Raw genomic sequence first — 70,101 nt, forward strand, 5'->3', positions numbered from 1 at the left:
TATCCTGGTTCTGCTTGGACTGGATCCTGAGCGCAGGGGTTGGCAGGGGAGCCTGCGTGTAAGTCAGCCGTGGCAGGCACCCAGCTGCCTTCTCTCAACACATCTGGGGTTGGGAAGAGTCATCCACGTGGCCCCCGGGTTGGGGCCTGCCATATAAATGGACACATCAGACCTAAAGCCCGGACTGCAGGCTCTCTCATTCTCTCACTTGCCTCCCCGGGAGCGAGAAGGCCCAACAGGTTTCATCTTATTATTATTACTTTGGTGGTTTTCTTGTTGAGGTCTCCGTGGGGGGGGGGGGGGGTTGGGGGTGTTTAGAAGGATAAAACTCCAGAATTTACATGGCATTTGTGGTTAAAGCACTTGTCAGAGATGCGGGAGGGACTGGCCACTTCCAGCTGCATGGAAAGTGGTTCCAGATCTTTGAATGGAGCCTCAGGTCCTTGGCCACTAAGAGACTCTTAGGAGATATCGTCCCCTTGGCTTCTGCTGCTGGTGGACAAGGTGAGCATGTGTGAAACAGGCTGTCCTGTGTGGACAAGGAGGAAGCAGGTAGTGAGCTACAGAGCGTGCTGGACTCTGCTTCCTAAACCTTCCTCTTTGCTTCCCTGGGAAACCCCAGAGAGGCTGGTGAAAGTACTTCCCAGGAAGATGCCGTGTGCTCTGCGTTCTGTGACAGTGAGTGACGGGACACATGGATGTCCAGATGCCGGCAAGGGATGGGCCTTCCCTACACTGGGTGGCTTCAGCGCCATTCTGGCTTCCCTTGTGTGACCCTGCTAGAGGTAGTTTGAGTGAATGTCATATGCACAGAGGCTGGCCTTGGCCAGTAGATAGCATGTGCTTTAGTCCTGAAGCTGCGTGGTTGATGTTTCTTCCAGGACACAGTGCGTGCACAGACTCCTGTGCTGGCCCCTGACGCTCCTCTGGAGGAGAAGCCAGGAGCACTGTTCTCTCATTTCCTGTGCTGTTCTCGTCTCATACTCCTTCTGTCCTCTCCAGGACATGCCTGGAGCCGGAAGACAGAAAGGAGAAGCAGGAGCCTGGTGGAGGAGTCGGAAGGTGGGTCCCATCCTGACACAGGCCCTGAGCCGTGTGTGTGTGTGTGTGTGTGTGTGTGTGTGTGTGTGTGTGTGTGTGTGTTCACAGTTCATTTCCAACAGCTGTTCTGACCTCTCTGCAAGAGGTGTTATGTGGCTGTGGACGGATGGCACAAGGTGGACTTGGGTCTTAGATTACTGTTATTTATTTATTTTTTCTTTGGGAATAAAATAACCCAGTTTGGGGAGGAAATAAAAAAGGGAAAATACCCCTGGTGGTTTTGGGAGCCAGCTGCCTGTTAGGTTGACCCATATGAAATTTCTTTTTTGTAGATCAAAACGGTCAAATATTGGTAATTTTCTGTGGTTCAACCTAATATATTTCCGCTGCTCTGGGCCGGTGGAGAGGGAGCCGTCCCTTCTGGATGCCCAGAAGCCCGTCTTGAAGAGCCTCTGCAATCTTTACCACTTGTGTGCCTCTTCATCCTGTATTCCCTTCTCAAAAGCACTTTCATGGCAGGAAGCAGTCCCCCGACCTGTGGATTCTCCTGAAGGGGAAAACTACCCGGCAAGGCTCCACTTCGCCCCAACTTCAAGATGTGTCTCGAAATGCAGGACAATTAACATGACTTTTACACACTTTATCTTTCAGTATTAAAAAAAAAATTCTCCGGGGCGGTTGAGACAAGCCTGGCTAAGGGCTGCGACCAGTTCCAAACTTTTCTGTCCCAGGGGGCGTTTGCCTCCATTTGGATGCTGAGATGGTGTTTCCCTTCCCCACTTCCCATCTCGGACCGTGCGGTCCTGGGGGCTGGAGCGGGGAAGGAGGTTGCCAGGGCCCTTATAGCCCCTCCATAACCTTTCAGCCCCCCTGGTGCCGGGCGGCCGCGGTGCGGGCTTTTGACTGAATGCGCTCGCCGTCCTGCATTCATTACACCATTGTCAGTGTGTGTGTCTGGGGCTGCCTCTGGGTGTGTGTGTTTCTTTTTGTGTCTGCGTGTCAGTGTCAGGCTGTGTGTGTCTGTTTACATCGGCCTGTCTAGGCGTGCTCAGTGCGACAAGGAGCTGGGGGGCCTTGGAAGGAGGGGGAGCGTTTCGAAGCCCCAGATCTGCCCTTCAGAAATCTCAGTTGATTTATATATATGTTTATGTATAGATTTATATATGTGTGTGTGTGTGTGTAGATATATAGAGTTTTTTTAGGCTGCCCATTGTGTGGGGCTACATACGAGGGTCTGACCAGGTGTGGTGTGAGCAGCTGGGTGAGCCCCATCTGCCGTGAGCTCACAGACTTGTCTGCCCGCCCGCCGTCCGTCCATGGGGAGCCTGTCCCTTCGCAGCTCACCATCTCCTCTCTAATTTATTAGCTGGGAAGGAGGAGAAAATGAAACGTTGCCTGAAGACAATGGCCAAGACAGCAGGTCCCACCCAGCACAGCCGCCAGCACCTCTGCTCCAGCCCCAGCTCCTCCTCCACGGTCAGGATCTGCACATCACACCACTTGGTCCGCAGGAAGGAGAAAAAGAACCCCCAAACCAATCTATAGAAAAACGTGGCTGGCCATGGACACACCGGGGAAGCTTAGACAGTTGAAGGTGGGAGAGGGCACCAAGGCGAAGGTTGGAGACACAGTTTGCATCTGCTGGCCCGGTAGACACAAGGCTGCATCCACTCTGGGACCCCCACCTCTGCATCCTGGGGCTTCTCCCCGGCTGCCAGGTAGGCGGAGAAGGGGAGAGGGGCCCAAGGCAGCTGCAGGGGCTGTGTTAGTAAACACTTTCCTGGGTTCCCATTTTCTTCACCCCCCCCACCCCGCCTTCTCCAGTCCTGATGCCCTGTTACCCCCCCCCCCCCCCCCCCCACCACCCCCCCAGCATCCCCTTTTCTGTGGCCTGCACAATGAGCTCATTGTCCTGGGTGTGATTTGAATAAGGGATCGGCGGGCCTGTTCCCAGCATTGTCCAAGGGGCTGGGAAAAACCCCAGCACAGGCAGGAGGACCAGACCAGACAGAGACAGATGCCTAAATTAGCAACAAAGCTTTGTGCACGTCCCCCGGACAAGGGCTCGCCTTGTTTGCGTGGACTCGAGGGTGTGGAGCTGGCCGGCTGCTCGCATGTCTCCCCATGTTAATTAGTTTTGCATGCATGTCTGAGAAGGTGCCAGGGCAGATGTGTTTGCCTTTCCCGGGAGGGGGACCTGTTTGTGGCTGTGGAGCAGAGTCGGGCTGGGCCTACCTGGGGGGCCAGGCTCCAAGCCAGGGTGGGGATCTTGGCTCCCCCACGCTGCCTTTTTGTCTCTCTGCCCTTTGGGGCGCCTGGCATTGCTCCCTGTGCCCCCGCCACTCCTACCCCACCACATATGAAAGTTGGTTAGCTCTGACTGCAGGGAACTCACTGGCTTCCACCCAGACCCAGGCCAGTGCCTGTCCATCTGGCAATCTGTCTCTCGCGACACAGGGCCCCCTGGGACCGGGCAGCAGAAGCGGCCAGTCTGGGCTCTCCTCTGTCCCCGAGCCAGATGGCCAGTCTGCTTATCGCATTACGGCCTCCCCTGGCCCCAGACCCCCGCCGCCCATGGTGGGCCAGGATCTTGTTTGGGATCTGATGGAGACGTTCTCTCTTAGGCCCTTGCAGAGGCCTGGCCCTGAACAGGAAAAGGGTCTGGTAGACAGGGCAGGAGGCTTGTCCTTGCCACTGACTCGCCGTGTGACCTCTGGCCACCAGGGCTCCCCACACCGTGAACTTCAGCCTTCTCACTTGCAAAATGAGTGAGTTCACTTCAGGGATCTCTGGGTCCTTTAGCTCAGAATGTCTGATGGTGGCGATCTTAGCATTCACTGTCAGAGCACAACAACGGGAATGGGACAAGCAACTTCTGGCCAGGGGTGGAGGGGGTGCTATATCAAGGATTTCATCCTTGTTGACACTGGAGTGTGGGCCTGTGTTTTTGGAGCAGGCAGAGAATCAGGGGCTGGCAGATCCTGTCTTCTCAGGTCCTCACAGGACCCCCCTCGGCAGCCCCAGCCCTTCTCCTCCCGCCTCTACCCTGCAGGGGTGGGAAGCAGGCCCCAGCCCAGCAGAAGGGAGCTTGGCAGTGGCGGCAGAGGAGAAGCTGGAGTGAGAGCAGCTGCTGGCCGGGCCCTGGGTGTGTCCCCGTCGCCCCCTGCAGGCCCCAGCATGGGGGACAGGGCCGAGGAGGGGCTGGATGCCCGCCCAGCTGGGCCTCCAGACAACTTTCTGGGTCTTGCCTTGAGTTTCCAGCCCTCCACAGCCCCTCACAGTAACTCCAGGAGAGGGGGATGCAGGGCACGGAGCATGGCCCCTCTCGTTCAGGAGCAGGGTCTCAAGATCCAGTGATGGGTCTGGCTCCCAGGCCCTTACCCGGCCTTTCCCCAACTCAGCCCTACTGGCCCTGCCCTCTTGGCACAGCTTCTGGGTCATCGACAGTCCGAGCCTCAGACACTCAGTCCCAGAAGCCCTGTGCCAAAATGTCCTGTTCCTTCCCGTTGGGTCTTTATCGTGGATGGACCCTTCCTGTCTCCTTTCATACAGATCTGAGGACTCCACGCAGACAGAAGGGACCTTTCTCCCTGGGTTTGTGTTTTAAATGATTTGGGATGACTTCGTCTCAAGAAGTGCTGGGGTCTTAGGGAAAAGCTTCGAATGCCCAAATTCCTCCTCTCGTCCCTTCGGTGCCAGCCTCCCACATCTCTGGCACTCCCTCCCGCTCTCTCCTCAGGTGTTGTGGGATGCACCTTGCTCTGGAGTCAGGCAGCTGCCCAGAGGGACCCACAGGGAGCCCCAGGGATGCACCTCAGGCGGTGCCCAGTCCAGGCAGGGGAGGCCCCAGCCATTCTCCAGTGCTTACCTTCCTGCCCTGAGCCAGTCCCCACCCCCGGGACACTCCCTCCTGCCATTGGGACTGCCTCTCCCCTCCCCCTCTCTTTTCCTACCCTTTCCCTGTTTCCCTTTTCTGCTGGTTGCTCCAGCTGGGTACCTGGAAAGGACACAGGAAGCTCAACGAGGAGGAGAGGGTAGAGGTTAGAGCTCAGGTCAGGGCCCACAGGAGGGGTTGGGGCAGAGGCAGGGTGGGTGGGGCCTGGGGAGAGCTGCCCATGGCCTGCCCCCCCCCCCCACTCTGCCTCCCGGGCTTTAGCTGCCTCAGCTGTAGCCCTGAGCTCCTTAATCTGGTGATCAGCGTGGTGCTGGGGGTGGCGGGCCAGCAGCGGCTTTAGGAGGTGGCCGGGGATCTTGGGAGTCGCACTCTGCTAACGGAGCGTCAAGCAAAGCCAGAGAATCGCATTCCAGGCGCGGCTGCCCCTCCCGAGGCTGGACCCCCCAGCATGGCTGGGGTGGCGCCCAGCAGAGGGCTGGGGCACGGGCCCTGCTTGCACAGCGGCTCCTTGCTCTCTGTTCTTCAAGAGGAAAGTTGCCGAGATGAAAGCTTTCCAGCCCTTTCTGCCCAGCTGAGTTTTTATTGTTTGGGAACTGCCCCTCCCTTCCCCCAGCCCCATCCCAGTTAGCCGCACCCGCCCACTCCAAGTTGCAGGTATTCCTTCCCACAATGGCCGGGAAAATGCTGTCCGGCTGGTCAGGCGCTGCAGGATTTGATCTAGAACTGAGCAAGTGTGCTGCCCCTGCTTAGACTGAGCAGCCAGAGAGCCCGGCGGTCAGGAGATTGAGGCAGGATGCTGAGCGCAGGCCCTGCTGGCTCAGAGGCTTCTGGCTCTTGAGGATGGGGGTGGTCCAGGCGGAGGACCTCGGCCAGGGAGGAGGACGGGGAGCTCTGTCTCTGGCGCCACTGTGCAGCAGTCCCCCGAATGTCTCGGAGCCTCTAAACCCTCATCTGTAAAATGGAACTGATCGTCCTCCCTATGGGGTGGCTGTGAGGAACGTTCATAAGCATGTGGGGAACGCGGAACAGGGTTGATTTTCAGGTCTGAGGAGCTGAGCTGTTCCAGGTCAGTTAGCGTAGCTGGGATTTGGGGGACGAGCACAGCAATGAAACACGGAATCTTTAGCTGTGGGCTCTGGCCGGTCAGAATGGCAGCTGGCCCGAACCATCAGCCCAGGGAGGAGGGCACAGCTGGGCTGAGATAAGTTCATCTGTCTGCGTCTTCCTGCTCCATCACGGGTTTGTGCATCAGCAAGCACAGAGACCTCCCTCGAGGGCAGCTCCTGCCCGGGTTGCAGCATGCGGGATCCCCGGATCCCCTGTCTATTCTGAGCAGGTCAGGTCTGCCTGGCACCTGGCGGGGACCCAGCAGCAGAGGGCAGGCAGCTGAGGTCCTTCCTGGCTCCAGGCACCCCCGGGCTGCAGCTCTGCCACCAGGCTCTGTGGGGACAAGCTGCTTCTGGGGACCTTCCCCATGTCCCCTGGAGCTGTCCCTCTGTCCTCTCCCTTCTTCTCAAAAGCATTGTGGGTCAGGATTAGGGGACTGTCCATGTTCCGGTTCACCTCCTCGCACCTGTTTTGTCACCCGCCAGAGGAGGTTCATGGTTCCTGCTGTCTGGCGGTGGAGTAGAGCGGTGGTGTCAGCCATGGCACAGAGCTGTGTCCTGTCATCCAGGAAGGCTTCTGACCTCAAGGCAGCGTCTGCCCTCAGCCCCGGGCTTCCTGAAGCCCCCCCTTGATGCATGGTGTGCTTTGCCAACAGTGCCTTCCTTTACCTGACTCTTCTCTTTGCCTCGTTGGGTGGGCCTTTGTCTTTGAGGGCCCACGATGTCCTGGTAGAGTGACGAGGGTTCAGAAGACACAGCCCCACCTACCTGGAAATCAGAGACTTGGACTCCAGCCTGTCTTCCTGCTGAGCAGTCTTGGGCAAACCCTTTCCCTCTCTGGACCTGGAAAAGGTGCATTGGATAGGATGGCGCGTCAGTTCCCTTTTGGCTCTGACATTCTGGAATCTGGAAGTTCTTCCTGCTTTTTCTCCTCTGTTACCAGCCACTACCCCCTGGTCCCAGTCCCCTGGCTCACAGGAAGCCAACCAGCTTTCGCTTTCAGGCTGCCCTGGGATGCAGGAGGCACCTTCACCCAGAAGCTGGGCAATGAAACCCCAGCTCACGAGTCACATGAGCCTGGGAAGTAACCAGCCCAGAGAGAGACTCAGGTCAGAGGGCACAAGTCTTAGCTGAGTTTGCTCCCAGCCTCTGGTCTGGAGCCTTCTCTTCTGTTTCCATTTGCTCTGACAGGTGTCTGAGTGTCTGTCCTGATGGCCATTTGCACCAGGTGGCCCTCAGCATGGGTTTGCAGGGTGGGTTTCCTCCCCCAGGCCAGGGCCCTTAGACTCAGAAGCTCTAAGCCTGAGAAGCAATCCAGGGGAGAAGTGCTGCTTCTCGGGGCCTCGCCCATCTCCCAGCACCTCCAGCCAGGTGGCTCTGCCAGGGGGACAGCTGACACAAATGCGGGCCATGGAGTCAGGCAGACATGGGCTCAGGTCCTTGTACAACCAGTGTGACCTTGGACCGACCCTTAACCTCTCTGAGCCTTTGTGTCTTTATTTCTAAACTGAGGATAACCACGCCTTTCTCATAAAGTCGCTGTGAGGCGTGGAAATAAGACAGATGAAATACCTTGAAACTGTATGGTCGCTCTCTCCTACCTCCTGGTCCCAGCTGAAGCCAGGGGCCCCAAAGGCCACAGCCATCCACCGTTATCCTTCCTGACCTCTTGCCCTTGAGTTTCCAGCCTGCTCTGCTGGGGAGGTTCTGAGACAACCTCGGGCGGGCTCCTCCCCTGGCCCCAGGGGGCAGAAGTACCTACTTTCAGCCCTAATAATACCTGAATGAGATTTATAGGACACCCTTCTCCCCAGAGTGCGAAGCTCCTTCTCACATGTTGTCTCTCTTATCTTTAGATTGTCCTGTGAGGTGCGATGGGACAGCGTCTTTTCAGCTTCTCTGAAAATGGAGACGGAGAGGAAATCAGGGCCTTGCCAAGGTCACAGGACCGGAATACAGAGCCACACCACCCCAGGACACTCAAGATCATCAGAAGAGAAAAGCCAAGCAGGAAGGGAAGAGGCAGTAGCCACTGTCCCGGGCCATAGCAATCAGGGGTCAGGACGGAGGAGGACCTGCGCACGGGGCACTGTGCAGGCTCCGCGCCCCGTCCTGCCCATCGGGGACTCGGCGGGGGCACTGGGGAACGTGCCCCAACCCATCCCACGGAGGCCTTTGCCTTTGCTTGTTTGACCACCATTTCTGCCCTTGTCACACCATGTGCCTGTTCTGGGCCTGAGGTGCTCTAGCCAGGTCTCCAGCAAACAGAAGCTCTTTGCCATCCATATTTCCACCCCGGAGGACCAGGGGCAGCATGCCGGGAGGCTGCCGAAGCCAGGGGCTCCAGTCTTCTAGGAGTTAACGGCTCCCTCTCCCCAGCTGTCCTCCCCTTGGTGCTCCTCTTCCTCCCTCCTCCTGCTCACAGCAGGCAGGGCCTGGACCTGGGAGCCACGCGGCTGTGCTGTTGCCAGGGGAGCCGGGAGGCAGATCTGAGCTATGCAGGGAAAAGGCCCGGCCTGTCAAAGTGTCTGAGATGAACCGCCACCGTCCCCGCGCAGCTGGGCGCAGACGTGCTCGGCTCTTGTTCTGTGCCTGAGAATGGCGGAGCCCAGCGAGGTTCAAGGGCACACTCACTATTCATTAGTCAGGGGTTCTTGACGTCCCGTCTCTCCCAGGGATGGGTCCCCCCCTTCCTCTCTCCCTCCTGGGACACATTCCTGGGTGCCTTTGGTGAGGACTGCACACCCTCCTCCTCCTCCTGCCCAGCCCCCTCCCCAAAGGCCCCTGAGTAAACCCCAAGGAGACCAGGCGAGGCAGAGACAATGGCCGCAGGGAACCGTTCAGGCGGGACCCCAGCCACGCCGGCCTGCCCTCCACCCCCAGCACCCCTGTGGGCCCCACTCCCCTCTGACTCAGTGCACCCCTGGGCACCAGCCTGCGCAGGCCTAGGACATTGCCCTCAGGGCAGCAGACCGGTCCCATTGCCATTCTCAGGGGGCTCCTTGGATGCTCCATGGCCTGTATCTCACACAGCTGGCCATCTGGGTGCCGTTCTCTACCATCGTGTGTCTATTTTAAGACACTCTCAAACACTGTTGGTTGGAGGGTGTAAATTGTACAATACTTTTTCAAATGTGGCAATATCGAAATGTAAAAGGTACATACACTGGGTCACAAGAAAATTGCACCACTAGGAGTCATGTATGTAAAAGTTCCCAGAGAAATATGTACAAGGATGATCGCCGGAGCATCTCTTTTTTAAGAGTGTAAAGAAATGGAAAGGAACCTATGGTCCGTCCATATTGTGGAATACTATGCAGCTGCAAAAACTGGTGTGGCTGATCTCTCTGTATAAGCTCATTTAGAGGGTTGGCCAGTGTATGCTGTTGGGAGAATAGAATAAATTGCAGAGCAGGCAGTCGAGTGTGATCCGATTTGTGCGTCCGTCCTAAGGATGCTTGTGAATGAAGAGTTTCTGGCTGTGCGTGTGGGAAGGCTCCCTCTGGGAGCTGGGATGTTAGGGATGCACTGTTCTGTACTGTTAGGTTTTCTTTCCGTGTTCGTGGAATGGTTTTACTGAAAAATTTAGAGACTATTTAATATAATAGGTTTAACTCCTATTAACCAACTTGGGGTAGGAGTTCTAAGACGATGGTGCTGATGTTACAGAAAAAACATCCCATTGGCCGTTTTGGGGCCTAATAATCACATATCATCAGCATGGCTGCTATTGTTAATTAAACACCTACTAAGTGCCAGGCTTAGTCTCTCTGGGTCTTGCTGAGGTAGGTGCCATTATTCCCATTTCACCCATGCGGAAGAGTCCTCGACTGGCTTCTCAGAGCCCCTCAGCAGGGAGGGGGCTTCGGGGGGCTTCCTGTTTCACTGCAGTAGAGAGTAGACGCTGCCCCCCCTTCAGGAGGGGCCCTTGCCAGGTGGGCAAGGAGGTGCCCCCATCTGCCACCGCCCTAGAGAAGTGTCATTGTGCTGGGGGCTGGTGGGGCGAGGGAGGAGTGGACAGGGCTGCAAAAGGCCCTATTTGCACAAGCAGCGTGTGTCCTGAAAGACATCACCTCGCAGAGTGGGGGGCTCCCAGTGCCAATCTCCTCTCCTGCCTGCTTCACCCTCCCAAAAGGGAAAATGGCCCGACAGGTGTCTCTGAGTGGGCCACCGGCCGTAGGAGCGGGAAGGTGCAGGGTCCAGCTACACCACACAGGCCAGACTGAGCTACAGTCAGCAGCGGGGCTCTCCATTGGGCCCCCACGGCCTGGGAGGGGCTGGGGAAAGAGGCCACCCAGAGGAGCCTGGGTGGGGCTACAGTCACCTGAAATCAATCAGCTGTGGGGCTGGTGGAGAGGGGAGGAAAGAAGCCCTCTGGAGGGTTGCCAAGCTGCTAGGCAGATGTTTTGGTGCAGTGACTCCTCATAACTTTATCGGCTGTCGGTACCATCAGTACACCCATTTTACAGATGAGGAAACTGAGGCCCAGAAAAGCTAAGTTATAGGTCCCGAATCACATAGCTAGTAAGAGCCAGAACTGAGATTCAGGCTCTTTGACTCTAAGTCTGTACTCCTAACCCCAAGGAGATCCTGTTTGGCTTGGTCACTTATAAGAGGTCCCCAAAGCTGCAACCCCTCCTCACCAAATCCATATGTAAGAGATATTAACCCCTCCTCTGCAATGTCACCTTGCCTGGGGTCCTCCCTGACTTCCACCTAATGCCATCTCTCTCCTGCGGTGTGCCCAGCCCTGGACTGGGCAGGGGGGTGGGGGAGGAGGATTATAGAGCCTCATATGGACCGGGGCCTTTGAGTAGTATAGCCTCTCCTCCAGAGTTGTCTAGGGGTAGTAAGGTTGTCCAGATGGGCTTCCTGGAGGTAGTGGCCTGGAAGCAAGGATGCAGCTCAGCTGATGGAGACAAGCCTGAGTGAGCCCTGGAGAGGGGTCTCTGCCCAGCGGGAGGAGGGAGTGGGCAGGGTCTGAGGGTCTGTCAGGTGCTGCAGCACCCCCAGTACCCTGGCTGCTAGTCACCTGCACTCCTGCAGACTCTGCTTCTTCTCTGGGATCCCCGACCTCAAGGGGGCCTAGCAGGAAGATGAGGACGCTCCGGCCCCGCCCCAGTGCTTCCCGGAGCCTGGCCTGATGGGGGCTGAGAAAGCTGAAGCTGCAGAAGCAGAAGTGGGCCAGCAGAGACCTCACCCAGGCAGCTCGACTCACTGGGACTCTTCCAAGGCCAGTGGGTCCCTGGACGGCCCTGAGGGAGGACCAGGGCCCATTCTGGGGGAGGCCCCTCCCCTGCCCCTGGACCCCTTGCTTCTCTCTCCCCAGCCCACAGTGAATAAAGTTTCCTTGCAAAGACTTCCACGTCTCTGTCAGTTTCTAGAAAGAAAAGGGTGAAGAAAGCAAGACTCAGCCACCAGCAAGGACAATGCCCGGTGTGTCCGGGTGTGGTGGGGACCCTGAGTGGACGGAAAGGGGGAGGAAGCTGCCCAAGGCCCAGGAAAGTGTCTGCCTGGCCCAGACTGGGGTCCTTTGGGTAAGAGGATGAAGGTCACTGGCAGGCTCGTACCTGGCCCACCTCCGGCCTTGAGGAGGGCAATGGTGGGTGTACTGCCCTCAGGAGAGGAGAGGCTCTGGGGGTTCCAGGGTGTGAAGTGGCCTCCAGGCTCCTCCTAAACCTCCATCAGTGTCTTCTCATATAATCCTCACAATGACCCCGTGGGACTTCATCCCATTTTACAGACTAGGAAATGGAGGCTCTGAGAGGCTAAGAAATATGCAAAGCCACACACCTGGGCTCCAGATCTCCTTTTCGAGATCAGAATGGGATGCAGGGGGTCGTAAATCTCCTAAAAGCCCCGGGCCCAGCTTCTTTATCTATGTGCAAAATCACAGCGTGGGTCCTCACAAGGCCCTTCGACCCCAGATAACAATCAACACTTTCTTGTGCCAGGCACTGTGCTAAGTGCTTGTTGGTGTCCTAAATCGTGGTGGAGTCCTCAGACCTCCGTATGCACAACTGGGCACTGTCTTTATTCCTGTTTAACCAACGGAGAGAGTGAGGCAGGGTCAGCGCGCCAAGGCGGCCAGTGGGTGCGGGCGCGGCCTGGATGCCAACCCAGGCGCGGCTGTCCAGATGCTGGACACTTCCGCACTGCCCGCACTTTGCCTCCGGGCCCGGCGACCCCGAGCCTCGCCCTGCCCCGCGACCCCAGCGGAGCTCTGCCGCCCGCCCCACAGCAGCAGCCGGCGGGCTTGCACCCCGGGCCGGCAGGCGGCGCTGCCCGGGGTCCCGCCTCCCCCCGCCGACCGCCGCCGCCGGGCCGCAGGCTGGGGCCCCAGGGCCTCGGAGCAGCCGGGACCCCGGGCGGGAGGGAGAGGACGGCGGGGCGTGCGGCACAAAGAGCTTTTTATTTAAATTTGTTTAGAGTTTCGCGAATTTGCATGAAAAATGTGTGAGAAAAGCCAGCTCCGGTGACCTCATCCGCACCTGCCATTAACGTTCAATTAGCGACTGAATAGCAGCCGCCGACGCGACGTGCCGAGAATCCGGCCGGCCCCGCGCCGATCAGGCTGCGGGCCGGGCCCGGTGTCGGGGTGGGCAGGGCCCTGGCCGACCCTTCCCGGCCGGAGACCCCGCGGCTTCGTCCACACCTTGACTTCCCGAGGGAACGCGGGGACACGGGGGCCCCAAGGCAGTTGGGGGCGCCCCGGGGCCCGGGGCACCTGGGGATGCGCGGCTCCCTCCCGGCAGAGGAGGGCGGGCTCGTCCGCTCCCGGGGCAGGAGGTGGACGGAGGAGCCCCAGTCCCAGCTCAGACGGGTTCCCTCGCCACCTTCCGGACAAAGTGTCAAGTACAAGTTCAAGTTCAGGGCCAAGCCCAGGGGGTAGGGGCGAGCCTTCCCCGGCCTCCTTTGTTCTTCGAGATAATCGCTCCCAAATCCCCTCCGGGCGGGGCCCGGCAGACGCCCCCGCCCCGCCCCGCCCCGCCGCGCCCCGCAGGAGCCGCCTCCTCCCGCCCGCCGGCACGGCGCCTGTCCCCTGGTCCCGGCGCCCCATCTCGGGGCCGCCGAAGGGTCTGGGGGCTCCGGCGGGGGGGGAGGCGCGATCCGAGTCCGTGGGAGCCTCCCCAGCCCCGCAGTCCCAGCAGCAAACCAAGCTTGGCCGGACGGATGCTCGCGCCGAGGTAAGAACCCTTGGCGGGGTTCTCCCGCATCCCGGCGCCCCGCCCCCGCCGCGGACCCTGCGACCCGGAGGAACGGGGCGGAGGGCGATGTGCTGCAAAGCGACTGGGATGCTGGGCAGCCCTGCCGGGCCTCCGGGGGGCGGGGTACCAGGCCTGGGGAGGAGGGTACCGAGGGCAAGGGCGCCCTGTGACGGCCGGGTGAGGTCGCCGGTCTTTCCCAAGGGCGTCTAAGCTCATCCATCTCTTCTCGGTTAGCCTCTTGGTCTCCACTTTTGCGTCGCTAGTTCTGGCTCTGGCTCTTCCTCACGTCCTCTCAGATTCTGGCTGGAGGGGTCCCCAGTTGGAATCTAGCTCCCTAAGCCCTGAGGCTCCTCCTGGAGAGCTGGAGGGGTGTGTGTGTTTCTTCCCTCTAAGGAGGATCAGCCGTGTGCATTCCCTCCCCTCGCTCATCTCCAGCACCTCAATTAAGGTCCTGGGCCAAATGGTGGTAGCTGGGGTGGGCTCCAGTGGGCCGTGCTTTAGTGGCAGTGCAGGGGCCATAACTGGTCCTTGTTTCTGCAGGTAGGACCTGTTGCTGTTGCTTCATGTCTAGCTCCTGGATTCTCTGTGGGGACTGGTGGTAGCTTGTACCTCACCCAAACAGTGCGCTGTGACGCTGAAAGGGCGCAGAGGGTTTCTTGTGAGTGGCCCAGACCTTGTCCCCCTTTCCTGCCTTTCACTCTCACATGCTCACTCTGAGGTCGTTGATGTGCTCACGCTTTAAACACAGTTCTAACATCCATGATATCTGATCTCTCAATTCACAGCAAATTAAAAAGGGGGAGAGGGCCTTTTCCTTGAAGCCACGCTGCTCCCTTTCGGTGTTCCGTCCCCTCTTCTTCTCTGTGTAGTCCCCAAACTTCTCATTTCTGGGATTTTACTCATGACGAAGTTTCTGCCTCCCAGAGGACACTCCTTCCATCTCCACTTGGCCAAACTTTAGCAAATGTCTCCTCCTCCAGGAGATCTGCCCAGATTTCCCCCACATCTCTCCCTCTCTTACTTCAGCTGCACAAGTAAATGAAACAGTATCTGGATGAATTAATTTAAAAATAAAATAACACACACATAAATTATAAAAGCATAGAGGATTTTTTTTTTTTAAACATTGGCTCAAACTTGAGGTCCCAGCTCCCAGGGGCCCCTCTCCTCTGTTCCGGGAAGTACAAGGTCTCATTCACAAGCAAGAACCAGCAGGAAAAGGCTGGCTCCCTGTACTCGGTTAAAGGAAAGAAGAAAAATTCTATGCAAATTGCTTTAAAATTTAAGAAGAAATGCCAGAAGGGAGCCCCCTGACCTCTGGAAGGCTCTGCTCTCTGTCTGACCGAGTCCTCCGAGGGCCTGGCAGGGCTGAGGTTTCATGCACTGCGTCAGACCATGGGGCCTCCTGCAAGGCCTCAGCGGGGCCACCAGGAAGTTGACTAAAAACGGAGACCGTGACCTACCTAGCTCACGTCTTTATGCTTCCGATGATTTATCACCGACACACTGATTTCGGAGGAGCCTGAGAAGATGTTTGCATCTTTTTAAAAAGGGAAACCGAAACGTTTTTCTGCAAAATGACATGCAAAGACTGTTCTAGACCCTTCCTCTTCCTCATGGGAACTTCCAATCTGAGCTCTAACCTGATTCTCCCTGGGTTACTGTGACATCTTGGACAAACCACTATTTTTTTGTCCCCACAGCGAAGGTTCCCAACTCATGGATGGGGAAAGTGAGGAAACTTAAGGCAGCAGTTGTAAAGCGTGGGGTAATTACTACTCTGTAGTAGACCGAGGGAATAATAACATTATTTATATGAACTCATTTAGTCCTTCCAATTAAAGGAGATGAGTCTTGTTATCAGCCCCCTTTTACAGAAGAGGAAACTGAGGTGTGAGGGGGTTAAGTAAATTGCCTTCAATGTCGAAGCTAGGAAGATGTCCAAGGGGGCTTTGAATTTAGGCAGGCTGCTTTAGACTCAAGTGTGCTTGGCTATAATAACAACATTCTAGCTTTGTTCCTAAGCTAGTTGCTGAAAATGCCTCTCAAATCACATTTCACATGGATTCACTTGCTTTCCTTTATCACCCAGAGACAGAAAGGAGTTAGAAGGTGGGGGTGACAGCCCAGCCCTTGGATCGTTGTGTTGAAACCTTGGCTCTCTCCCTTATACACCTTATGACTTTTGCCAAATCTCCATTTCCTTGTCTGTAAAATGGGCATGTAAATTGATCTCATGGCTTGTTGTGAGGATAAAATCAAATGTTGTGCTTGGCCCAGTGCCCAAGACATTGTGAAGGTACCCATGAATGACAGCTACTGTTCTTGTCACAGCAATCACCTTTAATGACAATGTTACTGTTGATTTGCATTTTCAAAAAACAACGCCCCCCCCCCCCCCCCCCCCCCCCCAGAAAAGAAAAACCTGAAGAAGGAAGGAGGACCTTGTCCATAATTGAGAGAATTAGAGGCTGAGACAGGAGACTGTTAAGTAGAGAAATCAGGAATGTGTTCTTTTTTTCTTTCTTGGCTATAAAATCCGACCATCGCCACTCGATGAAGAAAATAAATTAAGATCCTGCTACAGAAGCAGATGTGGTCAGCGGACACTTCTTCCTTTCATTCAGTTAATAGTTATTGAGTGCTTCTTCTGTGCCAGGCATTGCTTTTAGACACTGGGGACACAGCAGAGAACAAAACAGAAAAACCCCTGTCCTCAGGGAGCTGACGTGTGTGCGTGTGTGTGTGGAGAGAGAGAGAGAAAACGTCAATAGTTCTGTGCAGTAGTTCTACCTGCCTCTGAGCAGGATCCCTCGTGGTGGCCAGGGCTCAGCTGGGCCTCCCTCACTCTCTCACCCCTAAAGCCAGGGGCACACCTTTTCATCTGGCTGTTTCTGCCTGTGGGTGGAAGTGAGGGGAGAGAAAGGGAGAGAGCACTTGACTCAACTTCCTCGCATACCAGAAAATAAATAAAGGACTGACGCAAAGAGATTCCTCAGGTGAAGTGCTCATCGAGAGGCAGAGAGGCAATGCGCCCGGCCTTCTGCCCTCCTCCATCCCATTCCTGGGATGCTGGGACCCAGAGCAAGAGATCCAGGCAGTGGTGCAGGGACAGAAAAGAGACAGTCAGTGGGGGAAACCAAGAGGACCGGGAGGGGTGAGGCTGCATCCAGGGGTCAGGGCAAATCATGTTAGCAGCTAACCTGCGCCAGGCTGCTGCTGAGAGCGTCACACGTGTTCAGATCAGCTCAGTCTTCCCCAGGACCCTGTGAGATAGGCACGGTTATTAGTCTGTTCAGAGACAAGGACATGGAAGCACAGAGAGACTGAGGAAAGTGGCCCAAGGCCACAGAGCGAGTCAATGGCAGATCTGGCTCAGGTTTGAACCCAGGCAGCCTGGCTTCAGGGTCTGGGTGCCTAACTCCACTACTGAGCCACTTAGCAAAGGACCCACGTCTCAGAAGGACAGCTGCACATCCCTGGGGTGAAACCAAGCGTCCCGGAGGTCTGCAGGACTTTCCTTGTCCTTGTCCTGCCCTCCCTCATGCTTCTCGGAGCCTCGGGGCGGAGATGTTAGGAACCTTCCCTTCCAGCCCCCCCCCTTGGCAGAGGAGGAAACTGAAGATGGAGGGCGACCCCCCCCCCCCCCCCCCCCCCCGTCGTTGTCCAACAGGGCCTCCTGGCAGAGCAAGGCCAGTCACTGCCACGCTGGGGCTGCATGTCGAGGTCTTGGGGTGAAGAGTTGCTTCCCTCACTGGAGACTCTTCAAATGTCCTGGGTCAGAAAACCTCAGTCCTTCCATCGCAAACCCAGAGAGAGGATCAGAGATGATCAGGGAGGGGTGCGCTTAACTGAGCTCCCCCAGGAAGCTCCATCTTGAAGGCTGCCTTTGTCCTACTCCATGGAGAGCTTGCTGCCATGGGGAGGAAGACGGGGTGGGGGGTTGGGAGGGTGGGGGGTGGGAGTGGGTGGAGGGCGGCCAATACACCCCAAGCCTGACAGGTCATGGAGTCTGTTTTCTAGCCTGATGCCTTCTGGTCTGAACTTGACATTCAGCGGTGCCCACTTTACACCAGTTACCAAGCTGACTGGCGATGAGGAGGACACCAGGTTAGCAAGGTGTTCCTGCCTTTTCTGGGAGGTAGAGATTCTCTCACCAACACACTGAAATGTAAGGCACTTGTGATGTAACAGCTGGAGTAACAAAACCCTTTGGAGATTCCTGTCCTAACTCGCTCCAGAACCAGATAAGGCTCTTCGTGGGTGTAAGGATTCTGCCGCTGGCAGGGCTGAGGTGGCAATCAGGGGCACCCTATCCAGCAGCTCTGCCCAGGGCTCCTGCCGCCGGGCAGGCCTCCAAGCCTAACTCACAGAGCGGATGCACAAGTCTGAAGCCAGGACCCCTAGGAGCCCGAAAAGATTTGCTCAAACGGCTTTCTTAGAGAAACAAAATTTCCACCTGGGGGAAGGCGACCTGAGGAGTCCTGGGCCAGAGATTACATCTGGGCTTGTCTGCTTCCCAGGAAGCGTATTCATTATATTCTTATAATTTATTCTAAATCTGTAATGCCAAGAAAATCAATGGTGGGCGTCAGTATTGACGGCCCTGCTCCTGACCACACCTGCATCTTTTGGGTGTGCCTTAGCATCTTGGGAAGGGAAAATACAAAACACTTTGCGATGGGTCATCTTTGGTCCCCCGCCCCGGGGCACGTTCCAATTTGTCTTCCCCTTCCTGCCCGAATTTGGGGCTCTATGTGGGGCCAGGCAGCTATCTTGTGGTGGGAACAGGGCAGGCCGTGCTCAGCCGGTCCCAGGCCCACGACGCGGTTCGCCTCGAGCACCAGGCGGTCCCAGCTCAGCGCCTTTGGGGCGTAGGGAATGGCGCGGCCCCTGTCCCAAGCTCCTGAACCGCCCGGTAACATCTATCCAAGGCCGTAGTGCAAGGAAGCTATTTGCACAGCATTGGCAACGCTGCAGCTCGGGAGGGGGCCGCATCTGGCGTCTTGGGGCCTCCAGGGCTAGCCGGGCGGTCCCGCAATCCGTCGGTGTCTCCTTGGAGCAGGGGATGCCGGCTGTAACCCGAGAGAACGCTTCACCCTGGAACCTCAACTCAGGTCCTGGCAGAACGCAGAAGCTTCTCTTGTCATCCCTTTTAACTAATCTCGCCCTCCCGCGCGTCTGGCCCCCGTCCCTCCCGGCTGGTGGCAGCGCGGGCCGCCCCGTGGGGACTGGGCTGGCCTGAACCCGCTTCCCTGCCTCGCCTCTGGGTTACCGCTTTTGGTTTGCGCTCACACGCCGGATGTCGGATTTTCCCGGGAATCGGGATTATTATATCTGCGATGTATTCTAACCCCAAGGTTCCGAGAAAATCTCTAGTGTTAATGTCAACCGAGCGGGTGAGAACGGGGTTCTTCGTGGTGGAAAATGAAAAAACTGCCTCGTGGTGGGTCACGTCAAGTCTCTGCCCCTTGTTTACGGTCGTTCTGAAAGACCTGTCTCCCCAAGGGGAATCCAACTTGTGCGAAATGTAGATTTCACCTGTGATTCTGCGGACTGGAGAGAAATGATCTAGGTCTGGTTTTCAAAACGATTTAAAAAGAAAAAAAGGAACCCAGATAGGCCCCAGGAATCAGGCGGAGAGCACCCACGACACCAGCGCCTCCGACCTCCAGACGTTACATACACGAAGCACCCTCGAAACACCACGAAGCTGCGGAGGGGGGATGTCAGACACAGGGTGCCCGGCTGGGCCCCGAGGGAAACTCTTGGCCGCTCCACGTCCGTGGCGCGGAGGACCCTGCCCTTGGGCCCAGAGACCCGGGCGCCAGCTGCACTCTGTCCGCGCGCGCCCAGACGCACCCGCCGGTCGTGGGCACAAACTGGGGATTCTTATTCCGGAGCCACTCTGAAAGCGAGATCGGGTTTGTCCCACGACCCTGGCGCCAGGAAGCTGTGGAAAGAGACAGACCCCAATTTTCTCCCCTTGGAGTTGAGACAAAACCTGAAAGCCCGAGGTTACCCGCACGGCCAGAGGTGGCGCCTCGGCGGCGGGGGCGGCCAGAGCCCGCGTGCCCGCGCGGTTCCCAGGCCCGGCTTCTGTTTCTTTCCTGGCGGTTGGGTTAGTTACTTAGCGGGTTAGCTAATAGCAAGCTCGCAGCAGCATTTACGCAAACGCCGAGCCTGGTCTCACGCTGAGTCCCCGCGTCGGCCAGACCGAGAGTTGCCCGGCTGCCCTCCGGGAGGAGGGAAGAAGGGGAATTCTTGGTAATTAGAGGGGAGGTTTTCCCCGGGACGCCCCTCGGTGAAGTGGCCTTCGCTTCGGCTGGGGAACAAAGGGCTACGGTGCCTGCGCGCCGCGCGCCCTCGGGGGCCCGGCGCGGCCCGCATTCACGCCCCTCCCCGCGCCGCTGCGGCCGCGGGCTTTGTGCGCTCCGGCTGCGCGCGGCGCTGCACCTGCCCGGCTTTAAGTACCTTGGCGAGGCGGCGCGGGCGGCTTTTCTAATCGCCATCTCCAAAGTACCTGCTCATGAATAAACACCAGCCCCATTTATCAGGTACTTAGTGCTCATTGTGAAGGGGAAATTGGCCCTTTTCTGAAAGTGTCTATCCTCAACCCATCTGCACAGTCGTGGCTGCACAATTTCCCCCACCCTTTAGGCACACACACACACACACACACACACACAAACATACACACACTCGCAACACGAGGCTCCTCCAAGCTAAGATAAACTCGCTTTTCTTCCGTAAGTGCGTGATTGAGCCACAACAATAGACGGAGAGGAGCAGGCCGCTGGGTCAATAGCCCACGTCTCTCCCATTGATAGGAAAAGTCAGCCTGTGGAATGCACGGTCTTCGGAAAGCCTTGTTCTGCGTTCCGGCTACAGGGGCCTGTGGACGCACTTGCCCAAAGCCGCATGGATCCTCCAAACTTTGGGCTAAATGTTAGAAACGGTGGCCTAAGGTGTCCGTGGTGCCTGTCAACCTCGGCCGGGTGGGCCCCAGCTGCACCTGCATTCCCAGCCCTTCCCTCTCCTCCGCTCCCCTCTCTCTCCACCAGGGCCCCACATCTGGGTCTGGCTGTTAAGGCTTGGGTAAGCAGGACAGAGCAAATAACAACCCCGACAACTCAATTTGCAAAAACCCTCGCCAGCACAAGGCAAAGTGGCTCTTCTGGCCCGGCTGGGCCGAATGGTAGTTTCTGGCCGACACAGCTAAGGTTTCTGTGTGTGCAGAGCTAGAGAAGGGGTGACTGGCCTAGCCCACACCTAGTCACCACACAAGGGGTGACTGTGCCAGCCGCCCGGAGGGTAAAAAAGCTGGGTAAACAAGCATAAATTCGTAGATGACACAAAGTCGCACGGGTGAGTTTATAAACGCGTTTGCGTCCTGAGGGCTCGCTTATTTGAGGGTTCACTGATCCATTCCTTCCAACATATGCGCTTGCAACACACGGACACGGGCGCGCCTTCCCAGGGCTCTGTTCCCTGGGTGGAATTCGCACAATCGATTTTCTGGACCTGAGTACGGCCACAGGCAGCTCTGAAAATGAAACCGTTTGCTAAGTCTGGAGATTTCGCCAATCGAACCTTTTAAAATGGCTTTGTCTTCCTTCGGCTCTCTCGATCTCATTCTGTGCTTTACAAATAGAAGCCTGGGGCCTCTCCCAAATGCCGGGCACTGCCACCCAGCCCTTGCGTGGTTCCTGGAGGTGGTCACGCAGGGTTCAGGAACCCAGGATGTTTAGAAAATCACTGCATTTTGGGGTTTCCTAGCCCATTCCCTTTACACTAAACGCAAGCAGCCTCTGAAATTCCAGTTTCCAGTCTCCTGCCAACGACTGGGTAGGACCCTTGGGGTCCTGCTGGGGTGCTGGCGGGTGTGCTCGGCTTGGTTCGGGGCCGGCCTACAAGGGGAACTGGGTTGTCCTCCAGAGGCGGGCGGGTGCGCCCGGTCTGAGCGCGAGAACTGGGGACTTGGGGGCGGCCACAGAAATGCCGGTGGGCTCGCGTCCCCCACTCCATGCTGGCGCCAGGCCCGCCGTGCTCCTTCCTGAGGCTTGGCAGCGCCATCATGCCGAAGAAAACAAGCTCGGGCCCCGAATTCGCCCAAACACTGCCGCTCATTTTTGGAATATTCTAGAAAAAACCCACAAGAACCCGTGTCTCTTTATGATTAAAGGGAGGTAATTGGTGAGGTCGGCCATCTGCATGAGGGCAGACGCTGGAACTGTGAGGGTGACTTTGAGAGATGGACTCGAAACTAGGAATGGCTCGGAATTCCCGTGTCTCCGGCCTTCCTGCTACACAACGGACTCCTGCGGCTCCTGCGTTGGGAGAACCCAGGCATTTCTGAGTTGCAGCGCGTGGGCCGCCTGCAGCCCATGCAGGCCCCTTTTGTGGCCGCAGGATCCCCCCTCCTCCAGCCCTGCAGGGCATCCAACAAACCCTTTCTTCTCAGGCGCCCCCTCCCCACCTCAGGGTCTAGAGGCTGAGCCTAGCCTCCTGAAGCTTTGTTTTATTTGGAGAAAATTCTGGAATTGGAATTCGTTGCTCTAGCACGTTTGTGCTGAATACCTATATGGCCCGGTTGTGTGCGCTTCCGCAGGCATCTGTGGCTTTCAGGGCAGCTGGCTGCGGCCAAGGACTTGGGGGACGGGGAGAAGAGGCCCTGGGCGTCCTCCGCAAACACTGGGATTGGCCACCGCTGCGCGGCTGGAGGCTGGTGGGGGCAATAAAGGCTTCAGTCCTCTCCTGTTGGCGCCCCCATTTTCACTCTTCGCAGCCAGGCCTTCAGTTCAGTCCTTTTGAGCTGCGACTCATCTTCCCCAAAAGCCCAGGGAGGAGCGAAATCGAACAGGGGCAGGGCACGGCAGCCCCCGAGGCTGGTTCGCGCGCCTGCAGAGCGCAGCCAGGCCCGAGGCCTGCGCAGCCGTTTGGAAAACGCGGGGGATCCGAGCGAGGCACTCAGGGCTAGACATGGGCGGTGGCAAGGCCATGAGGCCGGCCCTCCCCACGCAACGTGGCTTGTCCTTGAACAGCCCACTCTCCCCAAATCTCCCCCTCCCCCCATTTCACCTCGGTTCTTGGGGACGAGTGGCCCCGCGGGAGTTTCTCCCGCCCGATGACAGGAGCGCGTGGCGCCGCCTGGCCTGGAGTTGGCAAGCCTGCGGAAGGCTTGTGGGGTCGGGCCTCGATAGACCCCGGAAAGAGCGTTCTGGTGAAGCCGAGCAGGTCCAGGACAAAGAGGGGCCCGCGCGAAAGCGCGGGACCGAGAAGGGAGCGCTGAGGGCGGGCGCCGAAGCCTGTTAGCTGACCTCACAGCTAGGCTTCAGCAACCACGTGCTCTCCCATCCCGCCTCGGGAGTACAGGGGGCCCCTGGCTATTTCACGTTGCAGATACGTTGGACCCCCTGGAGGGGATGCGGAGGGATCTGCGGTCCCTGCACAGTCTCGCCTTCTGAAACCCCTCGGTTCATTGAAACAACCCGGCCTGCACTACACGCCCGGCCACTACTTGCGTGTCTGGGTGCCCAAGGCCGGAGGATCCCGGTTGCACTCCCTTCCCCCACTGCAGCCGGGGGTCTTGCCCCTGTTCTCTGCAACTAGCTTTGGCGCCGCCCTCCAGGGAGGAGGGGCTGCAGCGACCTCGGCTCACCCTGGGGGTTTGGACGTCCCCGCCTTCTCTGCATGGAGTGGCTTCCTGCCCTTTGTAGGGCTTCTCCCTGGCGCTCTTTGGCTGCCCAGGCCCTCCCTCGCCCACGGCACAGATGGAAACGCTGAGGCCAACTGGCTCATGGTGGCCAGCAGCCGGCGGCAGACCCTGGGTGAGCCTGCCCTGGTCCCCTCCACACCCGCGGCCGGCGGCTCTCTGCCGGGCGCTGGAAGGAGAGGGGCGTTCCTAGAGACCTCAGGGGAAAGGGGCGGCGAAGTCGGGCCTTGGAGTTACCACGTTCCCTCTGCCCAGTTTACTCTCGCAGTCTCCGTTCCAGTCTGGACAGAGGTTCCCTGACTCCTCCTACCGCCGAGCCGAGCACCGGCGGGAGCAGATTTCCCGGCGCGGGCTCCTCCAGTCGGGTTTGAGGGTCACGGGCGTTCGTTGGCCCCCCTCCTCCCCCCGGCCCCCCTCGGCGCGCCTGTTCCCGATACGCCGGCAGAGGGAGCCGCCGGCCGGGGAGGAGCGCGTGTGGATGCCTCTCCTGGGTTCCGGGTGCCACACTGTGGGGCTCTGTGGTTCAGATCCACGCCTGACTCCCCCGTGTCCCAAAGCGGCAAAGTAACGCGGACCAAGCCACAGATGCACGTGGCTCACCGAGGGTGGGAGGGGTGGCGGAGACACCTGCTGCGCGACCTGCGGGGTGCGGGCCAGGAGCTTCCAAGCCGACTCTTCAGTTTGTAGCCATGTGGACACTCGAGAAAATCATTGTTAGGGGAACTGTGGAGTGTATGTGTGTGTGTGTGCACCTAAGTGTGTAGAGGCAGGGAAGGGGCAGGAGGAGAAGCCCCTGAGACTTGGCCCCTCAATTTCTGAGCTGGAAGGGGTTTGCTAGAACGTCTGGCAGCAGTTAGAGATCGGGGGGATGCAGGGGGCTTGGGAAAGGGCTGTCCCTTGGCTGTCTTCTGAGCCTGAGTTTCCTCTGCTGTGAAACATGGAAATTGTGTCATGGCCGTGGTTCTGGGGCGCCTCTGAAGGAACATGTGCGCGTGTGTGTTCATGTCTGGGAAGCAGCATGCGGCCCCTGAGAAGGAATGTGTGTCCGTGCACGGAGCCTGGGAAAGCATGGGGGGCCTGTGTGCATTCGCCCATGAAGGGGTACGCATGCCTGCAAGTTCTGTGGAAATGTGTTTGTGCCTACAGAAGTGTGTGCCTGTGAGTGGCGTGTGTATGTATAAAGGGGTAATGGTGGATAATTGCACCCTCAAAAGGGGTGAGTGTGTGTGTGCACATTCATGCACAGGCACCCTGGCACACCCCCCTCCCCGGCCCCTGTGCACTGGGACTCCTGCCCCCAGGAGGAAGAAGTGAGGAGGTGAGGAGGCCGCGCCCAGGCTCCAGGCTGTGCCCTGCCCGGTGCCCAGCGGGCTCTAAGGGCTGCAATTAGGCAACGCTTCTCCTGGGCTTGGGGGCGGGGGAGGAGGAGGATTATGGCAAACTCTTTTCTATTTTGCAGCCCGCTAAGCCTGCAGCGTGTCCCTGGTGTTAGCATGAGAATGGGCCGCGGCCCTGTGAACCCCTCCCGACCCGCTGACCCCTCCCCTACGTGAATAGCGGGCCTTGCGGCCTCCCCAGCCTCTCCAGCCAGCTCCTGCAAAGCCAGGGCTCCTAATCAGGGTAATTTAATATATTTTAAGCCCCCGGCGGCTTTATTTTCCCTCCTTTTCGAGTTTGTTTTAGGCATTCACAGCTCTCACCCCGTCATTAGACAGCCTTATTTGACGGAGGGAAGGAGCTGCTATGAGACCACAGCCCTTTGTGTCCCCCACATAAGCTGGGCTTCCCTGTAATTAGAATGGTATTCCCAGCCATTGAGGCCTTTCAGGAGGCGGGACAAAAACTCCAGAGATGAATATCTCCCAACTCCCAGCCCCCTGGCCGGGAAAGGGGCTTAGAGTTAAAGGGACTCCTTGGGGAGGGCAGTCTGGGAGCAAGGACAGTGAGGTCCTGCCAGGGTGAGGAATTTAGAGGCCACAGGGATTGGGCATCAGACAAAGGCTGGGTGAGGTTCCCCGTAAACACCGGTCACCTCTGCACACTCCCCCACGCGTTCCGCCAGCCTCAGGACCCGCCCTGGCCCAGCTTCTGTGCTTAGAGCACCTGCATATGTCCATGGGGTCGGGGGGTCTGTAAGCAGACTGGGGTGTGCATGTACAACATGCGTGCACATGGAGTCATCCAGACGGTGACTCAGGTATGGCTTCGTGTCTAAACACACACACACACACACACACACAGTCACTCACATGTAGGCTTGAGATTACATTGTAAACACACAGACACACACACACACACACACATGCATACATGCATGCTCATCCACAAGATCACAGTGTCACTGCACCAGGTTGGGAGATGCTTGTAAATACACACACATACCACACACACTGTCACCCAGATATGGAGCCCGTTTGTCTTTATATTCGTGTATACACATGCACACAAGCCACCCAAACTGCAGATTGCTTGTGAACACACACATACTCATATATACATATCTATACACCTCTAGGGTCACCCAGACCCCGTTTCTTCTGTGGCTGTAGGTCATTTACCAGCTGGTGCACACTGTGGTAATGCCATGCTTTCCCCTCAGGATGTAGGCTTGCTTCCGGTCGCAGTCTGGGATCCATGCCCAGCCTGAGTTCAGATACAGAGACTGACACATACACACATGCAGGGATCCGCAGGCACATCCCCAGCTCGCACTGGCACATGAAAACCCAGAATACTATGGAACTGAAATGCCATCGCAGTGTTTCCACATTTCCAGGTCAGCCTCTCCAAGACACTCAGGACCAGACACGCAGGAGGGTTTCAAGGATCAGCCCCTGTCCGACTACACACTGTGCTGTGAACTCAGCCCCCAGACGGGCTGGATTCTCCTCTGGGGTGCAGTGGGGGGGGTCTCCCCATGCCGTTGGGAAAGAGAAATCTCCCTTTTCCAGATTTCCCCTTTGGACTGGGCTCCAAAGACAGAAGGCAGGTGCTGGCTCTCTGGAACCATCTGTAGCCTTTCCCAGGTCTCAGGAAAGGCCCAGAGGGCGATACTGGGTCTGGGTGGCAGTGTAAGGGAGAACTCAACTTGCCAACTAACCCTCAGGGGAAGCAGACCCTTAGAGAAGTAGTGAGTGCCTCACTTCTGGGAGGATTCCAATGGAGGCAGGATGACTACCAGTCATTGCTATGGGGCAATTTATTTCATTCAGCCCCTCCTCTGTGTCAGATCCTGGGCCCAGAGCTTGGAGTACAGTGATGAGTAACATACAAGCCTGTCTTCAGAGGAACTTAGAGTCTTTTTTTTTTTTTTAGTTAGCCCTTAGCTAACTCCTGCCAGTCCTCCTCTTTTTGCTGAGGAAGACTGGCCCTGAGCTAATATCCATGCCCATTTTCCTCTACTTTATACGTGGGACGCTTACCACAGCATGGCTTGACAAGCAGTGCCATGTCTGCACCCGGGATCTGAACCCCGGGCTGCCAAAGTGGAACATGTGCACTTAACCACTGCACCACCAGGCCGGCCTCCAAACTTAGAATCTTAAAAGGATGACCAGACACACACAATACGTGGGCCTGGGGCAGGGTACAGGGATGGGGCTGGGGCAGAGTGGAAAGAGGCGTGATGGGCTTCTAGTTTCCATGGGAATAGGGTATCAGGGACTGGAGTGGCCCATTTAATGTCCTGTGCCTGAGACACAGTCGTGGCATCTTGGAAGTCCTCGTGTGGATAAATGATGGATTAACTGGTCTCCAAGACCTCTCTCTACTCTTAAGATTCTTGGACTCCTGGTCTGGGTCCATGGCTTGCTCACTGTGGCACTCTTTGCAAGGTAGATTGGCTCTCCCTAACTCACTCTGCACAGTGTTACCTTATCACGGCCCTTATTGCCCTGCATGGGAGCTGCGCCCAGGGCCATTCCAGGTCTCCAGGAACAAGGCGAGGCTCGTAAAGAGTGTGCTGAGTCCTCTTTGAGGGGGTGGGGGGGGGGGGGGGGGCAGTCAAAGAGCGGTAGGTCAGGTTCATTTGGGGTTCCTGGCTTCTTAGAAGTAAAGTACAGACCACTGATTCTTGTTAAGCCTCATTCTCTTCTTTTCCAGGAGGAAGTACAATTTTGAAGGGACAAGGGCAGGGATGTCCAAAATGCTAGTGATTTGCATGCTTTTATTTTTTTTACCCTTACCTCTCCTTCAAAATGTGGGGAAATTGTCTTATTCTTATAAGTGCGGGTGCCACAAGCAAACACATACCCGGGAAATGACCAGGAAAACCCTGACATCTCTTTCTAGATAAAACGTTCATTTGTTCCTCTTTCTAGGAGAAATTCCCCAGGGAAATTAGAGAACAAGAGACGCTTTGAAGCCACTTCCAATGTCTTTTTTTTTTTTTAAACCACAGTGTTCCGTGGGGTAAGATAGTGGTTAGGAGCCTGGGCGCTGGATAGGACCCAGGTTCAAAGCCACTCACCAGCTCTATGTGACCCTGGGCACGTCTCTTGGGGCCTGAGTGTCTTCAGCTGTAAAGTGGAGATAATAACAGTACCACCATGTTGGGGTTGTTGTGAAGTTTGAATGAGCTAATACATGCAGAAGAGCCGAGAGTGCCTTTCACGCAGTAAGTGCCCAATTCATGTTAGCTAAGGGGCTTAAGATCAGAGAGCTCAGTAAACGTGTTAGGTAAATGAGTGCATTTTTCATATTGCTTGCATTTAGGAAAAAGTTGCAGGAAAACAAGATCTTCCTGGAAGCCTCTCGCGTGTGACTTTGGCGGGAGGTGGGGACAGGGTGGGAGCGGGCCGACGGTGGTTGGAGGGTCCCTTACGGCTTAAAAAAATAAACTTTCCAGGTTCCCGAGCTGGTGCTAGCTCAGGTCGTTACCTCGGGCGCCAGCAGGGGGAGCCCGAGTCGCCGCAGCGTGGCCGGCTCCTGCAAGCAGAGCGGGAGTTACACTTGACAGAGCGCCTACTGTGTGCAGTGCACCAGTCAGGCGCCGGGCGGCGCCGCCCCCGCAGGATGGCGGGGAAGTTGGGGGTGCGGGTGGAATGGTGAGGTGCCCTGGAAAGAGCGCAGACTTGGAGGCCTGACTTCTTGCGCGCTAGGGGCCCAGGTTTGGGGCCTGGCGGGGCCTGGGGTAGGGAAGTCCAGTGCGTGGCGACCTGCTCGTGCAGGGCGGTTCTGTGCTCTGCTTCCCCGCTCCACCCTCCGCCTCTGCACCCAGCCCCTCTCACAGGGAGCCTGTGGCCTGGAGGCCTGGGCTCAGGGCCTCTTCCATGGCAGTTTGGAAATGAAAACCGGACCCCTCCCCCAGCCCTTCCTGCCCCCCCTGCGCGGGCCTGCGAGGAGGTAAAACCCCGACCCTGCCTTTGCACGAGGCGGTGCTGCTAAGGATCTGGCCTTGACCTTCACGTGCAACGTTTTCTCCATCACTTCCCTGCCGTGGTGGATCGGCAGCGGAGGGAAGTGCTAATTCGGGAGCCCTGGTACGTATGTACGTATATGTATGTACGTAATTGTTGTTTTCATAGATATTTTAAAATACCAAAGCTGACAACGATCCATCCTTGTGGCTGGTTAAACCAGTTTGCATCTCGGCTTGAAGATGCAGGAATCAGAAAGACGTTGAGGAGCAGAACGACCGAGGACGCTTTCCTCCTAGCCCCCGGGCAACAGAGTCCCCTACCCCCAGCTCTCACAGAGCGCGGTGGGACGGCAGGATATGGAGCTGGTGGGAGCGGTCTGGATGCTCCCTGCCCGCCGGAGGGCCCCAAGGAACAGGGTCGTGGAGGCAGAGACTCCAGCGCAGGTCCTTGCAGCCTTGGGGGCCCTGCCAGCTCTTCACCCATGGCTTCTGTCCTGGCAGACTTGTCCTAGCCTGGCTCCTGCCCTCCCGGGTGCTCCTAGAGAAGTTGGGCTGGAGTCGTGGAGTTCCACATTTCCAGCTGTGTGGTTGGTCAGGTCAATTGACGTCTCTGAGCAATTTGGAGCAGAAATAGCAAGCCCTCAGTGGAATGTGGGCTCCTTCAGGGAGACTGTCTGTGAATTCCCCAACCGATGTCTCTCAGGACTGAGTGCTGGACACATTGCTGGATTTTTCTCTCCTTGAATCCTCACACTCATCTGGAGGGTCACATTCTCCTGGCTTTACAGGTGAAGAAGCTGAGGTCTTGATACATGAGGAGATGGACGCTCTTGTTTCTGGGGCAACTATTGTTCCCTAGGCCCCTTTAGAAGTTTCTGAATTGGGGTGCTAGGGCCTGGAGACGGAGGAGAGGCACCTATGGTAACTCTGGCTGAGGGCCGATGTCCCCTTCACCTGGGGTCTTGTTCTGAGGAACTGGAGTGGGGCCCTGGGCAGCACAGGTCACCTCCATGGCTTCACTCTTCCCATCTGTAAAATGGGCGTGTACATGTCTGCCCAACCCTCCACAGAGGTCGCAGAGGTCTAGAGAGATACCAGGAAGTGGGCTGGTTGGCAGTGGGGGAGGTCTCCCCTAATTCTGGGAAGTCTCCTCAGGCACCCTCCCTTCCTGGAGGGTGCCCACATTTTAATGACAGAGCGACACTTATGAGGGTTGTGATAAGAGGTTTACTTTTGTCTCAATGACTCCTGATAGAAGCCCCTGGGAGGAACTACTTTCCCCTCATTTCACAGGTGGAGAAACTGAGGCTTCGAGCAGTTAAGTGAAGAGTGACTTGCCCAAGGTCCCCAAGTGAGTGTGGAAAAAGGGAAGGAGCTGGAGTTTGAATTGAGATCCGGTTTTGGCCACCCCTTCACACCCAGGAACCTAGTCCCAGGCACTCCCCCACTTGTGTATCCGCCTCATTGTCCCTTGAGGGCCGGGTGGTTCTGAGGTTGGGGCCCATGAGCCTGGATCCTGTTGGAGGCTGGCCTCCTGCCCCGTTTCAGAGAGAAGCAGGCCTAGGGACCAAGCCCCTTCCCAGTGGGCTTGGCACCCCCTCCCAGTGTGGGAAGGCTCCCAGGGGACTCCTGGGCATCCATCCCGGAGGCAAGGGAAGGAGAGAGGGGCAGGCGGCCGGTAGGGTGGCCGCGTGGGCCTGGGTGGTGGCGGAGAGGGTAGAGGCCCAGAGTCACTGTAGGGTTCAGTGGTGTGGGGCCCTCTGGGATGCCTGGGTGGGTTCCCGCTGTGGTTTGCTGGTGTCCCTAAGACTAGAGTCCCACTCTCCACCCTCTTTCCCCTCAGGGAAGCTGAGCGAAAGCTCCTCTTTGGGGACTTGCAACCCAGAGGTCATTTCAGAGAGAGAAATCCCGCGGCACCTCCAGTCCTCCTTGACCCGGCAAGACCGCACCTTCAGGAGGCACAGCAGGGTCCCTTCAGTCTGCAGATTCCAAGTGATGCTCCCAGCTCCAGGAAAGAGAATCCTGCTGCCCTCCAGATAGGAAAATCAAACCGGTTAGAATGCGTCCCAAGAGACTAGATCTGGGTGGTGCGGGGGGTGGGGGGAGGGCAGGAGGAGAGAGTGAGGGCTCTCCCACCCCACCCCACCCAGGAGAAACTGCTATTGGCGGAAGAGAATCTGCACTGGATCTGAGATGATTCCGACTGATCGTCCAACTCCAGAAGCAGCTTCGTTCTCCGGAGCTTTGTCAGCAGGACGTGACTGCACAGGGGTGCCGGCAACACTGGGCTGCGCGGGGGAGATGCCCCAGATTAGGTTGCAAACAGCCTCTTCCCCTACCCGCTGCAGACTCGGCTTCATTTTTAATTCTCCAAAGTCGGAGAAATAAATTCCGGAGTGTGCGACGAAAACTATCTTAAGAGGCCTTGCTCTTATTGGCATTCCCAAAGTCCATGAGGGTCTGGCTCATCCGCGTTCACAGCGGCCTCGTGAAGCGGCGCGGCGGCATTGTCATCTCCATTTTTGACGGTAGAAAACGGGAGTTTCCAAAGGAGGATGTTCCCTAAGCCTGATCCGGGCTCCTTCCCCAGCAGCCGGCCCCGCCTCCAGGCTCCCAGCCCAGCGGCGGGGCGGGCGCTGTCCACCCCGTGGTGCTGAAACGCGGGCCGCCTCTTCTGGGGTCACAGACAGAGCGCGCTTCCTCAGCCGCACCCCGGCCCCTCTTCCCGCCTCTGAGGCTGGCTCCTCCAGGGCGTCGAGGTGCGGGATTCTTCATGGAAGGGAAATAGTCCAAGTCATCGTCATCCTGGCCCCAAGCCTCAATAGCCACCTAACTAGTCTTACCACTTCCAGTCTTGCCCCCTCAATCCATTCCCCACTCAGCACCCGGAGTGGTTTTTTCAAGAGGCAAATCTCATCATATTTAAAACCCTCCTGTGATTTCCCATCTAATTCAGAGTGAAAACTTAAAGTTCTTGCCACAGCCAAGAGACCTCTTGTCCTCAATGACCCAACCCCTGCCTGCTTCTCCCACCTTGAACACCTGTCGGGATGGCAGTGATGGGTGAGAACTGGCTTATTTCTCATATATTTTGAAGACAGAACTGCTGTGGTTTGCTGAGGGACTGGAGGTAGGGGGTGGGTGAGAGAAATAGTGGGGTCAAGGATGACCACGGGGGTTTTGATTTGAGCTCCTGGAAGGATGGTTTCTATCTCTGGAACTGGGGAGCACCCAGGACATATTCTTGCCTCCTGCCAACCAGTGAGTCTGGGTCCGAGTGGCCTAGGGCCACATACCCTTGGGCAGGCCACATGCCTGGACTCAAGGCCCTCCAGAGCGACCTTCCTTGCCCAGCCTGCCCTCAGGAGTGCACTGAACACCTCTTTTCACCTTACTTTTCAAGTTGGGAAAGCTATAATAACCCCCAAATGTAATCCAGCTTTGCTTGGCCGGCAGTTTATGGAGATGGTAGTGGGCTTTCCTCTCAGGAACCCTGGGCTCAGTGAGAGTGCCATGTCCCCTGACAACCTAGGACCATGGTGATCCCAGAGCAGCCCTGATGAGCAGCCCTGAGAAGCAGAGACGTCCTGTCTCCCTCTGTGCCCGCCTTTGGAATGATGGCCAGGAGTTCACTGTCTAGCGGGGGAGCACATGCCCCCAGTCTCAAGCACCAAGGGCGAAGACAAGGGTGAACCCTGCACTCTCAGGCTCCCAGAGCCTCAGAAGTGAAGTGGATTGAGGACAGGAGATGGATTCAAGTGGTCCCCTTGGATGTTCCTCAGCCTCCTTGGTCTCTATTGAGGTACTCCACACCCCCTCCCAATGTTGTAGGGGAACTGCAAAGCCAAGCCAAGTGCAGCTCCTGGGCTCCAATGGTTTGTGTGTGTGTGCACGCACATGCTTGCACACATGCACGTGTGTGTTTTCCTAGTGCTGCCAGGGGAGCTACTGAGAGACTGAGGCCTCTGAGCACCCCCTGCTGATCCTGCCCCTGCAGGAACCACGTCTCCTGGCATCATGCCCCCAGGACTGCCCCTCACCCCATAAAACATCTCTACACAGGCTACAGCCTATTAATGCAAGTATCGTATGAGCACTGATGGGGGAGCAGGAGTTATTGCCTGTCTCCAGGTCTCAGTTTCCTCATCTGTCAAATGGGGATGGAAGGACAAATTGGAATCCATGATCCTTTCCCATCTCAAAGGCCCAAAGGTAGCCCCACCTTGCCTCCTCCTGGCACATATAAGGTGGGGACATCCCCACCTCAGGCCTTTCTTTAGCCCTGGACAGCAGAATGCCTCCTCCTGCCTCAGCCCAAGTCTGAATGCACATCCATTCCTGTCCATCCTGGTCACCCCTTCCTCTCTGGCCCTGGGAAGGCTCTAGACAGGAGGTGAGACTCTAACTAAATAGAGAGGAGATGAAATGGCATTCCAAGCAGGGGCAAAGTCATAGGGTCATGGAAGCACGGCTGATCTGGAAAATGGCTAGTGGCCTGATGTGGCTAGAATGAAGTGTAAGTGGGAAAGCCATGGGGACAGACCCTGCAGAGCCTTGTAATCCATGCTCATAAATCTGGAGCTCATGCTGAAGGCAGTGGAGAGCCACTGGAGAGTTTAGACATGGTCCGGAGTTGCGGTTTGGACATATTACTCTGGGGTGGTGTGGAGAAGGACTTGAACGTTTGTGGCAGAGCCTGCAGACTGTCTCCCATTCCCCATGGCTGCCCCAGAAGAAGGCTGCATTTCCAACCTCTCTTGGAGCTAGGCGTGGACACGTGACTAAGTTCTGGCCAATTGAATGTAATCAGAAGTATCTTGCACATCTTCCAGGGAATGTCCCTAGCAGGAGGGGAAGTGCCTCTTATCCTTTCTTGCTTCCTTCTGACTGGAATGCACCTCAGTGGCTGGCACCCGGACCTCCTGATCTGATCTGGTTAAGCTGATGTGAGCATGTTCGGTGGGCAAGCCTAGGGCAAGATGGTGGCTACCATCTTTGGTCCACAGCTATACTCTGCCACTCCAGTGCATTCTCCCACAGGTCCGAAGCCTGTTTCCCACCTATTCTAAAACTGGTGGCAATTGGGCCATCCTCACTGCTTCCTTTTCTCTATGTTCCCAGCTGTTAGCTCTGTCCTGGAGGAAGGCTTTCTCAGGGGCATCTCCACATTTGGACAGCTGAGCCATTTATAGCCACTTGGTGAAAATAATAACAGCCGATATTCACTGAACACTTACTTTGGGCAAGCACTGTGCTCAGGGCTTTGCAAGGATGATCAATTTATTATCTCTTAACCTTCATGCCATCTTGCCTCTGAAACCACACCAGGGTAAAGACAACAGGAAGGTTCTCGTGGAGTCAGGAGTGATTATCGAACAGAACTGATGAGGCTGTTCAGGTCCCCACCCCACTTTAATCACCCTCCCTGTTCTAAATGAGGAACCAGGCTCAGAGATGTGAAGTAAGTGGCCCAAGGTCACACAGCTGGAAAGTAGCAGATAGGGAACTCCAGGTCTTTATTGTGCTCGAGAGAAGCAGGTGACCCTGTGAACTCCATCTCTAGTGGGGAGATTACAAGGGCGGCTCTGGAGCCAGAGTGCCTATGTTTAATCCCAGCTCTGCCACTTACTGGCTGAGTCTCTCTGTGCCTCAGTTTCCTCATCTGAAAGAGGTAGGTAGTACGAGGGCATCCCTCATGGGATTGCTGTGAAGATTAAAAGAGATAATGTGTGTAAAGTGCTTAGCATAGCAGCTCATTACTATTATTGTTTTTGTTATTGTTATTATTACCATGGGTCTCAGCCTCTCCCCGGGCTGTGTCAGGGAGAATCAGGAGGCAGAGAGGAAAGCCCGGGCTGAGAATTTTCTGCCCCATCACCTGTGCCGGAGGCCAGAGGACAGAGGAGGGGCCGCGTGACTGCCTGGGCTGGCGGGCAATTTACTGGAAGAGCTCATTTGGTGACTCTGACTCTGAGTTAATTAAAGATGGTCATGAGGGGTCATTGCCATGGCGACAATTAGGCTGAGAAGGAGCCTCATTAAGGTGCGGCTTTAACAAGCCCTGTTGTTTTTAACCTGAGATCTTGTGAAAGAGGAATTCTTCAGCTTGCTTCCCTCTCTCCTTTTCTGTGTGTTGGATCCCTTTGTAGAGAGCCCCCGAGGAAGAAGGAGACAGACGAGAATTCCTGGGTCCTGCTCCTCTGAAGAATCAACAGGCAGCAGGTTGCTTCCCTCTGGCGCTCCTCTGGCGGCTGAGAGAAGAGCTGGGTGGCTGGAGGGTTAGAGAGGGAGGGGAGGGTGAGGGCAATGAGGTCAGAGCAGGAGGTGAGGAAGGAGGAGTTTATTACAAACGGAACTGGAGGCCTTTCCCAGAACTTGGAAATGTCACTTCTTCCTCCCAATCTGCTTCCTACACTGAGTGGGGGGCTGGCGTGGATGGCAGTGGTGGAGGAGGAGCCCCTTCAGAGTGGGAGGAGGGAAGGAGGGAGGTCCAAGACCTCTCTCAATTCCGAGTACTTAAAAAATGTGTGTATTGTTTATTTCCATAGCAATATAGGCTTATTGAGAAAACTTAGAAATTTCAGAAAAGCACAAAAAGAAAATATCCCCCGCAGTCTCGCCCCCAGACTTAACGACTGTTAAGATTTTTGGTGAGACAGAAGCTGAGCAGAGAGGCCACAGCGAGCCGAACTGAGGGAAGGGCAAGAGGAACGTGTATTTTTTCGTTTATTTCCTTTCCTACTGTTTAAATTTTTATCAGGAGGATGTCAAATAAAACCAAGTTAAAGTAACACATAATGCAACATTTTTCTATACCAGGAGACACAGTGTACATTTTCCTCTACAAAAAGAGGGGTCTTATTGTACCTATAATTTTGAAATCTCAATTTATCGCTTCAAGATAACAAGACATCTTGAACGCTTTTCCAGGATGTTACATTTTCTTCCTGACTTTTTTTTTGAGCACATTATAAAATGTTGCGTCTGTACAAAGGGTGGACAGTAAAGGTCAGTTTCCTGCCTGGGTCCCCCAGCCTTGGTTCCCCAGCCCAGGAACAACCACTAAGACCAGTTTCGTCTGTATCTGCCTGGAGACAGTCTTTGTGTTACAAGCTCACCCGTTCTTCCATGTATCCTTTTTGTGCAACAAAGTTAGCCCACTATTCACCCTGTTCTGCTCGCTTTTTCCACTTTGCAGTACATGTGAGACATCGTCCCCAGGCTGATGTATAGCTGTCTCATTCTGTGTTTAACAGCTGCATTCTGTACAATTAGGGACTTGAATGCATTTAACCAGCGCCCTGTTGGTGGGCGCTCAGGTGATTGCCACAGATAAGGCTGCAGGGCTGTATCTGAGGTTGGAGTTCTAAAGGAGACTTGTTAAGTCAAAGAGCATTACCCCATCATTTTTAATGGCTTGTAATATTCCAGAATATGGATGGCCATGATGTATTTAACAATTCCTTATGGTCGAGCATTTAAATTGTTGCCATTTTTCACAATGGATTACCCATGATCATCTTTGAGGAGGCTAAAGTCTGCAGGGGAGACAGAGAAAAGAACCAGCCTTTGTAATAACATGGAGGAGCTGCTGCAATGGCGGCGTGTCCAGGAATGGCACAGCCCAGCTTGTGGAAGTCAGGGAGGAGCCGGGCCGGAAGCGGGAGGAGGCAGGAGGGAGGGGGCGGGGCTTTAGGCCAAGGCCCTGAGGTTCTGAAGCACTTGGCAGGCTGCTGGAGCTGGGAGTCTTTACGTGTGAACCAGAGGTGGTCCTGGCCCTCAAGGGGCTCACAGGGGTGGTCTTGGATATGCTTTCATGCCCAGCATTCGGCATAGTGGTCACAGGTAGCACTCAGTGAGTGTTTATGGATGAATGAATAAGTGGGGAATACAGAGAGAGGAGCTGCAGAGCGGGCAGGGGCTATGGCTTTGATGGCCAGCTGGAAGGTTTGAACTTCGTCTGGTCAGGGATGGGGTCCCCGTGGAGGCCCTCTCATGAGAGCAGGCACAGTCAGATCTGCTGTCCTGGAAAGGTTCCTCTGGGAGACCAGGCAGAAGGGTGGCCCCACAGACTGCCAACCAGGTGTGGGAGACTGCAGCACTGTTCCCCCGTCTTCAGTGTCCCTCCCTCCACTGGTCCTCCCGGCAGGACTACACATCCCAACCCTGGTGCATGCAGGTATGGCCATGTGACTTGTTTTGGCCGATGAAATATGACTGGAAGAGATATGTGGCATTTTCCAGAAGCCCCTAAGGGACAGTTAGCTTGGGATTTGCCACGTTCTCAGTTCTCTCCCTTGGCAGTTGCAGAAGTATGGGTCAATATGGAGCTCCTTCAGCCAGCATCCCTGAGTGACTGTGATGAGCAGAGGCCCCTCACCAGCCTGCCATAGACATATAAACATGAGAGGAAATAAATGATGTTGCTTTAAGCCACTAAGATTGGGGGCGTTGTTTGTTGCTGTAGCATAACAATGGCTGTCCTGACTGATACACAGGGGAACTGAACCAGATAATTCCCAAGCCCTTCCAGATGTGCGTAACAGGCCGTGATTCTGCCGAGCTGGGTTTTCTGTGGCCGGGCCTGAGTCTACTCTCGGTTTACCCAGAGACACTCCACCTCAAGTTCTTATAGAGACCTAGACCGTGACCTTTCTGCCAGACCCACTTTGAGCCACATGAACATTTCTCAGAGGTCGAGAGAAACCTATGGCAGAAGTCTGCACCAGCCAGGGCCCTCCTGAGATATGGCTCCTGGTGGCCTTTAAAGGGTCAGACATATCAACAGCCATGTCAGTATCAGCAGTAAGAGGAGGGAGTATCCTTGCTCTTTCTGAAGAGGTTCCCTCTTTCTGAAGGGGAAACGGAGGCTGTAGTGCTATTTTAGCCCAAATCCCTCATGCCATTGCACCCAAAAGTTGGTTTCCACTGCCTTTCCAATAGGGACACATCTCACAGAGCTGGAGGTTCAAAGGAAGGGCGTCCCTGGAGATGATAACATCAGGGCTCGGTGAGGTCTCCAAGGACTCTGTCCTCCATGTTGGCTTTATCCTCAGGAACATGCCCCCTTCATGATCACAAAATGGCTGCCAGTAGCCATCAGGCCACATGATTGCCTGCTTGTTCCTGCCAATGAGAGAAAATGTTCCACCCCATCCACGGACCATATTCATGACCAGGGCAGATGGCACTGACTGGCTCGGACCAGCCATTCCTAATCCTGTAAGGCCCAGCGCCCCCCTTCCATAACAAATATTACTATCCTAATGAAATCTGTAGAAGAGAGAATCCACTTACACATATAATTACAAAAATACCAATACAGTGTCCTAATTAGAAAGGAAAAACAAGAGGAAATATATAATAAAATAATACATAGTTCAAGATACCTGCTCAGGCACAAGTATTCTGGAGGACATGACAGAACAATCAGATGCCTTTACCTGCATGTAAAATCTCCACAAACACGGCAGCGATGGATGCAGAGAGGTGCACGTGGACTGTTTTGGAGACTAAAATGTCACTGGTGCGTGATTGTGATGAAATGCACTCCTGGGAAGATTCTAAACAACACAGAGCATACGCTTCCTCAGAGTACACAGCGGTGGTTGTGCTGTGTGTGGTGTATATTTGATGTGTACATTACAGCTGTGCAAAGAAACCTTTCTGTTACTATGTAACGTGGCTTAGGGTCTAGGCTCAGGTTTTTCACCCTGTCTCAGGCCAGTGGGGCATCTGAAAGTCATGTGGGATTCAGGCCGAACCTTTGTTATGTGCGACTGTCGGGAATTCTAGCCCCGACCCCTGCTCACCAAATATCGGCAGTGCCCCCATCGTTAGGACGACCAAAATGTCCCGCAGAAATATACACGCCCCTAGGGGTACTGCTGCCCCTCTGGAAAACCTCTGGTCGGGTCCAATCAGGAGTCCTTTGTTGGGCCTGGAGTGGGGCGGCTGCCCAAACGGAATTTGTGTTCCCTTAGCAAGAAGGAGGAGGGAGTGGACGTAGGGGAGGTGACTCAGTGTCCACGCCAGGCCTCAAGCTCAGCTGTTTTTCATAGGGCTGGTGGTCTACTCTGGGGGTCCCTTCCTGGGACTGAAAAATCTTAGATGCGCAGAGGGGCTCTCAAGAGAAAGTTTCCATAGCTGTGTGTGTGTGTTTCTGATTGGCACAGAAAATACTCAGGTCTCTCAGCCAGGAAGAAAGAGGCAGGGTAGGCTGGCCCAGTGCCCACTGAGAAAGAACAAGGCCCCTCTCCCCGAGCTTTTCCAGGACACTGACACTCAGATTTGTCCAGCTCCTCCAACCATGTGAAACCACTTTCCTGCTATTATCTCACTGGACCCTTGCCTCCCATTAGGTTACTCATTTTTAAAAGTTAATCTGTAGGAACTCTTTATATATTATATATACTATTCCTCTCTATGTTGTTGACATTTTCTTCCAATTGTCACTTTTCTTTTAACTTCATAGAAGGTATCTTTTGCCTCATGTAAGTTTTTAATTTTGATGGAATCAAATCTGGAAATACATTCCTTTATGAACCTCAGGACTGTGAGGCTGGATGAGCTGATGGTTTTTATATGTTGATGTGAAGGAGGGATGCATGGATGAGAAAACTGTGCGAGGGGAAGGTCAGTTTACAGGCCTGAGACACACCTGGTTCCTTGAGGCTTCCCGGGCCAGGCAAATGTCCGGAGGCCCAGACCAACAGCTCCTCTCCAGTCCTCTCCCCAGGAGGTACAGTCATTTGCAGGGCCTGGAATGCGGAGTTCCTCCTGAATCCTACCAATAATCCTTCTGGAGCCATCAATAGCTGACAGTTCTGCCTGAGGAAGGCAGAAGGGCCCCCCTGGAGGTCATCTCCTGGCTTCTGGAGTGGGGAATGCAGGGCATCAATGCGGCCAAGTGGAGGCCGCTGAGGGCTGGGAGCCAGAGGAGGTGGGGTGCATCTCCACACTACAGCTAACTGGCTGTGTGGCCTTGGGAGGATCTCTGCCCCTCTCTGGGCTCAGCTTCCTCTTCTGTCCAAGGAGGGGGTTGCCCATCATGTTCTCAAGGTTCCCTTCCACTGCAGATATCCCACCACCGTTTCTCCACACACCCCTTCCTTGAAACAGCCCCACCGCTGGGAGCTGCCTCATCCTGCCCCTGCTCAGATTCCTCACCTGGGGCAGGAGGGGGCCTTAGTGTGAGGGTGTCTGGGAGTATCTGTAGCCTCAGAAACTTGCTCCTGGTCTGGGGTGTGACTTCTGAACCTCCTGGTGCCTGGCTTCAGCCCTGGAGGTATAGAATGGAGGCAGGGCCCACAGGATGCTCCCCCGCCCCCCCCCCACCCCCCCCCCCCCCCCCCCCCCACCATGGGCATCCCTTTCCCAAACTTGTTGACATGCTCTCACCTTGAATATAATTTACTCTGTCAGCTGTGTGGCTACTGGCTTGTTGGCACAAGTCCAACTTGTAGACTGTAGATGTCTAATGTATTTGTTCATTTGGATTCTGCAGTTTTCTTTTAAAAGTCTGGAAGAAATACTTTGGTTTTTCATGCCTCTTACGTTTGTGTATCCCCAGAAAAGCTCATAAGCTGAACCCTGTGCCTGTGGCCAGGCTGGAGACTTGCAGCCCTGCGCTCACCCCGGCCCCCAGCCTCCCTGCCTGACCTGGGTCCCCTGCATCTCTCCCCAGGACCAATGCCCCCGTCTTCTGCAGCTCTCCCCAGCTCATCCTACACAACACAGCCAAAGTGATCTGAATATCTCCCTTTATAAAAAAATTATAATGACTTTACGATTTTCAATTTAATAATTTTGTTCATTTTTCAGAAAGAAGAATCACTCACACGGCTCAAAATTCAAAAGGAACAAAACGCACACCGTGTAAGTTTCCTTTCCACCCCGTGCCCAGCCTTGAGTCCCAACCCCAGACACTGATGTCCATCACTGTTGGGTACCCTCTGGGCACACTCTATGAGTACTCATGAGTGTATGTGTACATGTTCTTTATTTTGGGGGGCTCCTTTCGGTTTTTTTGAACACAAATGACAGCAAAGTACGTTTCTAAGGGCACATCCACCCAGACCTTTGCGCGGCTCCCTCGAGTCCCGCAGGGAAAGTCTTTAGGCCCGGACCAAAGGCCGTCCTTGACCAGCCCCTTCTGACCGCTCCCCCGCGCCCTTGCGCAGCTCCGGGCCTGTGCACACCTCCGCCTCCGCTTGGCCCCCTTCCCCGCTCCTGACTCCTCCTGCGGGTCCTCAGGGTTCAGCTTCCCCGGCTGGCTCCGCAGCTGCGCTGGCGGGGTCCCTCCTGCCCCTGGGAGCCTACAGCGCCGCCCCCGGCCACTGCCACTGTCTGCTTCCCTGCGAGCCTCCCCCGCCAGGCCGTGCGGTGCTCGGGCACGAGAGGCTGTACCTTCCTCATCTGGAATCCCCAGGGCCGGGCACGGTACCTGGCACAGAGAGGGCGCTCCGAAACGTCGCCGGGTGGGATCGGAAGGGGCCCGTAGGCGGTGATCGCTTTGCCACAGCGGCACCTCGTGGTGGACTTCGGAAGTGCAGTGGGGAAGTGACGGGGCGAGGGGCCGGGGTTCCCCCGACTCCAGGTATCCACTGGGGTCTGTGTCGCAGGCGCTCTCCCACCCAACCACTCCAGACCTCACCTTGCCCAATGGCGCCCAACGTGGGCAGAGCCCGTTGGGCGGTGACCAGCTTTCCCATCACCGGGACAGCTGTCTGCTGGGGAGACCTACTCATACCATGATGGGCAGCAGGGCAGGTGGCCGTGCGTGTGTGTGTGTGTGTGATGTACTTGTGTGTTTCAGGACTACCTAGCATATGCCCTGAGCAGATAATTAACACTACCCCTCTTCTATAAGACAAAATTATTGGCAGTAACAATTGTGAAATCCGTAACAATAAATAAATGACAGGCTACGAAAATTTTCTTTTATTGAATCTCCTGCGTAAACTCTTGCCATCTCAAAAATAAATAAAATTAAAAATACAACAGTCATTATAGTACAAAAAAGGAAAACATGGATGCATACTTTTAGATTATATTATTTTTTAAAATGGGGGGAATCTATACCTATATATTGGTCTGTCTCAGTAATGAACAAAATTACTTTAGAATTAAATAAGAATAAAAGACTAACAATTTAAAAAGAAGAAACTTCAATTTTAAACAAACTGGTCAAATTCAGTCAAATGTTTCCCACATAATTTAAAATTTGCACTTTCCCGACAAAACTATTGTGGCCTCTCACAGCTCACTCTCTGATTCACTGTTTTGTATTTTAAACAAAAATAGCACTACACAATTCAAGTTCTGTTTCTACAACTTCACTGTCACCGACTTGGGGCTTGGAGACACAAATGGCGCCTGAAGCCGCTTGGTTGGTTCCACCCCCACCCCCAACAGGTGCAGAGGCCAAACGTGGAGTTAGCAGTTGTCGGAATTACGTCCGTGTAGAACACAGGGCTAATTAAAGGTAAATGATAAAAATGTGCTGATTTGGAGTCTGCATATTTATTATTAAAAGCCAGCAGGTTAAGACACGAAAGGACACGTATTGTATGATTCCACTTAACGTGAGAAACATAGAATAGGCAAATTCACGTAACAGAAAGTAGAAAGAGGTGGTTGGGGGGCTGGGGGAGGGGGAAGTGGAAGCTGTTGCTAAATAGGAAAAGAGTCTGTTTGGGAAGATGAAAAAGTTCTGGAAGTAGATAGTGGTGATGGTCACACAACATTGTGAATGTCCTTGATACCACTGAACTGTATACTTAAAAATGGTTATAGCAGAATAAAAATAGAAAAAAAAGGCTAAAATGTTATGTATATATATATATTTATATATGTATATATATTTTTATGTATATATGTATTTTTTCTTTTTGGTGAGGAAGATCGTCCCTGAGCTAACATCTGTGCCAATCTTCCTCTATTTTGTATGTGGGTCGCCGCCACAGCATGGCTTGATGAGTGGTATGTAGATCCATGCCCAGGATCTGAACCTGTGAACCTGCGAACCCTGGGCTGCTGACACAGAGCACGTGAACTTAACCACTACACCACTGGCCCGGCCCCTATGTTATGTATATTTTGCCATAATAAAAAAAAATCTGAAAAAAACCCACAAGTTAGAATTAACAAAATAATTTCGGGGGGAGAGGAGCATCTTATCGATGACATAATTAAAGAGTTGACAGTACAACGTGATGTTTAAAAAGCAGACTGAAGGTGGGGTTCATTATTGTTTTGAAGTTCTCTACAGATAAGCACTCACCTGCCCCCAGGTTGGATCCCCTGGGACACCGTTGGTGTGTCTATCTTTGTGGGTCTGTGGTGTGTCTGTCGCTTTTCTGTGTCTGAGTCTGTGGGGTCTTTGTGTGTCTGTGTGTTTCTTTGTTGATGTCCCTTGTGTCTATCTGTGAGTCTGTCTGTCTGTCTGCGGTGCATTGTGTGAGGGTGAATGAGGTGCTCTGTGTCTCGTACCTGCCACAGTGCCTGTCATGAGAAGCCAACCACTGTTATCTGCTGGGTGCTTGTTTGTGGGTGTTTGTCTCTGTTCTCCAGGGATCTGCTGGTGGCAGGGTCTGAGTGTCTCTGTGTGCCTGTTCCTGTGTGTGTCTGTGATGTGCAGGGTGGGAACGTGGTGACCGTCTCCATGCCCGGCCCCTCTCTCTGGCCTGGGAGTGGCAAGCTGGGGGGCTGCTCCAGTGGGTGGCTTACAGGGGGCGCTGTTGTTGCCCTTAATTTTCTGGCTTAGGGTTCCCCCAGAGCTGGCCTAATGGGGGAGGGCACCCCACAGCCTGACTTTCCCAAAAGCTACACCAAAATGTCTCCGAAACTGTCTTCCTAGTGACTCCCAGTGCTTCCAAAAGTCCCAGCCAGCCCTGCACTCGTCACACATGGACCCCAAACTGGGCTGTCAGGAGTGGTCACCAACAACCCCAGCAGTGACCAAGCCCTCCTGAGGTCACCTGGGCCCACCCCTTATGTGGAGCAAGGGGCATGAGTCCTTAGAGGAGATGGCCTGGGATCCACATGGGACTGCAGTCCTGAACTGGCATCTGGAGACTCGATCTGTGTGTCTCGCTGGGACTCAGTTCCACTGCCTTCAAGGCAGGCACAGTACCTCCCATAGGAGGCTCTTCCTCCCTCCAATCACAGGCCCACGCAGGCCTCAGTGCAAGTCCCTTTCAAGGCTGACAGGATGAGCCCTGTGAAAGGTCTTCAGAGCCGCTGATGAATAGGGATGGGTGGAGTGGGGCCGGAAGGGCTGGGAATCCTGGAGCTTCAGAGTCAGGAGGGAGCAGGTCTGACTCACAAAGACGGTGACATGACACACTTCCCTTTCCAGCTCGGAGGTTCCCAGGCAGAGGTGGGCGGGAGTGGGGGAAGCCTTGGTTCCCTGGACAAAGTTCAGCCTCCCTTGTGGCTGATGCCCTCTAGGGAGCCCCGGCTTTGGCCAGCAGGGAAGAAAGGCTCCTCTCTGGGTGGTGCTGGGCCTGGCACGAGGCTGCCTGGGAAACAGAGTCCAGTGTCCGGCTCCAACGGGCATTCAGAAGCTCAGGGCCTGGCAGGCTCTGCCAGCTGCCGGAAAAGGGGGCATTGTCCCCTCCTCAGCCAAGTCGACAGAGTCTCCCCTCCACTGCTCTTGAGGGCCCAGCTGACTCCCTGCTCCCAGGGTGGGCTGGGACCCAGAGATGCCCACAGTCAGGCACTGAGGGAACAGGTGCAGGTGTGGGCTCAGGGGATGGGCTGGGACTCCGGGGTTGGGGGGCAGTGCAAGGGAAGAGTTCTGGATTCAGAACCAGCCTCTGAGCTACAGGAAGTCCTGACTTGGGGCTGAGGGTGTGTGTGTGCACCAAGTAGCAGAGACACGAGGCCTCTCGATGCTTAGGGGGTCCCAGTTCCCATCTGCATGATCCAGCACAGCTCTCAAATTCTCCCTGTGGACTCCCAAGCCAGCAAACAGCCCCTGGAATTCCTCAGTAATCCAGAGCTCTGCTTAGGGCAGCCCCAGTCGGCACCGATGAGCTTGGGAATGCACTTCCTAACGGGGAAGACTCTGAAACATCGACAGGATGGCTTGTGCAGGTCCTGTGCCCATGGTGGAGACAGCTTTGCCAAGAGCTCTGCCTTGGGGCTCGGATGCAGGGCGTACAGGGACTCTGTACTATCTGCAGCTGAAGTCTCAAGTTATTCCAAAATAAAAAAGTGACTTTTGAAAAGGCAGGGTGGATCCTGCGGTAGGAGCCCTTGTCGCCCCAACTCTTTCACCCCAACACACACCCTTCGTTACTGAAATTGCTGGAAGCCTTGATCTGAGCACTGCTGTTGGACGCAGTTAAGTTAGAATGAATGATCATTCCATACTCAAACAGGGGCTGAGAAATAGGGTTCTCGTTTCTAGAGCCTAGCCTACGTGTCAGGCCTGATCCCCATCATCTCAGGTGATGCACACCCCGTCCAATAAGCGCTATTTCTGTACAGGTGCCATTTAGAGATGAAGAAACCACGGCTCCGTGGGTGAGCAAGTCACCGAGATCGAGATGGCACAGCCAGAGCCGCAGAGCCAGACACGCGGACCCCGGGGGCCGGGCACTTCCTGAGAGCTTCCCATAGTCCCAGCCTGCCAGGGCGAGATCCCCATCCGACCACCCAGTTGGCTAAGGACAGGGGTCATGTCGACGCGGGATGCTTCAGGAGAGGAGCTGCTTCCAGGCCTCCTGGAGCTGTGCCTGATTTGCAGACCAGGGACCACTCAGGAGGTCCATCCCTCACCATAGGCCTGAGAGCCTTTCTCAAGCCCACTCTCATCAGTTACCAGTTCCCGTTGCTGTCCTGGAGAGTAAGAAAGCAACATTGTAGTTCCCCTACCCACCCCTGGGGACTGTCCAGGCCCCCTGGCCAGTGGGAGGGTGGTCCCTCAGCTTTCAACAACTCTCAGCACAGCTGCCCAGGCTGTGGGTGGCTGGGGCCCAGCTGGCCCTCCCCCCTAACCATGGCAGGACCATGGGGGCGTGTTAGAGGATGCCTGGGTGGGTGGCCAGTGCGAGCTGGCCTCCTGGGGCCTCCCCGGGTGCTGAGCAGCGTGGCCACTTCCGAAGGCCCCTTTGTCGGCCCCTTTATCCGGAAGAGCAGCTGCAATTGTGCAGGGACAAAGCCCGGCGGCCCTGACTCCCGCCCCTGCCTGTGGCCCCGCGGGGAGAGTTTCCCAGGCTTCTGCCCCTCCAGGCAGAGGACACCCAGACCTTCTACTCCAGGGCCCAGGACTGGTTCATCCAGCCCTAGGGCACTCTCCTCCAGCGTGTCTCCTCCACAGACACGGCAAGCGGTCCCCGTGTTGGATGCTGGGGGAGCCTCCAGGAAGAGGCTATGCCCTCTGCTCACCTGCTGCAGAGCATTTTGGGAGGGTTTGCTGACAGGCAGGCAGCATAGGGGTGCTGGATGGAGGGTGGGCCACCCCAAGAGGCAGCTGGAAAGTGGGGTAAGGCTGGGGAAGTAGGCTGGAGGGCACGTCTGTGTGTCCTTGTACCCAACACAAGCACATCCGAAGGAGGGGTGGAGGAAGAAGGGAGGAGGAAGGAGGGAGATCCTTACTCCGCCCCCGCCCCAGCCCTAGCCCTTGAACGCTGGGATGCTAAGCCCTGTGCCCACACGAGGGCATCCAGTGCTCACGGCATCCTCCTCCCATAGACCATTAAGGCTGACAGAAGGAAGCGACTCGCTCACAGATCTCACAGCTCACAAGTGGGACTTGAAGCCGTGAGTCTCTGACCCCTAATGCTTTCCACCATCTTCAGGAGAGAGGGCCAGGATGTCAACCAGGGGGCGGGCTGCATGGCCAAGGACACAGAGGCTGCTCCAGGCCTGGCTTCTTTGGCCTCCTGTCTACCAAGACCACCCATCCTGTGTGATTCCCCTGGGAGGGGCCACCTTTGCTCGTGGGAGGTTCTGGTCCTTCTAGGAAAGGGCCAGAAAAGCTCTTTGCCCACTCCTCACCTCCAAAGAGCGACAGAGGGGACTGCCCCTGGGCTCGCACCAGCACCCTGGGAGCACTCGCAGAGGAAATAATGGCTCACCTGTTAGCCAGTGGTTCTTGCCCAACCTGTTTTCTTCTGGGTTGGAGGAGGCAGTGACCCAAGGTCTAGTGGTCCATTCCTGGAATCCAGAGGGTGTCCCCAGCCCCAGGGGCCAGGCTCTGGGCATCAGCCCTCTAGGGACAGCCAACCCTGCCTGCTCCATCGCAAGAAGCCTGGGGTACCCAGGCTTTAGGTACCCAGGAGCTAACTCTCTGCAGAGACCCAAGGAGCCCAGCAGACACTTCCTCCTCATGCCTCCCCCCTCCTTCTTCTCCCTTCCCCTCCCTTGCCTCCCCTCCCTCCACCTTCCCTTCCACTCCGGCCATCTGTCTTTCCTTCCTCCTGCTTCTTATCCCTTTCATCCTCTCCTTTTCCTTTCCTTTCCCCTTCGTCACCCTCCTCTTCCTCGTCTCCTCCTCCCCCCTTTCCCTTGCTCCTTCTCTCTGTCTTCCTGTCTCTCCTCCCACCTCCAAACCTCTCCAGGGCCCCTGGCCTCGAAGCTCATGTAAATGATGCAGTGAACACAGCCCCCTCGCCACCCCGGAGTGCCCACAAATCATAAATCTCACACCAGAAGGAGGCCTTTGGCATCCTCTACTCCAAGCTCCTCCTTTTATAGATGGCCCAGAGAGGGCAGGCAATTTGCCCGAGGTCACAAAGCCCAGTGTACTAAAGTACTATGTGGCTATTTGTCCGTGGGAATAAAAATAATCCTCACACATTTACTGAGCACCTAGATGTTAGTTCTGTGCTGGGTACATTATATCTACCCCACGATAGCAACCCTTTAGAAGAGGTGTCACTATTTCCTTTTATTTTGCGCCAGAGAACCAAAACACTGAGACATCCAATGACTTGTCCAAGATTACACAGCTAGGAAGTGGAAGAGGAGAGATTCAACCCAGATCTACTCAAACTCTGACCATTCACGACATCTGCCAGGATCACTCGCTCCAGCTCCCTCCTGCTCAGGACTCGTGGGTCACTGACTCCCCCAGAGGTCGCCTGAGGTACGCCAGACTGTCTTCTGCCAGCCTAGTCCTGTGGGCCCAGCACACACCCTGCTCCTGCCCAAGAAGCTGCCATCAGTTCAGCCCAGGGACTCTGTCTTGCTTGCCCAGGCCCTACAAATGAGGGCAGAGGAGCATCCTGGGAGAATACAGGTAGGGGGCCCAGAGCATCCCCTCCTTCCATCTGTCCGCCCACCCGGGAGCCTTCCCTCTGAGATGTCACATGAATTCAGCATTGACAAAAGCCCAGGGCAGCTGTGGGAGTGCAGCCACAGCTGTGGGAACAAGGCGGGGAAGGAGGGAGGGAGGGAGGCAGCCAGCCAGAGACATCCCCAACCCCGGCTGCCCCTTGGAGCAGGAGAGGGCCTGTCAGATGTGGGAGGACAAGAGGCTGCCCCCGATGAGGGAGGGCACTCAGCTCAGGCCTCTTGCCAGCACTGCAGAGGGCCTGACCCTGTTGGAGCCAGTTTGGGGCAGAGCAGCAGGTTTCGGGGGGTGCTTGGTCCAGAAACCAGGTTCTGCCCCTCACCTGGTGTCCCCCGCATTCATAGGTCATGAGCTGCCTGGGTGTGGGGGCTTAAGGGATCCAGGCAGCAGGGAGTACCAATTGCTGGCCTGCTGAGCACCCCAGACCAGATGGGTGCAAATGCCAGGTCCCAAGAGGAGGAAGGAAACTGGTCCATTTGACAGATGAGGAAGCTGAGGCCCAGATACAGGAAGGGACTTTCTGAGTTCACAGCAGAGTGCATGCCATCAGGGCTCTTGGCTCTCGGAGGAGAGGATTCAGGGAGCGCCACCAGAGCAACCCCTGCTTGTCCCGTACTGGGTCGCCAGCCAGAGAGGGCTCCAAGTCTAGAGGACTGCTGTCGGGAGGCTGGGGGCCACTGCTTCCCAGGACGGGGGCTGGGGCCCCGAGGGAGTGCTCATGGGGGTTCCCTTAGCACCAGCACTGGCCCTTACAGCACCTCCGTTTGACCTAGAGAAGAGGACCCCGCCCCTGACACCCTACCTCCCTGGGCTGGGGAGCTGCCACACCCAGACTTTCTGCACTCCAGAGCTGGGCACCTCCAACCTGGCCCCTCCCACTCCCCTCTTCCCTCTGACCATCGCCTCTATCCACAGCATTTCTTCTCTCTCCTTCCACCCTCCCGTGCTCTGAGCTCAGCGGTGTTCATGTCCCCATTGCCCCAGAAGTCCAGGCTCCCGAAAGGCTCCCACTGGCCTCTTAGAGCCAGCCTCCCACTCCCTCCACTTGCCCCGCCACTGCACCTGCACCCGGCGGCTGCGGAGCCTGGAGCAGACCCACCCCAGTGCCCGCTGTTTCTTCTGGCTGGAACATGCCCTTCCTTCTTTGCCTGGCCTGCTCCTGAGCGTGCACCTGGTCTTCAAGGTCACTTCTTCTAGAAGGTCTTCAAGGCCCCGTTGGCTGAATGAGCTGCCCTCTGCTGGGTTCCCTTAGATGGGCCTGGCCTCATTGCAGTCTCACACCATGTGGCTATCTCCCCGAGGGGACACAAGGCTTCCAGAGGGGGGAGGCTATATGTCTCCTCTGAGCCGCAACCCTGGGCCTAGGTCCCTAATATGAATTGCTACTCTGTAATGAGCATCATGAGTGTTTCCTGTGGGTCACACACTGTGCAAAACACACAACATACAACGCTGCAGTGACTGTTCACAATGACCCTTTGGATTCAATTGCTACTTAATAATAAAGACTAATAATTGATAACAAATGCTATCGTTAAGCCCATTCCACAGGTGAAGACACTGAGGCCCAGGGGGGTCAGGCACTTCCTGCTAAGGGATACTGAGTCTTCCATTACGAGCACTGCCCCTGGGAAAATGTGAGCTGAATGAACCAGTGGATAAACTGCCAGGATCTGCATGGTAGGCGGGGGAATCTCGGATGCGTCTCTCACCAGAGGGTGGCACCTGGTCCCTGATCCCATCAGGGACTGTGTCCCGGCCCAAGGGGCTCCAGGACCTTCTGACACTAGCCCTGGGTCCTGGCCCCAGCATCGTCAGGCCGGAAATGTGTGAGTCTCGTTCTCCGAGTTCCTGGGCTGCATCTGTAAAATGGACCCTGCAGTCCTGCCCTGGCTCCCCTGTGTGCTGGTCTGAGGGGCTCAGATGTCCTGGATGTGGACGTGCTCTGAAAACGGTCAATCTTCACACAAATAGAAAATGGTGTTTGGTATCCATAAAAGCTCCCACCCCTCTGGCTCCTGCTACCCCCTTGTCCAGGCTCTGGAGTGCCCCAGAACGCTGGAGACAGGGCTGCTCGGCGTCTGGGGGCCTCCTGCTCCCTTTCCTGTGTGGGTCCTGATGCTCCCCTAAGTGGGGGTGGGTTGGAGCCTACGGGGTGTCTACTAGGAGCTGTAGCAGAATGGCTCTGGGCCCTGGGAGGCCCCTTGTAGTTGTGTGCCCTGGAAGGCAGAGCATCAGTTTCCCCACATGTAAGATAACAACCTGTCTGTTTCAGGGCTTGTCACGAAGAGGGTTGGGTGAAGGGGGGTTAAGATCTGGCCTGCACTCAACCCCCAGGCTGCATCCTCTGCAAGGGCCACATCTGCCCGGAGGGGGTGCCCTTCCCTAACTGACACACAGACTTGTCTGGGCCTGTAGCTGGGATGGGTGACGGCCTGGTCAGGAGAGAGGGCAGTGGGCACCGGAGGCCCTCCAGGACTCCCTGAGGTTAGTGCGCTTTTCCCAGCGTGGACAGTCAGCAGGTCTCTGCGGCAGGCAGTGCGGGGTCCACTTCCCCAGCGGCCCATGAGGAGCCTGGGTACGTGATATGCGTGGAAGTGCAGCCGGCCCACCCTGGGCTGTGATCCATGATCTGCCCGTGGTCTGAGCATCACTCACAGAGGTGCCTTCTGGATGCCGGGCCCTCCTCCCCAGTTTCCAATCCCCCTCTTTTGGAAAGAATGAAACGGATAATAAAGTTCTTATTTCCACCACATTTGCCATTTCCTGGTGTAAGTAAAGAGTGTCAGGGGAGTGACAAGCTAAAAGCTGCTGATTACTGTGGCTCCAAGGCAGCGATCAGTGAAAAGAGCCAACATCAGAAATAATATGGTCCAGCCTGTTTTGGGTGTCTAACCCAGCAATTAATCAGCACTGGAGCAGGGAGGGTGTCGAGGAGAAGACACGGGGAGCGTCTGTGCGCTCACCCCGGGAGGTGGGGAACTTGGCAATTAAAGGGACAGACACCCTCCCCTCTCTGGGGGGTGGCGGTGGGGTCTGAGAATGGAGGAGGCAAGGACCAGTGTAGAATCAGCATGAAATCAGTTTGGCGATTGTGAATTCAAACCCATATTTGAGTCTGTGGCTTGGGTCTCCTCCCAACCTCCCCCGGAAATCCCTGGGATTGTCATTCAATCTGATTTAGAAGCCTGCCCTCTGGGGGCCTAAATGTCAGAACAGATGAGGCTGATGGACACACACACACACACAAGCACATGCACACCCAGAGGCATTTACTCAGTCTGGCAGGAGGGTCTGTTTATAGAAGAGATTTCATTCATTTTACTCCCAATATCAAGCACGCTTGGCAGGGAATAAACCTTTCCTCTGGGCGGGCTGGTAAACTTTGTGGCTTGTTTGCAGGCTTGTTTTAAACACATGGTATCACGAGAATCAGGATGGTTAGGGGCCTGGTTCCAGCTCACACCGTTTCTGACTCATGCGAGTTGTCAATTCTGGTGGCCCCTGCAGCATCAGGGACACTGCCATCTGGATGGGGGTTTCCAGCTTTTCTGCGGCTGTTCCTGCACTGGGGGAGCCCCTTTGTTGCTGGGCTGTATTCTGGGATTTGGGAGCTGCCAGCCAGGGCTCAGGAGGGAGGAGGCGGGAGCGGCAGACCCAGACTGCAGGCGGGGCAGGGCAGGGCAGCAGCGCCCCCTCAGAGGTGAGAGTGTGCTCAGGCTTCTAGCAGCCAGACGGAGGAAGATGTCCAGATCCATCACCAGCGTCCAAGGCCATGGGGCAGTGGGAGGGAGTGGGGTGGGGGCTTGATCTCCCGATCTTTTAGCTCCTGAGAATCAGTAAATTAATCCACTAGAGAGACTTGGTTATTTCTATCAGACTTCCAACACTCCCCCACGACACTCAGTCCCCTTTGTACACCCTGGGGGCTGAGAGACCAGACAAGACTAAAACCGACAGAGGGGTCAGAGGGGAAGGCCTGGCAATTAACCCCACATCCTGAGCAGGGTGGGGTCAGGGGTCATTGGGGTGGGGGAGGGGCTGACTGCCAGCTGCCACGCCCAGGAGGAGGCCTCCAGGCACACCCACAGGTGGGAGTCCAGCCAGGCTGGAGCAGGGGGGAGAGAGGGACACGGAGTTCTTGGTCGCACCCCACCTCTCTGCACCGGCCCCCGGGCCTCTGAGACTCAACTTCCCCACTTTGCTCCCCCGCCTCGAGGGACCCATCCTGCTCCCTGCCAGGCCTCTTCAGGGGGGGGCCCCGGCCCCCCCCACCCCATTTTGGAGCGGCAGCTGATTCTCGCCCACCGCCCCTCCCCCCCCGCCCCGTTTTCGGGGGAGAATAACCTGTGATAATTTTTTTCTTCTCCTTTCTGGCAACTAATGGACTCCTTAAATAGCAAAAATTGCGGCCTGTAATTAAGATCTTGCTTTTTAAATGATTAATCATTGTAACCCCTTCGAGCAGCATCCTACTTTCCCCTCTTCTCACATTGAAATGCAGATCAGTGGCAAGGGAGGGAGGTGCTCCCAAGCCACAGAGGAGCAATTAAACCTTCCCAGCTGTCACTGTCCTCGGCTGCCTCCCGGCCTGTCCAGACGCCTGGGCGAGAGTGCCGGCCCCCGCTCCACGCCACAGTCGGCGGCGGCCCGGCTGGGGCATGGGGTGCGTCTGCCTCCAAGCCTGACAATGGTGTGGCAGTGTGCTCACGCTCTGGCACACGTGAGACAGCCTTCGTGTTCACAGTAGGCACCTGAGAGAGACAGGAAGGCGCCCACTTCCACACAGGGGTGGATGGAGGTGTAATTCCCAAAGTTCGCAGGCGGGCCTCAAACAGGGATAGGCTGATCCCAAACCTCGGCCGTTTTACTCTTCTGCGAGGTTGGCAGGAGGTCGCTGGGACCCCTTGCTGAACACACAGGTGCGTGTACACACAATTCCTCACCAGCTCGAACAGGTTCTCTGGGTTGATCGCCTTGAAGCCACCCTCGCAAACAAGTGCCAACATTTGTCAGCCCACAGAAGTGTTTTCCAAGCCTTTCCTGCCCTGGATTTGTATGTGGACTCCCAAAATCCCAAACGTGATTTTGGCATGCTAGGTGGCAGAGCTGGAAGGGGACTTGGAGCCCCCTGTGTCCATTCTGCTCATTTTACTCAAGATGACGCTGGGACCCAGAGGTCAGGGGACGTTGCCGAGATCACACATTGCATATACAGCACTTAGTGGGATGCTGGGCCCATAGTAGGTGTTCATGGCTTTGTTGAATGAGTAAACACAGGCAAGCTGCCTTTTTCAGAACTGATGCGTGTGTGTACGTGTGGCGGTGATGGTTGGGGGCAGGGGAGTGCCCTCCTCAGTAACCGTTCTGGAGGGAGAGGCAAGAGACAAGGAAAGAATGGACTCAAGAATGAATCGAGCTGCCCTGTGTGGTTGTGCAGATCCCCAGACAGGCGCACTGGGCCAGGAGGGCTGACAGGCCCATGCACTGCTGGCCACGCCGAGAGACGTGTCACCAGGCAGGAACCACCCTTCCTGAGATCCTGTAAGCCATACACTGTGGGTTGGAAGTGGTTCCTGCCCCATAAGGGACAATTTCGCAAGGTATAGCAAAGTGACCAATGCACATAAGCTTTGACCCCACAATCCTCCTGGGAATTGATCCCCCTTCACCCCCAAGGCCTGGCCTGGAGGAGAAGGGAAGGGAGGTGAGTTGCTCCTTTCTCTCCCCCCCTCCCCACCCCACCCTGCATTCCAGGACACCTCCCAGAGCTGGGTCAGGCCAGCGCGGCCTATTCCCATCCTCCCCGGGCGTGATGAATGCCAGGGCCGCTTACAGAGTCACAATCGCCAAATTAGGTTGCCAAAGGCGTCGCAGGCCTGGCCTGGAAACACCTCTCCAGCTGAAAGGAGGCGCGTCTGGACCAAGCAGACGTCTTTATTCAGCCGTAATTGACGTTTCACAGACGTCTGTAACTCTGTCTGGAGGGACACAAAGCGCCCCCACGCTCGGCCCAGGCAGCCCCTTTATGTCGCCCTCTTTCATCTGGCAGTCAAAAGTGTGTGAGCCGCCTGGGCCGTCTTGGCCGGTCCCGGGGGCCGGGACAAAGGCGGGTGCTGCACACAGAGCTGCCTGGTGGGCCTTCACCTCCCGGGGTGCGTTATGCTAATCCAGCACCAGCCAGGACCCCTCCTGCATATCGATGGGCGGCTGCCAGCCTGGCCGGACAGCCCAGGGATGGGGAGAGTCCGGATCGCCCAGAGAAGGGGTGGCCACAGCCAGTCAGGTCTGAGAGGGTGGGTCGGCCTGAACCCCGACTCAGCTGAGGCGGGGGGGAAGGGACCCGGGTGCTCAGCCTGGGATCCGTGGCCCCCAGCAGGAGGTGCCCAGGAACCTCACACCATAAGCAAATCTATGCACAGGTCCTTTTCTCTGGGGAGAGGGTCCGTATCTTTGGTCAGATGCTCCTAAAGGTGTCTTTCTGCTGGGCTCATCCGACCTCCCACTTCACAGATGGGAAAGCTGAGGCCCAGGGAGCAGGCATGCCTGGCCTAACGTCACCAGATGAGGTGCTGGTTGCAGCTGGGCTTCCACTCCCGCCTGGAGAATCTCTGCTAGCAGAGGCCGCACACCCGTGAGCTTACAGAGGCCAGGCCAGCAACGGTAAGGAGGCATCCGGGTTCAAGGAGAGGGGCCAGCAGGATGGGGGGGGGGGTGTGCAACCCTCTCCCAGGGCACTGCTGCTCTGCTGCATTCCAGGGAGGCCAGGTCCTCAAGAGAAAACTTATGTTTTTTTAAAGTGTGAAATTTGCCAATTTAAAGATGAAGATTGCTACGTTAAGGCCACTGGGGTGGGGGTGGCGTGCACGGCCCTCAGGCTGCTGAGGTCAGACCTTTGCTTCTGGCCTCAAGGAGAGCCCCGTCCTCGTCCCAAGACTGTGGGCAAGGGAGGCTCGGATGGGGCACAGCCCAGAGTCTCCCCACACACAGGTCCCCCTTGCCCAGTGATCAAAAGAGGGCTGCGCTGCAGGGCTGGTGTCCAGGAACACACTCCGCTTGTCCTTGGTGCCCTGGAGCACATCTGCCACCCTCTGACTGGGTGGCTTCTGCCTTGAGTTGTCAGCCCGGCCGAGACGCCCCATCTCCAGTGACTGCCATTCCTCGCTTTTCCCGAGTCTCGCTGTTTTCCTGGCTGGAGGCAGAAGTGACAGGTTAATGGCAGTCTGTACTGGTCCCTGCAGGATGTCCTGACCTTCCCTCTAGGCTTGGCATGATCTCACAGATCATCCTCCAGAGCGGGCGAGAGGGAGGGGGAGGAGACTGAGAGGGAGAGAGACAGAGAGAGAGAGAGAGACAGCCGCAGAGAGACAGAAGAGAAGGGAGGCAAGGGAGCAGAGGGAAGAGAAAGAGATAGAGAGGAGAAAAGGGGAAAGACAGCGAGAAACAGAGAGGAAATCAAAGAGAGAGAGGAGAGACTCGGATGGGAGGGAGACAAAAAGAGAGAGAGACATGGAGACTAAGGCTGACACAAAGAGCCAGGGAGAGCTCAACAGACAGAGATAGACCACAGAAGGGAGGAGGTGAGCAGGGAGGAGAGGAGAGAAGGGAGGGGCGCACACCCCCAGGTGTCCCCCAGACCCCCTCCTCTGGCCTCCCTTGGCAGGGCCATCTCAGCAGGTCTGAGAGGTGAAAATCAGTGTCCGCCGAGGTGGTTCACCCTTAGCTCTGAACCCTGGGTGGTGCCCACCTGCGTGTGAAGCCAGCATGCCCCCATTCCGGGTCAGCAACAGCCTTCCAAGACTGACCCATTCTGGGGCCTCTGAAAGGCAGAAGGGGGCTCTTGCTGGGATTCAGATGGGGAACTCACCAATCCATCAAAGGACTTTAAACTCATTTGGGAAGGAGTGAGCCAAAATTCTTCAAATTCTTAAAAACATGTTATTAGTTTTTAAGATGATCAAGGAATGACATGTTAGCTGTGACAGCATAGGAGGGGATCCTCCCCGGCAACATCCCCACGCACTTTCTGGGGACAGGATTTAAAGCCCAAGTCCGTTAAGCAAAACTCACAAGGGTTCCGTTGTCCTTCCCTCCCCTTGGCCTATGGGGTTGGGGCTACTGGTTGGTATTTGTGCCACCTCTGCCTGTCAGCATCTCTTAGGAACATACAGAAAGGTTAGGTCCTTAATGAAGCAGCTTGTCGCAAGTACCCACATGTGGAAGTGCACCAGACTATACAGACATACATATATAAACACTTGCCATCTTCCAGGTGGAGCTCCTGGTGTGTCCAAGGGATCAGCTGGCTGATTATTGTTATTATTTTTGGTGAGGAAGATTGGCCCTGAGCTAACATCTGTACCAATCTTCTTCTATTTTGTAAGTGGGATGCGGCTTCAGCACAGCTTGATGAGAGCTGCATAGGTCCCTGCCTGGGATCTGAACCTACGAACCCTGGACCACTGAAGCAGAGTGCACAAACTTAACCACTACGCCACCGGGCTGGCCCCAGCCTGGTGGCCTTTCCTTGCAATGGGGGGTAGCAACCAACCAGAGAGCCTAGAACACGTTTTGGGCACTGGTGTGCTGCAGCTATCTGTGGCCTTCAGGACACTTGACCTGTGTGTCTTGGGGCTCAGTGACTCAAGTGGGGAAATTTCAAGCACAAGGGAAAGACAAACAGTGCTTGGCGAACAGGGGAGAGATGAGGCAGATGGGCCAGACTCCTCCCTTTGTTTCTTCAGTGACCGATGCCTTCTTCTATCAAACATTTACAGCAATGTTTTATCTTGGGTGCATTTATCATGTGCATAAACGCTCAAAATATTTTAAAAATTCTTTTATTGAGGTCATATTGGGTTATAACATCGTATTCATTTCAGGTGTACATTATTACATTTCAACTTCTCTAGAGACAGTAGTCTAGTTTTTATCCATCGCCATACTTATGCGACCCTCTATCCCTTTTGCCCTCCCCTCACCCCCTTCCTCACTGGTAACCACCAATCTCTTCTTCATCTCTGTACGTTTGTTTGTATACCTTCCACATATGAATGAAATCATATGGTGTTTGTCTTTCTCTGTCTGACTTATTTCACTTAGCATAATACCCTCAAGGTCCATCCATGTTGTCACAAATGGCACAATTTTGTCTTTTTTATGGCTGAGTAGTATTCCATTGTGTATATTTACCACATCTTCTTTATCCAATCATCAGTTGATGGGCACTTGGCTTGCTTCCACATCTTGGCTGTTGTGAATAATGCTGCAGTGAACATAGGGGTGTGTATATATCTTTTTGAATTATTGATTTCAAGTTCTTTGGATGAATACCCAGGAGTGGAATAGCTGGATCATATGGTACTTCTATTTTTAGTTTTTTGAGGAATCTCCATACTGTTTTCCATAGTGGCTGCACCAGTTTGCATTCCCACCAGCTGTGTAAGAGGGTTCCCTTTTCTCCATATCCTCTCCGACACTTATTTCTTGTCTTGTTAATTATAGCCATTCTAACGGGTGTGAGGTAATAATTCATTGTAGTTTCGACTTGCATTTCCCTAATAATTAGTGACATCGAACACCTTTTCATGTTGCTGTTGGCCATCTGTATATGTTGTTTGGAAAAATGTCTGTTCATATCCCCTGCCCATTTTTTTTTTTAGATTTTTAAATTTTTTTTCCTTTTTCTCCCCAAAGCCCCCCAGTACATCGCTGTATGTTCTTCGTTGTGGGTCCTTCTAGTTGTGACATGTAGGATGCTGCCTCAGTGTGGCTTGATGAGCAGTGCCACGTCTGCGCCCAGGATTCGAACCAACGAAACACTGGGCCGCCTGCAGTGGAGCACGCGAACTTAACCACTCGGCCACGAGCCCAGCCCCCCCTGCCCATTTTTTGACTGAGTTGTTCATTTTTTCGATGTTGAGTTGTATGAGTTCTCTATATATTTTGGAAATTAACCCTTTGTCAGTTATATGATTTGCAAATGTTTTCTCCCAGTTGGTGGGTTGTCTTTTTGCTTTGTTGGTTTCCTTTGGAGTGCAGAAGCTTTTTCGTCTGATATAGTCCCATTTGTTTATGTTTTCTTTTGCTTCCCTTGCCTGAGTAGACATGGTCTTTGAAAAGATACTGCTAAAAGCGATGTCAAAGAGTGTACTGCCTGTTTTCTTCTAAGAGTTTTATCCAGGTTTCCAGGCATTACATTCAAGTCTTTAATCCATTTTGAGCTAATGTGTGTGTGTACTCTTTCTGTATAGCACATACTAGTGCCTCCATGATGCATCGATACACATATATTACTGTGTAGAGTTGTATGGATAAAACCACATACACTGACTTGGGGGACAATTTTACAAGGCCCATGAGGGGCCATTTTGACTATACTGGCTGTTCACCTTAAGAACTCACTCTAACGCCACAAAAGATAAGACTACCCTGTACCCAATCCCTACTCTGCCAAGCCGCCCATCATGCCCTGGGGGAGACAGAAGCCAACGTCCCGCCCTTGTGGATATTGTGTCCTATTGGCGGTGGCTGCATAGGCTCGTGACGAGAGCATGCTGTGATGCATGCTATATGGAATTATGCCTATGGTGAAATGACATCCAGGAAGGCTTTGTCGAGTGGGGGACACTGGAGAAAAGTCTCAAAGGGGGAATAGCAGTGGTTACGGGCAGTAAGAGTTTCAGCCTTGCTCTGAATGGCTGGGGGACAGCCTGTGTTCAAATTCTGGCCCTGCCACATACTAGCTGTGTGACCCTGGGCCAGTTAACTCATCTCACTGGACCTGACGTCCTCAGCAGACGCTATTGGTCACCCACCACCAGCCAGTCCTTTGTCCTGGCTGGCACGGCTCTGAGTTTGTCCCTGGCTCAGGGAAGGGGAAACCCAGCTGTAGCGCCAGCCCCAGCCTCAGGGGGCGGGCTCTGGAAGGTTTGAGTCACTCACAGAGGTCCCAGGCCCCACATCAGTGATGGGTTAGGCGTCAAAATGTGCCGTATCATCAGCACAGGTATCTATCGCTGCGTAACAGACCACCTCAACACTTTGAACAACAGCCAGCATTTATCTTGCTCAATAAATCTGTAATTGGGTCAGGAATCAGTGGGATACTTGTCTCTGGTCCGCTTGGTGTCAGCTGGGCAGTTTCAGTGGGGCTAGAGGATCCATTGCCAACAGGGCTCATTCACGTGGCTGCAAGTTGGTGCTGGCTGTGGGCTGGTCACTCAGCCTGGGCTGTTGGCCGAGGGTCTCCATCCTTCCTTGATTGGTCCTCCTCAGACATGGAAGCTGGGTTCCCAGAACCAGTGTCCCAGGTGACAGGAAGGAGAAGTGGTCAATCTCTTACGGCCTCAGGCCGGAAACTGGCACAGTGTCACTTTTGTCATGTGCTATTGGTCAAGCAGCCACCAAGCTCAGATTCAAGGGGAGCGCACAGACCTCATCTCTCGATGACAAGAGTATGGAAGCATTTGGGGGCCATGTTTTACAACTGCCATAGCCAATGAAACATGGGGAGGAGTGCCTTGGGGGGACTTCTTGGAAAATTTACTTTGCTCCCAAAAAGAGACATAAGCTTAACTGAATCACAATTGAGAGGCCAACATAAGAAGTGAGACCATCCCAAGAAGAATAAGATTGTACGCTTGACCCTTCACGATTATGTTCTTAGTTTCATAAAATTCAGGGAAAGGAGAAGACTGTTGTAATCTCTCCTGCAACTGTTGTATTTGGAATCATCACAAAGCGCGCCTAAATTACATATAATTATGCGAATTATGCTTAAAATCCTGTAGAATTTCAATATTTGATGGGAAAACTCAGTATTGTCAAGATGTCAATCCTTTCCAAATTAAAGCATATGTACAATGCGACGCCACTGAGACTGGAATTTAGAAGCAGATTCTAAAGTTCATCTGGAAGGGAAAATGTGAAAAACTAACCAAGAAAACTTTGAGAGAGAAGAAATGTTCTCACAAGACACAAAAACACATATAAAGGGATGTATCCTAGCACAAATTTCAATAACAAGAAGTTGGAAACAACTTGAATGCCCATGAGCAGGGGCCTGGTTAACTAAGTGGGAGTCATAAGGTCTCAGACTTGAGCCTCAGGATGACGTGGAGATCCTCGCATCTCCCAAAGGTACTGATTCAGGAGGCGTGGGGAGGGAGGGCTCAAGAATTTTGCGTTTCCAACCAGTTCCTAAGTGATGGGGATACTGCTGGTCCAGACCACACTTGGAGAACCACTGAATTAGGGACTCTCTGCTGGAGAATTCTCTAAAACTGATCAAAGAATGGGTGTACCAGCTGTGAAATATAAAGAATACCAGCATACCCCCCCCCAAAAAAAACTAAAACTAAATCAACTTATGGATAGGTACAGTTTCACTTAAAAAAATGACCGAAGGGCAAAAAGACACATAAGGAAGAGACGGCTGCTCTTCTCGCCCTGGACACTGCTGAGTCTGCATGGGTGATGCCGCGGCCGCCTTTATACGGACCTGAGCTTGGAGACAGTAGGGAGAGGGGGGTGGGGCCATGGAAGTCACAGGGAAGCATGCCTGGAGCCTGGTGTAGCCCTGGAAGTCTCTGTGAATTAACATGTCCCGGGATGGTTTAAGCCATTTTTGGGGGGGTTTTCCATTACTTGCAGCCAAAACTGCCTACCGGACACAGTAATGATCATGCAGGGTTTTGTAAAGATTGAGTGAGAGCATGTAAGTGAGTGCTTTCTTGGGCACTTGACACAAAGATCTCTTCCATCTAGCCTCCGTTTTCTGTACTTATTCTGGAAAAGCTTTCTGGGCTGGGCCATATGAGAAATATCGTGAGAAGCTGGCAGATTCCCTGACCTCCAGGAGCTCAGAGCCTGCAAGGGGAACTAAGAGAAGCAAAAAGAGGAATTCAATGGCTCATGTAACTGGGAAACCTAGGGACGGGCTGGCCGCAGGGGTGGCAGGATCCTGTTCCTCAAATGATGTCAACCAGTCTCTTTTTCAATGCGTCTCTGGTCTCCTCTTTGTGAGTGAGCTGCATTCTGTCCTGCTGTGGAGGGCTTTGTCTATGCAGTGGGAGGAGAGCATGGATTTTTGTCAACCATAAGGCTTACTTCCTACTATCTGAGCAAGCCTAGAAGAAAGAGTAGGCTCCTCTTTCCCTGCTTCCATATGTAAAATCCCAGGGAAGGCATCTGATTGGCTAGCTTGTGCCCTGGGCCCTTATCTAGGCCAATCATTGTGATCAGGGGTATGGAATACCATGCTTGGCCTAATGTGTGTGGTGCATGGGTGTTTACATATGTCATTTATGTCACATATGTGTATATACACATATATACAATCTATTGTGGCATAACTGTATTCCCACAAACTCAGCAGTGTAAGACAACACATACCTGTTGTCCCACAGTGTCTGTGGGTCAGGAATCCTGGAATAGCTTAGCTGTAATCAAGGCGCAGGCCAGGACTGGGTCCTCATCTGAAGGCTCGAGTGGGAAAGGATCCACTTCCAAGTTCATGCAGCTGTTGGCCAAATTCTGTTCCTTACACTTATAGGAGTGAGAGATAATTTTCTCTCTGGCTGTCACCTGCCCTTGGTTTCTAGAAGCCACTCTCAGTTGGGTCCCAACATGGCCACCCACTTTATCAAAGCCAGCAAGGGAGTGAAAGACTCCAGTAGGAAGGTGCTACAATCTTATGTGATGTAACTCACATACATCCATCACCTTTGCTGGTTAGGTGTCAGTCCCGGGTCCCACCCTATCTCAAGGAGATGAGATTACACACAGGCATGAAGACCAGGAAGTAGGGGTCATGGGGGCCACCTTAAGAGCCAGTCTTCCATGTTTATTGAATAGTTTATAATATATGATACATGTATGTGTGAATATACATACATAGTTGTCCTACACAAATAGTTGCATGCCATCAAATGTGACATTCCAAAGTACTAGTTGCATTTGTTGCTATGTGCTAGTTATCTCCTTTAATGCTCACAACTCACTCTAGATATATGTTATTTTCCATGTCTTACAGATGAGGAAACTGAGGTTCAAGGAAGTGAAGTGACTCGGCCAAGATCAAACGCGTAAATATTGGCAAAGTTGGATTTAACCCCAAGTCTACCTGACTTGACCCTCACACATCTGCTCTTCTCCCTATGTCAAGATGGCCATGAACAAACCAAGGGTCACCCTTGGATGTTGACAAGTGAAGACAGCTGTCTCTGGGCTTAGATGCGACTGCATCTCCTCCTCACTTTAGTGCCCCTGTACCTGCCACTCTGGCCCTTCCCCAACGGCACTTGTGCATGGAGCCCAAGTAAACAACCATCATTTTATGTCCTCCCCCCTTCCTTCCCATTTTTCTTGTTTTTCTTGCCCCCATTCAAATGGGTAGTCTGCTCTGCACACTCTCATCATATTGGGATGGGGCAGCACGGAAAACAGACATAGCTTCCCCATCTTCCTCGCTCCTGCTTCTCGATGCCTAAGCCCCTAGAAAAATTTAGATTTGTGGCCAAAGATAGAAAGTCTTGGAGAAGCAGGTGAGAGAAGAGGGGCTTCTCCTTTCTCCAACACCCTTGGAACTGAGAAAAATTTTTCTGGGCTGGGAAGAGCAGAAAGGGGTGACAGAACCATTGGGTGTTGTTTTTTGTACACCTGAACTTGTGGACTGAGAGTCATAAATGCTGACAACTTTGGGGTGTCTTCCCAACCCACAGCCCTCTTCTCTGAGTCCTGCCTGTACCTCCCACCAGGGATTGGTGTATTGTTCAGGATATCGGTTTGTTGCTGCATCCAAAGGACCCAAAAGAATAGGGCTTAAACAATTAAAAGTTTATTTCTCTTACACAAAAATCTAGATAGATGGCCCAGTGCTATATTAATGGCTCCATAATTATCCAAGAGCCAGACTCCTTCTGTCTTGCTGCTCTGCCATGGTCAACATGCAACTTCAATTCCTATCTGCATGTCAGCTGGTAGGAAGAGGAAAGGGGCCTCCTTCCTCAGTGTGACTTGGAAGTTGTGCATACCGCTTCCACTCATTGGCCAGAACTTGGTCATGTGACCAAACCTAGCTGCAAGGGAGTCTGGGATATGTAGTTTTATAAAAGGACACCACGTATGCACTAAAAATTCCACTAGGCAAGAAGGGTAGACTAGATATGGTGGGACAATTAGCGGTCTCTGCCAGCTGACCTTGGCGGCAATGCTTTCCCTATGTGGTCCAGCCCTGTAGCCTGAACTCTATCTCTGTTTAAGAGAGTTTGAGTTGGTTTCTGCTACCTCAGTCCTAAAAGCTTTGAGGATGGTGGCTTGACTTCTGTGGGCACCTTCAGGGACCAGGTAAGGGGTGGACAGGGGCAAGAAAGCCATGCCCAAGTGTATGAGCAAGCAAGGCAAGGAGGGTCTGCACAGGGGGTCCTGCTAGCTGTTCCACACCCAAAGCAAATTGCAAGGCTGACCCCCGCCAAGCCCTACTGTCCATCACCCTGGTTGGCCGTGCCACGCCCAGACCCCTCACTCTGGTTATTCCCTCTCCCAACTCGAAGCACAACTTTCTGGAATGTAAGGTGATTTCCGGGCTGAAGAAAGGACTCTTCTGGGTTGCGTCTGGGGCTTCTACTCTTCCAGCCCATGCTCAAATGAAGGAGAAATGTGGTGAGCGCTAGGTTCGAGTCTGGTCGAGTCTTGTCTCAGAATTCCCAAGCCACTCTGCATGTCCATCCTCTTCAGGCACACGGCTGCTCACTGAGGACCTGGGTCTTGCTGACTGGAGTCAGTCCTGGCGAAGCCTCAGAAATGTTCACATCTGGCATCTCTGCTTGCTGTCCACCACCTCATCCTCTCAGTGTAGCCAAAATTCACCCATTCATTCATTCATTCATTCAACAATTATGGATAAAGCCCCCACAATGTGCCAGGCTCAGCTCTGGGCAGACAGGATCCCTGTCCTTGAGGGACCCACATCTACTGGGGGGACTGGCAGTTAACTAATCACACAACCAAATGCACCATCACAGCCTCGAAAAATGCTAGGAGGAAAAAGTAAAGGCATAAAACAGGAGGTCCTGTCCTGGTCTAGGGCTTAGGAAAAGCTCCTCTGAGAAATGTTTCCTGAAATTGAAGGATGAGTAAGAATGCAACGCACAGGGAGTCAGTGCAATGGAGCAGGGTGTGCAGAACACTCCAGGCAAAGGGCACCGCCTATGCAAAGGCCCTGCGGTTGAACAGCGTACGGCTAATTCCTAGAACTGAATGGAGCCCCTGAGGCTGGCATCCCCAGCAGCAAGGGGGATTGACGAACATTGTTCCCGATCCTGTCACCCTGGCGCTTAAAGCTCTTCAATGGCGTATTCCCATTACCTTTAGTGTAAAACCCAAATTTGCCCTTGGATAGGCCCCTGCCTTCCACTCTGGCCTCATGCCTGACCACTCCTGGGCTAGATGCTCTGTCACCTCCCAGAAGCTGGTCCCTCTGGCCCTAATCCTTCGCTTGACTAATTCCAGCTTGTCCTCAGGACTCAGCATTGACATCATAGCCTCTGGAGAGCAGCCTGGATATTCCGCCGTTTGCCCTCCCAATCCGTGGGCTCTATGGAGGTTCTGCCAGGAGGGAGGGGAGTGAGGTTGGGTCATTGTTCCACGGTCCCCTCTCCTCCTTCCCCCACGGGGTCACTTGGAGCTGGCTGTGGCCCTTGACGGACATCATTGATCTGCTCAAGGCAGCCCTTTCCACATAACCCTCCCTCTAGGGTCCTCGAACCCTCCCTCCCTTTGTCTGTCCCAGCTGCCTAGGAGTGGTGACAGCCCAGCTGCTGCTAGCAGTGTGTGGTTAAAAGCTGGGCCTCTGGGGCCACAGTTTGAACTCCAGCTCTGCAACATATTTAGCTGTGTGGCCTTGGGCAAGTTGCTCAGCCTCTCTGTGCTTCAGTTTCTTCATGCGGGAAAAAGGGATCATGACCAGACCCACTTTACAGTGTTGTTGGCATGATCAAATGAATTCACACATGTAAGTGCCTAGGCCTGCGCCTGGCACAGAGCAGGCGCCCAGGTTTGCTGTTATTAGTTGTCAGTCCTCTCCTGTCTCCTTGGTTCTAGGCTCGCCTCCTCAGCAGGGCTGTGGAACGCGTGCGGTTGAGGGCCTGGGGCCTCCCTGCGCCCCTGCCTCCCACCTGCCCAGGGGAGGTCAGATGGTAACTGCCCGTGACCTGGATTTGCCCTGGGAAGAATTTCTGGCCATTATCCCAAGCAGGCATGAACATGGACTCTGGCCTTTTCTCCCAGTTAGCTGGAGGGGCTGAGAGGGGCTGAGCGGTGGCTGTGGACCCTGCCCTGGATCTCTCTCTCCCGCCCTCACGCCCAGGGCCCCCTGCACCCCAGCCTCCTGCCAGCTCTCGACAGGGCAGATCCAAGTCATCCCAAATGGAACAGGAAGGAGGCATGGGGAGGGGCAGTGGGCGTCGGGCAGTGGCCCTGTGAGCATCTGCGGGGAGGAGCTCCTTACATTCAGAGGGACACTGACAAGCCAGGTGGCTCCCTCGGGGAGTGGCCAGGGTGGACAGGATCCCATCATATGAGAAACAGGTGTTGGGGTGGCACACCCAAGGGAGCTTGGAAGGGTCCTCAGGTACTGAGGGGGCCCAGAGGGCAGAGGACTGTGGCGGCATGGGCCCTGCCCAGAGACGCCAGCTGTGTCTGCGCTGATGACAACACTTCCTAACGTTCACCCTGGCTCCTGAGCAATGTGTCCAATGCCCGCAGCTCTGTGCTGAGTATGCCAGCACTAAGGGTCCCCAAGATCACGCCCTTCCCGGGTCAGCCTTGGGCCTCCACGTCCTCCATGCCTCGTACAGAACCGGGGGGCTGTCAGTTCCCTTTTGCTACTTAAAGCAAGGAAGGAGCACCCCGTGGTGGGGTGGGGCAGGGGGCTGAGGGACCAGATAGAGCTGGCTTCACGTTTCTGCTCCTCACCTACTGGCTGTGTGGCCTTGGGCAAGTCACGTAGCCTCTCTGAGCCTCAGTTTCTCTGTCTGTGAAATGGAAAGCCCTGTGCCTGCCTCCCTGGATGCTGTCAGGCTCAGTGAACCGTGTGTGCAAACTATGGCATGGCAGCTGGCGCCTGCATAGATGCTCAGGAAACTGGTAAGAACTTTCTTGGGCCTCCACACATCCCTGAGTCTGTGCACGCTGGGACACCCCCTGCAGGACCCCGTCTCTCTGGCACCTCCCACGTCCTGAGCTGCTCCCAAACTGCTCAAGCCTCAGCCTGGCCCACAAGAGACCAGGCATGAGGACAGGGCTGCCTAGCTTCACCCTGAAGGAACCTGGAGGCCACCGCTCCTGTCCTCTCTGGGGGCCTCACCTCCTTCCCCATCCTTCATCCTGACGGGCCCAGAAGGACATCCCAGAGCATAACTCATGCTGGAAGTTTCTGGAATCCATGGAAAAAAGCCCCACACTGGTGGGGAAGAGTTCCCCAGGCCTGGGTGCCCCCCACCCCCGGGTCCACCCACTCCCTCCAGAAGGGTCCGGGTACCTCCTGTTTTCCCAGCCAGGAGGCCACTGGTTCCCACATTACCACATGAATGGGGCACAAGTCCCCTGCCCACTCGAGCAGACAGTTTGGCTAGCAAATTGACATAATTACGGAGACGGAGGGAAGAAAGCCGCCCCCACCGGGCCCCCCAGCAGGCGGCTCCCGGAGGCCTCCTCCGGCTTTGTGGGCCGGCTCACGGCTGATTAGAAACCTTGTGGCCTTTTCAAGAGCCCTAAGTGATTGGCCCCCTTAATCTGATTACAGTTGGCAGAGCCCCTCCAGCCGCCTCTGAAGGGCCGTTCTCAAGCACCCTGCTCGATGGTGCGTGCGCCCGCACACACACACACACACACACACACAAGCTCGGTCAGGCCTGCTGGCAGGCCTCTGCCTCCCCTCGCCAGGCCTCGTTTGCTCCATCAGGGACATCTGAGCTGTCCAGGATGGCCCTAAACTTCAGCCACACGGGGACTGATGTACCCCTAACACCCTGGGTCACCTCTCTAGAACGTCCCACACAGACACATGGCCCAGGCCAGGGGCGCACAGGAACACTGGCACCCTGTCCGTCCTCAGAGTGGCCACCCTGAGCAGCCAGGACCAGGCCACCCGACGCCGTCCAGGGCAGCGCTCTCCCCACGGCTGCTGTATTCCCAGGGCTCCCAGGGCTGCAGCTCTGGGGGGTTGCAGCCCAGCAGGCAGCCTGGACACCCCTCAGGCCCAGGCTGCTCGTCGACCCACCTGGGAACTCAGCCCGCAGGGCCGCCGTCAATGACCTCGGCCCCCAACTCCACTTGGTAGCTCTTAATCCCCGGGCCCAGCCACAATGGCTCCTTTTCCCATCCTCGCTTCCGGCCCTCACAGGCCCCAGCCTGGCCTCCCACCCCAAGGGCGCCCTCCTGGGCAGCCGCTCAGGGTGAGGGTGGGGTGGGGGACAAAGCTGGGGCCGAGGAAGAAGGGACAGAAGAGAGGGCTCTGGCCTTGTCAGTTAACTGCCTCCCACCCGCACCCCGCCCTGGGAGATGCTAGCTGGGCATGTACATCGGGGCGGGGTGGGGGGGGATGTGGGACGAGCCCTCTAGAGTGACCCCAGCCTGCCGCACCCCATCCCAGAGGCCCCTCAGCCTGCGGCCGTGAGAAGGGCGTCCTCCGCTAGGAACCCCACTCTTCTCAGACAGTCCTGAAGACCGCCATCTCTGGGCTGGGCCAGGAGCCAGAGAGCAAGAACATGGAACCCAGGTCCAGACACCGGGATTAGGGCCCTGGGCTCCCGTCTGGCCCTAGCACCGCCCGTAATAACACGGTGACCCTGGCGGATTACTCAGCCTCCCTGGGCCTCAGTCTCCCCACCTGTGAGATGAATGTGATACAGGCGCGTTCTTTCAGGGGTGCTGGGAGGATAAACAATACAGGGCAGGCAGGGCACTCAGCAAGGTGCCCACACAGAGGTGACACTCAGTACACAGCTGCTGTCACCATCTGAGTCAAGAACAGAGGCGACTGGGGGTACCGCCATTAAAAGCACAGTTGGGGGACAGTCTCTGGGGTTGCCCCTGCCCCTGCTGGACCCCCCTGGCTCTCAGGGCTCCCCAAGGAACTTCATGTTGTGCGGCATCTTCCAGGACAAGTCTCCCAGTTGTCGACATTTTTAAGACAGCATCCCTGATCATGTGACCCAGAGCTAGTCTCGGCAATGGGGACCCAACCTAGGTCTCTCCCCCACCAAGGCCTGGGCATGGTCTCCCCCGAGCAGCCTGGACATTTCCCTGAGGCAGAGCTGCCTGACCCCTGCTCTCCTGCCCTCCTGGCACAGGCCCCAGGTCATGCAACCCTGGGCGGGGGCCTCCCAGACCCGGCACAGCCCGGTCCTCCGCGGGGCCCAGTACTTTGGCGGGACAGCGAGGACCTCCCGCAGCCCGCAGCCCGCATCCAGCGCCCACAGCCCCACCCGGGCGCCCCGCGGGGTGGGCGTGCCGGCTGGGCGGGGCCGGCTGGGGGAGGGAGGCTGGGGCGCCGATCAGCTGGAATCAAAGCTGCCGCTCCGCTCCCTGCCACGCCGCACCCCTGCCGAGCGCAGCGCACCTCCTCCTTTGTCACAATGTTTTTCAATCCGGGGAACCAAACTGTCCAATTAGAGCCGGGGCCTCCGGCTTCCATCTTTGCCGACGTTTAATTAACATGCTCCTCTTGGCAGCTGCTGACAAGTTCCAGAAACAGGTTGTAAAGGGCTTTTGTCTTTACCCAGCATGGAAAATGAGGGGTGTTACATCGCGGGAACATGAATAGGTTGCATATCAGCTCCCTCCTCTCCGCCTCCTCCCCCATCCGCCGACAAGGGGAAGGATGGCCTGAGTGAGTGCCTATGTACGTGTGAATTGTGAGTGGGCGAGAGGGCGAATTTGGAGGCAGGAGAGACCCTCTCCCCCCTTCCCCTTTCCCCCCTGGAGTCTTTGCTCCACAAAGAATCTGGATTCCGCTTCTTATTCTCCAGCGGGCACACTTTTGCCTCACTTCTCTTTTAGACATACCAAACCTTGCCATCTTGCTTCCCATTCCTGGGTTTCTGCCTTTGTCATCCTTCTGGTAAACTCCTATTCAGCCTCCAAAACCCTGCTCCAGTGGCCCACTCTGGGGAGCCACCTGGGTGTTGAATGCCTGTCAGAGTTCAGGGTGATGTTGGGTGTCAGATCGGTTCCCCAGCTAAACTGGGAGCCCCCTGAGGGCAGGAACGGTGTGTTAGTCTGCCTGGGGGGCGGGGGGTGGGCCTCAATCAGTGACAGCAGACCTAAACTACTGAAACCTGCCCCCACTGTGGAAGGAGAGCAGGGAGGGAGGAGGGAAGGGTTGGGGGAGGGGGAGTGGCCCCAAAGAGCCCTCCCTCCCTACTCCCCCAGGGGCCCTTAAGAAGGGGCAGGGTCATGTGGAGGCACAGTAGGCACGGTCCACATGGGTGGGTTTCTGGGATGGTTGATGTGAAGGAAGGAGGGGCTTTGGGGAAAGACCCCATCCCCAAAGCGGAGCCCTGCCGGGGGGCCCCAGCTGGGGCAGGCTCCAGCACCCCTAATTGCTCCTCTTCAGCCCGGGATGATTTTCCTCGCAGTGTGGGTGGCCGCTTGGGGTGGGAGGTCAGGACTGGGGCAGGAGGCCAGGTCCCTTGGGTCCTTTTCTCCCTCAAACTGGCCCTGTTGGAGTATTCACACCCATTCTACCAAGGGCACCAAGAACATTTATTCACGGAGGCCGCCATCTGCGTGGCACAGGGAGGTGGGGGGTCCAGGGAGCAGTGAAGGTGCAGCTGAGGGCGGGCGGGGAGTGGGAGAGCCCAGCAGTGGGGGGCTGGCAGCTCAGTTGCCTCTGAGGAGGGCCTGGGTCCACCCCCAGCCCCAGCCCTGCCTGCTTTTCTCAGGATGTGACCACCAAGACCCCAGCGGCAGGCTTCCTGCGGCCAGAACCTGGGGGACACTTGCTTTGTCTCCAACTCCTCCTTCTCCACTCTCAGGCAGGCCCCCTGGAGGAAGGGAAGGCAGGGTGGAGACGCCCCAGGGCCAGGACGCCAAGGAGGGTGCTGCTTGCCTCGCTCCTGTGTTCCCAGCTCGGCAGCACCAGCTGCTTCTGCGGAGCCTGCAGTAAGAAAGCCGAGAGCAGAGGATCACAGCCTCACTCTTCTTTCCTTACACCCCAGCATGCCCTCCTGCCACTCATGCGCCTTCTGCCCTTTGCACGGCTCTTTCCCAGCTCCAAGAGGGCAAATAAAGACAATAAGAGCAAAGGTAATGACCTGGAAAGACCCAGTTCCTCCACCTGCCAGCTGTGTGGCCTTGAAGAACCTGAACCTCTCTGAGCCTTAATTTCCTCATCTGCTAAAAAGAGAGGTAATTGCACCTGGTAGAGGGGTAGATGCAAGAGGCCTGGGAAAGGGCTTGGCGCCTT

The 70,101-nt window shown here is 55.4% G+C and overlaps 1 protein-coding gene and 1 long non-coding RNA gene across 2 annotated transcripts in view; one reads left to right on the forward strand and one right to left on the reverse strand.

The window, feature by feature from the left end:
- Positions 1 to 12,986: 12,986 nt before the first annotated feature.
- LOC124234823 (uncharacterized) lies at positions 12,987 to 42,285 on the forward strand. Its single transcript, XR_006887422.1, has 4 exons — positions 12,987 to 13,229; positions 40,148 to 40,201; positions 41,630 to 41,810; positions 42,229 to 42,285. It is a non-coding gene; the product is annotated as an uncharacterized LOC124234823 (long non-coding RNA).
- Positions 42,286 to 69,377: 27,092 nt separating this feature from the next.
- Positions 69,378 to 70,101, reverse strand: part of RHCG (Rh family C glycoprotein) — a 21,877-nt gene continuing 21,153 nt past the window's right edge. The window contains exon 11 of the mRNA XM_046654735.1: positions 69,378 to 69,792. The gene's annotated coding sequence lies outside the window, so the exon portion shown is untranslated. The remainder of the gene's footprint in view (positions 69,793 to 70,101) is intronic.

Source organism: Equus quagga, chromosome 2 (genome assembly GCF_021613505.1).
Source record: "Equus quagga isolate Etosha38 chromosome 2, UCLA_HA_Equagga_1.0, whole genome shotgun sequence".
Taxonomy (NCBI): domain Eukaryota; kingdom Metazoa; phylum Chordata; class Mammalia; order Perissodactyla; family Equidae; genus Equus; species Equus quagga.